General features: G+C 33.0%; 4 protein-coding genes, 1 long non-coding RNA gene and 1 other non-coding gene across 8 annotated transcripts; 2 read left to right on the top strand and 4 right to left on the bottom strand.

Moving 5' to 3' along the window:
• Positions 1–2,059: 2,059 nt before the first annotated feature.
• LOC133198969 (uncharacterized) lies at positions 2,060–9,855 on the bottom strand. Of its 3 annotated transcripts, none has more exons than XR_009722695.1 (6): positions 9,804–9,855; positions 8,920–9,007; positions 7,974–8,102; positions 6,140–6,249; positions 3,859–3,963; positions 2,060–2,279 (listed from the first exon to the last, which is right to left on the bottom strand). It is a non-coding gene; the product is annotated as an uncharacterized LOC133198969 (long non-coding RNA). The 3 variants fall into 3 exon arrangements; XR_009722694.1 differs by having other exon boundaries at positions 2,060–2,229; positions 8,876–9,007; XR_009722693.1 differs by having other exon boundaries at positions 8,876–9,007.
• A 7,903-nt stretch (positions 9,856–17,758) lies between these two features.
• LOC133198075 (uncharacterized) lies at positions 17,759–23,956 on the bottom strand. Its single transcript, XM_061334223.1, has 4 exons — positions 23,911–23,956; positions 22,990–23,130; positions 19,731–19,857; positions 17,759–18,116 (listed from the first exon to the last, which is right to left on the bottom strand). Exons 1-4 carry the CDS (start codon positions 23,954–23,956, stop codon positions 17,930–17,932), a joined length of 501 nt encoding a protein of 166 aa, XP_061190207.1. The 3' UTR covers positions 17,759–17,929.
• Positions 23,957–25,207: 1,251 nt separating this feature from the next.
• On the bottom strand, positions 25,208–33,683 carry LOC133198076 (multiple epidermal growth factor-like domains protein 6). The gene is made up of 5 exons (XM_061334224.1): positions 33,668–33,683; positions 33,305–33,517; positions 32,772–33,008; positions 25,978–26,118; positions 25,208–25,377 (listed from the first exon to the last, which is right to left on the bottom strand). The coding sequence occupies exons 1-5, from the start codon at positions 33,681–33,683 to the stop codon at positions 25,208–25,210; spliced, it is 777 nt and encodes a 258-aa protein (XP_061190208.1).
• Positions 33,684–36,845: 3,162 nt separating this feature from the next.
• LOC133198077 (dynactin subunit 6-like) lies at positions 36,846–47,106 on the top strand (the record flags this gene model as incomplete). The annotated part of the gene is made up of 7 exons (XM_061334225.1): positions 36,846–36,924; positions 39,313–39,418; positions 40,490–40,566; positions 41,801–41,848; positions 43,367–43,509; positions 45,134–45,258; positions 46,404–47,106. Coding segments are annotated over 6 exons (546 nt in total), but the record flags the coding sequence as incomplete, so codon positions are not given.
• Positions 47,107–47,932: 826 nt separating this feature from the next.
• Positions 47,933–48,004, bottom strand: Trnag-ucc (transfer RNA glycine (anticodon UCC)). Its single transcript has one exon. It is a non-coding gene; the product is annotated as a tRNA-Gly (tRNA).
• Positions 48,005–67,636: 19,632 nt separating this feature from the next.
• On the top strand, positions 67,637–70,026 carry LOC133198078 (toll-like receptor 4). The gene has a single exon (XM_061334226.1). The coding sequence runs from the start codon at positions 67,637–67,639 to the stop codon at positions 69,968–69,970; it is 2,334 nt and encodes a 777-aa protein (XP_061190210.1). The 3' UTR covers positions 69,971–70,026.
• The last annotated feature ends 2,063 nt before the right edge of the window (positions 70,027–72,089 follow it).

A 72,089-nucleotide genomic window follows, 5' to 3' on the forward strand; every position in this document is an offset into this window, starting at 1 on the left:
CAAGATAAGGGTATTTATAGAAACCGAGGACCTTATCCACAATAGTAAAAGTTTGGGGACTTACACAAGATAAGGGTATTAATAGAAACTGAGGAACTGATACACATGGTAAAAATTTGGGGACTTACACAAGATAAGGGTATGTATAGAAACTGAGGACCTTATACACATGGTAAAAGCTTGGGGGCTTACACAAGACAAGGGTATTTATAGAAACTGAGGACTTCATACACATGCAAAGTTTTGGGACTTACACAAGATAGGGGTATTTATAGACACTGACGACCTTATACACATGATAAAAGTTTAGGGACTTACACAAGATAAGAGTATTTATAGAAACTGAGGACTTTACACACATGGTAAAAGTTTGGGGACTTACACATAATGAAAGTATAGAAACTGAGGACCTTATACACATGGTAAAAGTTTGGGGACTTACACAAGATAAAGGGTATTTAAAGAAACTGAGGACCTTATACACATAGTAAAAGTTTGGGGACTTACACAAGATAAGGGTATGTATAGAAACTGAGGACCTTATACACATGATAAAAGTTTGGGGGCTTACACAAGATAAGGGTATTTATAGAAACCGAGGACCTTATACACAATCGTAAAACTTTGGGGACTTACACATGATAAGGGTATTAATAGAAACTGAGGAACTGATACACATGGTAAAAGTTTGGGGGCTTACACAAGATAAGGGTATGTATAGAAACCGAGGACCTTATACACATGGTAAAACTTTGGGGGCTTACACAAGATAAGGGTATTAATAGAAACTGAGGAACTGATACACATGGTAAAAGTTTGGGGACTTACACAAGATAAGGGTATTTATAGAAACCGGGGACCTTATATCCGATGGTAAAACTCAGGGGACCTACACAAGATAATGGTATTTTTAGAAACTAAGGACCTGATACATATGGTAAAAGTTTGTAGACATAAACATTATAAAAAAGCAAGGTTAACTTAGGGTTTTTATGGCCCTTTGAATTGTGAGAAATCAAAACTACTCAGTTTTGGTATCATGTGCATTAAATTATCTTTTGGACCTTTGGTGACTGTATCTATTAAAAATGATGTAAAGAGCTGGGTTCACTTTATCCATAAAATGGCCCTTCATACATACCAATTAACTGACAAAGTCCCAGGGTCCTATTTCAAACATCAATATAAAGGAAAGATTTTCCCCATATCCTGAAAATTCCTTCAACAACGGACAAAAGTTTTAGCATTTTTCAAAAATATTTCATATAGAGTGCAATCTCTAATCCATGCTGAGGATATTAATAATTAAGGATCTGTTTCTGAAAAACATGTTTTATATTTTGGGTCGAGGAGTAAGCTTGTATTTAGTTTTCTTTCAAATAAGCCTGTTTTCTGCAAAAGTTCAAGAACTTTGCAATTTTACAAAGCTTGTTTAATTTCCAATCTCTGGACTCTTTAAGAAACTTTGTTAAAGGAATGAAAGGCACTCTCAGCTTTATTTGGATGTTAGAAACATGGGACAGAGAGTATGGACAATTAACTGATATAAGGACAGGGCTATCTTATGCATAAAGTGAACCCAACTCTTTATATTCAATTCAACTCACTTAAAAGTACATTTCACTGTAGATTTCATAAACAATACCATAGTGGATAAATAAAAAAAGAATTTCTGCATATAACTTTATTTGAAGACTTGATCAAACTTAATTGGGACATGCACATTTTTTTCACTTTCAGAAAGGTCATGCGATACTTGAAAACATGTTCATGAAAAAAAAGGAAAAAATTTCCTTCTGCACAGAATATTTAATACATGTACTTCAAAATCATTTGCTACACACATCATGCAGTTTCTTCTGCACTCTTCAGTCATGCAGTATCATGGTCCATGCAGGTTTCATAATGATAAAACTGCTGCAAACAATTTAACCCCCAATACTGCTAATTGTGGCTCCGAAACACAGTGTTTATCATTTTTCTCAAAAATATATCAATTGAAATTAGTGTGTAAATCAAGATTTTCTCTGTTTTTTTTTAACTAGATTATATACTTGGTCTTTAACACTTATCTAAGTTTTTATTACATTTTTGTAATCTTTTCTGAAATGTTTTTTGATTAAAATCATTTCACATGATGTCCTTGGGATTTTTTGTATCTTCTGTCACTTGCATGCAGAATCTTCCATTTCTGTTGTGGATCTGTGATCAGAAAGTGGCTTCCTTTTCCTTAAAATCAAATTTTCAGAATATAATTTTTCTTCTGTTTATACTTTTGTCTGTATAAAAATAAAGCAAATAGCTCTGAAAGTGGCTTATCATGACTGGCTAAGTATTTTGTGAAAAGTGAAGAACTTTTCGGTATCTGAAATACAATTTGGTAGGAGAATGATTGTTCACTAATATATATGTATTAAATAGGTACATTCATTATTTGAATGATCTGTGAACTTGCGTGCTTGGCTACTTAAATTTACATTCAGTTTTAGATCAATATTTTGTTCTATTTGGAATTTAATCTCACTCTTCCATCTCCATTCAGAAGACATCTGTGTGAAATGCGATGACTCTTATATTGGTAAAGTTCCACCAATGCAAATAACTTATTTCAGAATATACCTTGCTCTACCCTTGAATATATAACCACTCTTTTTGTCACTTATACTGAAGCTCTTCTGTTCATACTCAATATCCAGTATTGAGAACTACACATTTTTCATGCATGTAGACCACGCAGCACTGTTAAGGCATACTGTGAAGAAATCAATGGAAAATAGGCATGTACAAATAGATAACTTTTTAATGCTGATTTATTTTTGTAAAGCTATTATATTCCCAGATGACTTAAAAATTAATAAAAATAATATTGTAGGCCTATACCCCACTCTATATTGAATCTAGTTTGGTAACCTTATATGGAAGTCACGTGATAATTGCATATAATGTGTACTACATGTAGGTCATACACAAATTTCAATATCACAAGGGCATATCCTAGTTCCATTAAAAAATCTAAGTTATAAATTATTTCTATATACCTTGTACTTTCTGAAAAGTTCTGCTGCTTTAGAATTTGCATTTTATAAGGAAAAATTCATGTTATGTAGCTCCAGCTGAAATATGTGTGACCTTTACAAAGTGTTTTATGCATTTATTAAATAATGCTCTGGATTTCGGGGAAGCAGCAGCACTTTTCAAGTTAAGGAAAATATCCTTTATTTACATTCGAAAAACGGATAAGATCTATTAAGTGTATGCCCTTGCGAAAAAACAATTTAATTAGGCACCTCGATGTTAAACATGGGTCCGGAACCTTGTACATAAAAACACGGAAGAATTTATTAAATACATTTTCTGTATAATTATTGAATAATCGCACTAAACAAAGGTTTTACATTTGTATAACTTGCCTGTCTGAAATCTGTAAATAATATTCTGTTTAATAATAAAATACATTTTTCACTGTAAAAAAAAATCTTCGTTCTGTCTCTCACAGCACATGAAATATGTCATTTTTACCAAAATGATGTCATGTCGACAAGTTCACTGCAATCAGTAATTTGTTAATAACCTGCTCTGTGGGATTTAACTAGCAACAAAAACTAATGCATTGGTAGTTTTCATGTTGTTTATTATGTTAAGATAGTTTAAAATTGCAAATTATTTCATTTTCTGGTATTATGAGGAATAACTATTTTTGTGTGATGTCATAGTAAACTTTTCCCGTAAAAATTAGGCCCCACCCCCTTTATGCAGCCTTAACAATGCTACGCATTCAGGGCTTCTGCTTATAATATCAAGAAAAGGAAGTTATTGCTTAAAGATGGGTAATGCAGTAATGTAGTGTGTATACAGTACCTGGAGTGTGGAAATCATGATTGTCTTGACTGTCATCCATTTCCTCCTCACTCTGATTCTCATCACCAACACAAGAAACATCACCATCGATTTCCTTTACTGCCTCTGAAAAAAATGCAACTTAATTGTAACAAGCATTCTGAGAGTATTGCATTAGCAATACTAGTCCCCTACCGGCAAGTGTAATCTGGTTCCCGTTAAAAATTGAAAATGCCATAATTTCGTCAAAAATCAATGAAGCGGAACGAAATGCATTCTTGATCTATAACTCATCAAGGTAAAGTCACATACCAAAAATCAGCTCAATATCTGCAAGCGTTTAGAAGAAAATTGCGGAAAACCCTTAGAAATTGAAGAGGTCATAATTCCGTCAAAAATCAATGAAGCGGAACGAAATGCAAACTTGATCTGTAATTCATCAAGATACACTCAATACCAAAAATCAGCTCAATATCTGCAAGCGTTTAGGAAAAAAGTGCGGAAAACCAAGTGGGACAGACTGACAGACAGACAGAGGGACAGACAGACAGACGGACAGAAAGACTCAGAGGAAACCTATAGTCCCCTCCAGTTTCACTGGTAGGGGACTAAAAACACAAACAATTCAACCAGAACAAGCATTCTGAGAGTTTTGCCATTGCAATGCTCGTCCCCTACCAGCAAGTGTAATCTGGTTCCCATTTAAAATTGAAAATGCCATAATTCCGTCAAAAAATCATAATGCAAACTTAATCTATAATTCATCAAGTTAGACTCACATACCAAAAAACATCTCAATATCTGCAAGCATTTAGAAAAAAAAGTGTGGAAAACCAAGTGGGACAGACTGATAGACATACATATGGACAGACAGAGAGATGTACAGAGAGACGCACAGACACGGTGAAACCTATTGTCACCTCTGGTTTCACAGGTGGGGGACTAATAATAATTCTAATAGTTTTTGCAAAGATTAAAAAATGCTGTGGACATAATTCTACAATAAATCAAAGTTACCAAAAGCATAAAAGGTATACAATTCATATTAAAATTTGAACTGGTGGAATAAATACTTGTACAGTTAGTCAGAAAAACAAGCCTATATCAAAGTGCTAGGGACAGACAATTTTGCTTTGTTAAAAACTTAAGGTAAATCATTATTCATGTATACATTGAGTTGTAATATGTTTAAAAAAAAAACAGAGAATAAAAATCACTTTGCTATTAGCTTGAATTCATTATAAGCTAAAGCGTGTTTTACTGTATATGTATAAGGAAATAATGATACCATATCACTTCTTCTGCCAGTCTAAACACTGTGTACTACCTTCTTTTGTTCATCATGACCTCATGTAAACAGAATATTTTAACAGAACTCCCCAGCATAACTTGTAAATAAAATGTCATCTTAAAAAATTATCAACAGTGTGTCTTTGTTAAAGCTACAATTTATGTGAAACAAAATGTGTTTGTGAAACACTGATGCCCCCGTAGGGCGAGGGTTGAAGTTTCTCAAATACATGTCAAACTCTAAGGTCAAGGTGAAAAGGTCAAACTGTTGGTATCCAAAGGAAGGTGTTGTCACAAGGAATACACCTGTGAAATATGAAAGACCTTGTACTAACTGTTGAAAATTATAGCCGAAGTTATAAAGTTTTCAAAAAGTGGGTCAAACTCTAAGGTCAAGGTCAAAAGGTCAAAAATATTTGTGCCCATTAAAAGGTTTTACCACAATGAATATACAAGTGAAGGATGAAAGCCCTAGCACAACCGTTCAAATGTTATTGCAAAGGTTAAAATTTGGTAATTTTTTGTGCAAGTGGGTCAAATTCCAAGGTCAAGAGGTCAAATTAAGTGATACCCAAAGAAAGGTATTGTCACAAGTGACCTGTGAAATATGAATGTCATAGTTCCATCTACTAAAAAAGTTATGGGCAAGGTTAAATTTTTGCAGACAAACAAGATTGATAAGCAGGGCAAAAACTATATACCCCTAATACTGACTAAGGGGTTAATTAATTCTTAAAAAGAAGATTCTATGACAGAAGCAATACCTGATGCCACTTTATTCCTAACCAACATTTTTCACTCCTGGAACCTTGAGCAGAGCAGATGCTTGACTGGGACCTACATGTAGGATATCAGTGTTATAGGCACCTGAGAAACCAGCATGGTAACACTTTCATCAATGAGACTTTCAGGCTTCTCAAGAGATGTGATTGGGAACCAACCAAATTCATTTCCTAGTGAATTTTTAACAGTAGCTGTTATTTATTTCTTAAATTCCTAAAAAAATTTTTACCTGTAACACACTAATGATGAGGCTTTCTGACATTCTCCTAGCCATGGAACCTGGTACATTTCCATCATTAGGTCTTGCATTAACTAATTCTCTAGCATTATTTGCTGAATCTGTTGATAAACAATATTTACTGTTACCTTTTAACTTAAAAAATATGACACATAATAGGTGAATCTTGATGATTTCTACACAACCATTCTTAATGTAAATATTGAACAAACAAGAGGCCCATGGGCCATAATGCTCACCTGATTAACTATGGCCCTTCTGTTCTCCGTCAGCAGATTCTTTCTTCTCCTATTTATTCTTGTGTAAAACTGATCACATATTATAGCCCCATCCTACCATAGGGGGTCATGATTTGAATACATGTAACCTTCAATCTACTCTACCTGAGAATGCTTCCATATAAATATGACTTCATATAAATTTTCCTCTTCTTAAGAAGAAGATTTTTAAAGACATTTTCCATATGTATTCCATTATAAAACTTTTACTGCCTATTGTGGTCCCACCTTAACCACCCCCCTCTCCCCAGGCATGATTTTAGCAAATTTGTGTCTACAATACCTTTAAAGTTTCTAAAAAAAAATATGAAATTATGGCTTTGTTGTTCTTGGGAAGAAGATTTAAAAAAAAATATTTTCTATATATTCCAATGCATTACCCTGATCCCCTGTTGTGGCCCCATGCTAGTCCCGGAGGTTATGATTTAAACAAATTTGAATCTTCACTACCTGAGGAAGCCTCTGTATAAAAAATGACTAATAATGGCTTTGCTGTTTTTAGGAGGAAGATTTTTGAGGATAATTCCTACATATTCCTATGTAATTCTCTGATCCCTTCTTATGATCCCATCCTCCCTGGGAGTCATGATTTGAACAAACTTTAATAGAAGCTTTCACATAAATTTCATCATTTCTGGTCAAGTGGTTATTGAGCAGAAAATTTTTAAAATTCAAATTTTCATGAGTTCCTTATTATCTCCCCTTGAAAGGGGGCATGGCACTTCCTCTAAACAATCTTAAATTCCTTTCCTTTCACCCAAGAATGCTTTGAGGTAAGTTTGGTTGAAATTGGCCCAGTGGTTCTGAAGAAGAAGTTGAAAATGTAAAAATTAAGTTTATGGACAACATGACAGAAAGCTGCTGATCTGTAACTTGCTGGTTTGAAAAAATTGGGATAGACGACCAGAGAGCTACAGTGCCACCCATAGAAAAAAAAGTGTATATTTATTGCACACAAAAAGCTGCGCTCGATTCTGAATTAATTTCTCTAAATTTTTACCTCAACTGCACAAAACCTGGATTTCAAAATTTTCCTTAGACCTCTATCAACTACTCTTGTAGTTGACATCTGCAAGAAGCGCGTTGGACCGAATTACCTTGCCACCCAAGATGGCAGAATAAATAGACAAAATTTTCGATGATTTCAATTTCAGGCCCAGGAGGGCTATTGATATGATTAACAATGGTTGTAAAGAATGTTTTGTTGTGGAAAAAGTGCAAAAATATGTTAGAGACACAGGGTTAATAGTATTTTTAGATTGCAGTTGATAACAGAGAAATAAATCGAGATTCTGCTTACTTTTTTTTTGGCGCAGTAAATATACACATTTTTTTAATGGGTGGCACTGTAGCTCTCCGGTCTGACAATATATTTTTTTTTCCGGAGAGCTACAGTTCTGCAGCAACATGACAGACAGATGGACAGAAGGTTGACGGACAGCTAGATAGACAGACATCGGATACTTTTTGATCAGAAAAGCTCACTTGAGTCTTCTGCTTGAGTGAGATAAAATCTCTTTTGGAAGATTGAATTATTTTATTATTACCTGGAAGGCTGTAAACAAATTTCCTTGCATCTTTTTTACTCATCATGGTTTGAAAGCTTTGTAACTGTATTAAAAGAGAATTCTCTAATTAAAAGCTGTTCTTTATTTCTTCAAGGGATCTCTGTATACCTAAATTGGAAAAGAAAAACTTCATAAAAGTCATAATTAAGCTTTGGCAATCAAGTATGAAAATAAGAGGATGAAAATGATATTTTTACCCCTGAAGGTTTTACTACAACTTCTGCAGGTACTTTGGCAACACTATGCACTTAAATTCTTATGTTGCATCATTAACCACAGAATTGTATAATATAGAGTATATCAATTGACATGTCTAATCTCTACAGTTCAGAGGGGGAAATACAGAAATCTTTTTAAAGTGTAGGCTATTAAAAAATCAGCATAAATTACTTTTCATTTTTTAAATTTTTTTTCGTTTCTTTGAAAACAATATGCTTTAGAAGCTTATAACTACTACACCAAAAGACCGTTCACAGTAGCTCAGTTGGTAGAGCGCTCACTCTGTGATCAGGAGGTTGTGAGTTCGAATCTCAGCCGCGACTGACCTAAGTCGATAAAAATGGGTAGCAACTGTTTCTTCGCCATGCGCTCGGCACTTTGAAGTGAAAGTTGTGGGTTCTTCGGATGAGACCTTAAAAACCGAGGCCCCGTGTCACGGCAGGCGTTGGCACGATAAAGATCCCTCACTGTTCAGTGGCCCCGAGTGCCGAGTAAAGGTCAAAATTTGAAGCTCTTCACCGGTGTATGGTGACATCTCTATATGAGTGAAAAATTCTGGAACGGGACGTAGAACAACATACATACATACTACATCAAAAAAAGCAATACAGGACATTAAATGTTGAATGATACAACAAATTCGGTTTGAAATATTTCATTACCTTAAAAATAAGCAAATATTTATGGTTGAGTTTAAATGTAGCACCTAATAATCCAGCTTTGATAATGCATGTAACTGTACTGTCTCCATGTTCAGGGGGGATTCCATGCATCTTCTGTTTGCCTCAAACATTCTAACAAAAAAAATTTCATAAATTTAATTCTGAATTTATTTATTCATAGATTTGCTAACATTTTTGACCAAAGTGCATGTTTTGAAAACATGTGTTGTTTTAAATGTTAACATGCTAGATGCAGAGACACTAAGCTAATTTCTTAGTAAATAGTTGAGTATCTGTTGTTTAAATTTTTTTTTCCACTTTTAAACATTTGTTAAGCTGATCAATTACAATTATAATGTGTTAAGTTACACTATGCATTATATCATGAGTGTTTATATTTGTTGGAGACAAGAACTAAAGTGTCAAAAATGTAGTAAATTCCAGATCTTTTGATAAAACGGCTCTTGACTTTTGAATAGCTTTCGGTCTCAGTCAACTAATACCTGACCAGGTCTGTATAGTAATGAGTAGACCTCATCAAAAGTCAATAATTGTACATGAATTCAATAATATTCATCTGGAAGATAACATGCAGGTGAATACTGTAAATGTATTCTATTTAGCGTGTACATGTACGATATTTGAGGGAAATTAACTTTTGAGCAAGTTAGCTTAGATTTGATTTAGCACATTTCTTAATGTTCTTAATCATGAATAATTATGTGCTGCAAGACATTTAGCATTGTACTTGAATTAACAGAAGATTCTTTCAGCCAAAGGCACTAAAAAAAATACACATCCAAATGTAATATGTCTACAGTATAACATTTTTTGATTTCTAAAATGTTGGCTATCAGACAATCAAAAACCTGAGAATTATTCAATCATAAAATCTTAATCGTGCGACCATTAGGGCAAGCGCAGACACCTTTTCAGTGTACTGTTTATCATTGTATTTAGGCCTGTCTCTATAAACCGCACATGACATTTGGTGCGTCTAGACTCTGACGGCACATGATGTGGTATGTAAGTTTCGTTACCATTAAACTGAAGAAAGAACAGTGCTTATTTTAATGAAGAATGTTTTATTAACTATTTATCTGCAATATATCCATTAAATAAAGGCGAGTTTATTATTTGTTGAACTTTTATTGTTATTCTTGTGAGAAGGTAATTTAACAAGCAATGCATTGTGGGTCCAGAAGTTACTGTGGAAAAAAAATTTGTTTGGATCAATGTGCAATGTCCAAATTTTCTCTTCACCCACGCGTTGTATTAAGAGCTGCCAGTGATGAGCGGGGCTTTGCGCCACTCCCTATACTCGCAATGATTATTGTTAAATCATAACTGTTTACTTACAATTTACATCGAAAAGGGTCTCAGTTTGTAGGATTTAAAGGGAACAAACAAAAATATTCTTTAACAAATCCTCAATGATTATTGCACACAACTTGATGAAAAAGTCAATACTTGATTTTGCATATACTTAACTTAGCAGAACTCTTTTGCGGTGGAGGTAGGAAACGCCTGTTGGATTGGGGCAAATGTGCTATTGAATACAATGCAAGATCGATCATTATGGAATTTATAAGAAAGAAATCCTGGTGAAATATCTTGCTAAACATATGCTGAACCAGCCTAATAAATCTGAGAGAGGAGCTAATCCTCAAATGTTACATTTTTAGCGATACTTTTCACTAAGTGGACTCTTCTCATGAAATTCTCATTGAAAATCGTTACTTTTTATAGTTCATAAAATACTTTAAACTTTCCTTATTTGACAAAATAGCTACTATTTCGAGTTCAATCCTTGGCAATACATTGTACTTTCTGCATACTCATCACTGCTTAATGTTCAAATCATTTGATTGTCACTGCTGTAAACAATGTTATGCCCCAGAAATCTTGCGAGATTTAGAGCTTCCTTGACTCCCCCACAAAAGAGCAGTAGTAAGTAAGATAACTGCGAGGTACTCGTGATTCTATGTATTGTTCTGTTAGTTCAATATTCGATATTGGTATACCGACCTTACAAATTTATTACCAGTCTTACAGCAAACTGTTATAATTAATTTACAATGTGGAAACCTAATTTCCCCAACCAAAATATTGCCTAACTTAACCCAAATATTAATCTATTGTGATGGTTTGAAGTGTATTTATTATATGTGTATATATTTATTTATCTGTATGTGACATATTTCATTCATATTTCCCCTATTTGTCTTAACTTGTTATATGAAGTTATTCCCCTTTGTTTATAACCCGTCCGGATTAGGCACGCCCAGGTCTATAGTACCCGGCCGGGATTTATTGTTGTCATATTATACATGCATTTGTGTATAATCAGCAGCAGTCGATATTATTATTGATTATCGATTAGACATATTTCGAGGATCGAGGCTAAATTTCTATCTAAATTAATGGTAATTATCACACTCTTGGATCGTAGGTGATATTGTTTCATATGTTTTACGTTTGATTTACATGATTGTTATTTTAACAGAATATAGAATCTAATTCTTCAGTCTTTAAACACTGAAATTCTTGTTTTCTTTCATCCTTTCGAACTCGGATTATGTACGGGACTGACCCCTAGACAATCAAGTTACACTATATCGCCAAACCCCCCAACTCCGTCACTACCCTAACTGCGTCACTTTCGGGAAACTCCGCACTGTTTGTAAAAGAATGCGATTGTGACGTCATTTTTTACATGCCAAAAATCTACAATCAAATGCCAATAAATTTTTACAGTCAAGTTCAAGAATGTGTCAAAAATAAATAACAATTACACTTGATCTATTGTAGCTATCATATTTTATGTGAAATCAGTAAGTACTTTTTCCTTTATGCGCTATTCCATGGATACCTCCGACATGTGCGTCAATATGCTCATTTTTACATGTCTGTCATATTTATGAAGGTCTTTGCCAAAGGATTAATATGACATATCATACTGAATACGGCTAAAAATATTTTATTTTTCGTCTCAATTTGCCCTAATATGCTACACGTTGGAGATAACGTAGCGTTACGTTATTACATATAAAATACGTTATTTTTTCTGTCGTTGATACTTTTCCTAAAATACAATTGAATACCATTTTAAATCTTCAAAACTAATTTTCTATGTTTACAAGTTTAAGATGAAGGGAGAAAAAACTAAACTGGAAAAAAATTTCTAATTAATACGTTGACATATTGTAGAGGGCCCTGGTGACGGAGTTAGGGTTCGTTGGACGTAATGTACACGGATGTGATATGCATTCTATTTATAGCAGTTTTGTATAAGTTCAATAACTAAACTTTTTAAAATAGTTCTGGAAACAATGTTTAAGTTCATTACTAAGTGTAGCAAACAAGAAAAAAATCAAAAAATAATTCAGAGAGTAAACTGACGTGTTTTCCTCTTATGGTGACGGAGTTTGGGTAGTAGGGGATAAAAGCAATATAAACAGACAAACAAGAAAATGATTCCAGTATATGAAGAGTGTAGCTAGCAAAGTCAGCTGTCTCCCTCCCCGATGATCTGATAGCTAGCTGCATAGCTTTATATGGAAATGAGAACAAAAGGAACTGTCAAATAACTTACTGGACAAAAGTGGGCGTTTCCACATATAAGATAAATAATTTACATCGGGATCGAAATGAAAAGATTTAAGAAAACGTAAATAAACTACATCTGCCACAATACATGTCAAATGTCTGATTGTAAAGATTAGGATACAAAAATTAAATACATTGCACCCGGCCTGCTTTAAAAAGAATCATATCATATGATATGCAATTATAATGAACTTTGCAGAACTTAATTTAAAAATTGTTCGTATATAAACAAACACACCAAACATGCTAAACAGCTGAAATAATAAACCTAGGCAATTCGGAAAGTCTTATCTGTCGTAACAGAGACATATAACAGATTCGACAAGAAATTGCGCAGATGTAGTGTGTCTTTAGAAAGACTTCAAGTCTGCAGAACATAATTACACATTCATTTCAAGGAATCAAAAAAGGATGCGATTTTTTCTTGCCCAAAATTATGCCTTACCTGAGTAAGCTGTTTACATCGGATGTGTATAATGCCCTTATAGTACAATGTCCTGACTGATTGTAATAAATAGTATTTAGGTGCACAAACAATTTCATTTTTATTGGAAATAATAATAAAATTATTATTCTCTATAATAATCATGGCGAAATGCAAAATAAAATATATAAAATTTTTATTGGACATAATAAAAATGACAGGAGTACATGTATAATGTCCTGATTTGGGGTATAATGACCTGATTTGATATGTCCTTCATAACAATTTAAATTGGTATTAATATTTATATTCTGTTTTTTTTTTTTTTGTTTTTTTGTTGTTTTTTTTTTATAAGATTTTTTAAGATTGAAATTAATGTGTTCACATAAAAATTGGGATAAATATAAATTTATTCTTGGGAATTTCATTTTTCATCTTTTTGTACTGGATGTCAGTAGAGATATATAAGGCTCACAATTTGGAGAAAATGACAAATAAGGCTGGTTTGACAGTGAAAATGTGATAAATGTTTACTTTATCATTAATAAATTTTGTACAAGATGTTTTCATCCATATTATCTTTTTGAATGAAAATTTTTATTCCTAACACATGACCTTAGAGAGACCATGCAATGTGATTTTTTAAGGAATGCTGTAAAATTATAATAATTAAGAAAAAATGTGGAAAACATAATTGTCACTTAATGAATTGAACTGTCATATCAGTAATGTGGTAGCTTTTTTAATCAATGGATGCTTCACCCTGAGTTTCTTTTATATATATAAACAATTATGAAAACAATAACTTAATATTCAATTATTTTGCTCTTTAACACTAGATGATAAGTGCATTTTGAGTAACATTGAGGTAGGTCATTATTGTATTAAGTAAATCCCTTTTGCTATATGTCTAATGCCCTGTTCACACAGAGAGTTTAATTCGCAGTAAATTAATGCGAAGTGAAATAATGTGAATTAAAATAATGCGAATAAGAATGCATTTGGATAACAGCAAAAGCGAAGTAAGCTGATGCGAATTAAAATTTTGTTTCTAGGCTACGATAGCTTTTCAGTAAGGCTATTATGACATCATTTGTAAATCATGTCATGTATGCAGAGCAGATCATTTGACATAACATATATAACCATAGTGACTGTATACATTTTAGTGATTTACATTACTTTTCCTTTTTTTTCAACCAAAAATAGCACAGATACATAAATCTAACTACCAACAGACGCTCTAACCACTGCACCACGCGGTGTCTCCATATGAGTGAAAAATTCTCAAGAGGAATGTTAAACAACATACATACAAACAAACACATGCATCAAAATTTAATTCGAATTAGCTTCGCTTAGCGTTCACATGGAGCTAATGCAATGTAATTTAATGCGCAGTAAATTAATTCGAATTAAACTAATTCACACTAAATTCTCCATGTGAATGCCCTTCAAATTTAATTCGCAGTAACTTGTGTTTAATTCAAATCAAACTCTCCTTGTGAACAGGGCATCATTATATGCCCTGTTCACATGGAGAGTTTAATTCAAATTAAACGTAAGTTAATTTACTGCACATTAAATTACTTCGCATTAGCTCTGTGTGAACGCTTCAAGCTAATCTAATTTGAATTAAATTTTGATGCATGTGTTTGTTTGTTTGTATGTTGTTTAACATTCCTCTTGAGAATTTTTCACTCATATGGAGACACCGCGTGGTGCAGTGGTTAGAGCGTCTGCTCTAGAGTCGCGAAGTTAGGAGTTGATCCTTACGTTGTGGGTTTGAATCCCACTGTGGGACGTGGAGACCGGTCCTTCGGATGAGACTGTATAGACCGAGGTCCCGTGTCACAGTAGGTGCTGGCACGAAAAAGATCCCTCACAGCTCAATGACCGTAAGTGCCAAGTATAGGACAAAATTTGCAGCTCCCCACCGTCAAGTGGCGGCGTCTCCATATGAGTGAAAAATTCTTGAGAGGGATGTTAAACAACATACAAACAAACAAACATATGGAGACACCACCACTTGCTGGTGGAGAGCTGCAAATTTTGTCATATACTTGGTACTTATGGTACTTACTACTGTGTCACAGGACCTCGGTTTATAAGGTCTCATCCGAAGGACCGGTCTCCATGTTCCACAGTTGGATTCGAACCCGCGACGTAAGGATCAACTCCTTACTCCATGACTCTAGAGCAGAAGCCACGTGGGCGACTTGATGCATCACCGTGTAATGACAAATGTAAGGTAAATGCACATGTGGCTGGTCAGCTATTATAGATACTTGTGCTATTTTTTAGTGAAAAACAAAGGAAAATTATGTGAATGAAATGTGTACAGGTATTAGCCTATTACATTCTGTCAAATGGATCTTCTTTGCATAAGGTGACGTGATTTGAAAATAATGTCATAACAGTCTGACTGAATAGCCTTACTTGTAGAAATTAAATTTTAATTCGCATTAGTTTAGTTCGCATTAGCTGTCATTTGAATGCAATTTAATTTGCATTAGTTTAATTGTATTAGTTTAATTCACATTATTTTGCTGCAAATAAAACTTTCCATGTGAACAGGGCATTAGAGCAGATCAGAATATATTCAAGCTGGCTCTACGAATATCCTCCTTAAGGCTTTAAGCTAAATTTAATGAGTTATGAAACCATTAATATTCAATTGAAAACAAATGAAATGATGTCTATATATTATAGGCATAAGTTAAATTTAAGTTAAATTGATAATCATATTATATTCTAAGCATAACACGAAATAAGAGGAAGTAATAGATTGCAGCTCTCAAGAAGAAGGGGGGGGGGTGTGTTTACAATCAGATATCACTTTTGGCTAAAAAATAAAAAAACAAAAACAAACCAAAAAAAGAAATAGGTTGCTGAGCTAAAGAAGAAGGGGGATGGGGGGGGGGTGATGGTTACAATCCGATCTCACGTTTGGCTAAAAAACCAAGTAAGAGGTTACAGATTTCAAGAAGAAAGGGGGGGGGGGGTGTTACAATCTGATCTCACTATTGGCTAAAAAAGCATATATGTGAACTACGTTTCCAAAATCTCCAATTAACACGGACCAAATTTAGTTAAGTTGAATCTTACAAAAATAAGTGAAGTTCATTTCATGTTGAAATGACACACACAACACATTCGATTATACCTTTCATTTGATGAATTTTAAATCATTGTGAAATGAATAGCATACATTGTGTACTATTCCAAAATTATCACATAAATACGAACTGTCTTTTCATTTCAACAGAGTACCCGATATGCAGCAATCGTCACTGACCCCCCCCCCCCTTACACTTTGATGTAAGTTTCTATACACCATATTTAATCGAACAAGTAATAACACATACCGTTTTTCAGCGTTTCTTTAACATAGAATCCATCCTCATCAAAAGAATCTAGGATTCTCTGCCCAGGCTTTCCTCTGCGTCTTTTTTCGACATGTTTATTATATCCCGCTTCAAAACAATTGGACTTCCGCTCTCTTTACACACGCGCATGCGCATTCTAGATGTGTGTAACGTCAGAGGTGTGTAAGTGAAGATGGCAACTTCAATCCGCACGATATCTGTGTAATCATGTGTTCGATGAAACCCCGAAACTGGGACACGTTATTTTTTTGACTTTTTTAGGATTAAGACATGTCAATTTTTCATTTTAAACGATAAAAAAGTTTGGGGACTTGATTCAAGTCCCCAATGTTTTTTATGTCCCCAATTTACGACTTGCGTATCTGTCGAAGGTCCCCAATATGGCCTTCCCACACACGCACCCTTACACACACACACACACACACACAGAGTTTCAGTTTTTGGAGATCATGATTTCCAACAGTCAGTCGGAATTTCCAGGAGTCATATTTGCACCCCGTTATTAGAAAAACTATTTTTTATATTTATATGAAGCAGAATTTTTTCAAAAACTTATACATTAGAAGAAGATACTTGCTGTGGCCTTCAACTCGATATTTAGATATTATCAATTAACAATAGTTATTTTCATTCATTTGTCGACTCGATATATCCCTGTGAACTAGAAATAAAAGATATAACAGAGTCTGACACATCTGTTTCATATTTGGATATTTCACTAAAAAAGACGATAATGGTAATCTAACAAGAAAATTTTGAAAAACGCCCACCTCTGAGGTTTTTAGATGTCCGTTTTTGCTCTGCTCCCGATTTGCATCGTTTGAAAGGACTTTCGAGCTTGATTACTGTTCGTTATCTTAATATTTCATTGGTAAAAGTTATTGTTAAACCTTTGAAAACTATTTTCTAAATGAATCTCTACAAAAAAGTTCATTTCAAATATTTTACTAAGCGGTCCAGAAAAAATTGATATTGATACCACTGACTGAGATATTGGACAACTTTGTCTCTTTTTTTGTCCCATTGTGGGCGTCATCGGCTATATATTTTCAATTTGCTTTCGTTGGTGTTCGACAATTACGGAATTAACATCAATTATTTAAAACACGGAAGCCAAATATGTTAAAATAAAAAGTAAAAGGTATAATGAAATATTTTTAACTATGTTCTTAGGAAAAATGCGTATTGTCGACCCTTAAACCAAGCTGTTTGCCTTTAGACTAACGGCCTCAGGCAAACGGTTTGGTTCCTGGGCCCGGCAAAACGCATGTCGCCTTCGAACCTTGTCAATAAATGAATATTATTGCTTTGCAACTGTGTTTTAAACAAAGGACATTGCACATGCATTCAGTAACATGTTCTTTCCAGTTTAATAACAATTAAGATATTTTAATTGAGAGAAAGAAATTTACTGTATCATACAAATTGTATTTTAATACAAAGAAGTGATTTTATGCAGTAAAGATAAAAAATACAGTATTCAAATTATTTTTGCGTGTCAGAAAAAACTTATATATTTTCAAATAATTCGATCATTAAACATTCTTACTGTTTCTCAGGAATATGATATGCAACATTTGATACACACAAACACATAAGGATTGACACACAAACTTCATGATGGTTTTTTGACTACTGTGCGATTACTTCGTACACAATTCCATTTGGATCATCTACCAGATCAACATAACTGTTATTTTGATACTGAGCATAGTTCCTGCTACAGTTACCTTCCTTAGGAATACCTGTAGAAAATTTAGTGATATTTTTGTCTTCATTATCGTCATCAGTTTTGTATGGTTCATCAGTGCTGTGTTTTCTGAGTGAAAGATAAGAAAAAAATCTTAAGCCGACTACATAGATAAGGTACAAGTTTTTTCCCCAAATTTTGAGACGGTGATGATTGCTACGGCAAGAAGCATAATAAAATCTTAATTATAATATTCCTAATATTATCTCCTTACTAAACACCTATTATCACCAAACCTAAGCTAAAAGCAAATTTTGAACAAATATGCTTAACGTTATTGAAGAGAAAATACATTCAAAATCCAGTACAATGAATAAATGAACAAGGTGAAAATAACGAACAGTGATCGATCTAAAAAAAAAAAACAAACTAAAAACAACATATAAACAATACAAATCTGTGACCAGTGCAAACCCCTGGAAATTCCAGACGTGGGATCAGGTGTCTAGGAGGAATAAGCATTCACTGTCGACCGTGAGCTCTATGTTTTGATCGAGTAGACGGAACATTCCATCGTATCTTGATTAACAAGAAGAAGTCTTAGGACAAGTAACTGTGACGTCATATGACATCACATATATAAGCGTTATGAACAAATTACTATATTATTAAACCACTCTATATCTACAGTGTAATTTTGTTTTTGTGTACCTTCACCGACATTTTTGTTTGAAATATTAGATATTTCATAGTGCCCATCGGACTGTCTGTTTTTCAGTCAGTTTAATTATTTTGTTTGCGTACAAATCCGATTCTTTTGGATGGAATTGATTCTTACTTTAGTATTTCATTACTTCTAGTGGTTTGACGGTATGTCATGTTCTTGCATTTTAAGGTAACTACCGTTATATATGAAAATCCCTATGATTCAAGTTTATGTACAACGCGTATTTGTAATTGTTGAACATCTGATCATAAAAAAAAGGTAGTGTCAAATTGGAAGGAAACAGATTAAGGTGTTTCCACGATAACACTTTTATGGATTCAAAGTAGAATAACTTCAGAATTTAACTTTACATATATCATTTATTCAATATTTACACAAAAATGTTAAGGTTGCCTCTTTTTTGCGATATCAGACGTAAATAAACGGATGAACGAATCACGGTAAGAAAATTACATAAATTACATACTTTTGGAAAATAGCATCATCATCATCATTATAATGATAACAATAATAATACCAAAATATAGTGAAACTTGATATTTTTTTTGAATTTTGGATATCAGGGAAATCATTATACTAAAGAGGTCTTGTTACATAAATATAGAATCATGAGTAGAAGTTAAAATTGTCTTTTACGATATTACAAAATTCATTGAATTTGACTGATATGGTAACAATTACTCTTAAAATTTTCTTATTTTTATATTCTTTTACTAGACAAAATTCATTGAATTTGATTGATATGGTAACAATTACTCTTAAAATTTTCTTATTTTTATATTCTTTTACTAGACAATATTTATTACAACATCTATTGAAAGACATTCCTGTAAATGATATATTTCTTTAAGACAGAAGAGTAATGAAATATTCGCAAATTTAAACCCATAACGTCAAAAGAAGGTGGAAATACCTTTAGATTCATTCTGAATAACCCATAGTGTAGAATGTAACTGTACAGATAAATGATTTAACATTAACAAAGATATATAAAAGTATTTCTTGGACTGTTTTACCTTATTAGTCCCTTCAATATGAAAATGAGGACAAAAATCAGAAAACTTATTCCAATTCCCATAGCAATCCCAGCTCCCAAGGAGATCCTATGTAAGGAACTTTTCTCATCCTTGATATTGAAGGCATCTATCAACGAGTGGATAAAAATCATAAAAATGCTAAAATTAAAAATTCATTAACGATATTTTTTCTGGATTAAATTATACGGAAGCCCAATAGTGAAAACCAAAAATAAATAAACAAAAACGAAATTATTAAATAAAGAAAACGAAATTACTAAATAAAAAGCAAACGAAATTATTAGATAAAGAAAACGAAATTATTAAATTAAGAAAACGAAATTATTAAATAAAGAAAACGAAATTATTAAATAAAAAACTGAAACTAAAATACGGAATATATAGATGTGCATGGTAAGGGCCTGAACCCATGAATCATTCCATAAAGCACACGTGTTCTATGACCTGATTTTGTTTCGATATTAAAACAAGTGTGATATTTGCATTTACACCCAGCTATTCCAGTATCGATAACATAACCAGTTGGAGTAGACAATCATAATAGATGAATAGGGGAGAATTTTACCTTTGGTTATCCAATATGCTTAGATCTATGTTTTTATCTTACATTAACATGATTAATGTGAACTTAATTTGACCAGTCTGATGAATTGGCCAGTGATGACAAGTTTACGTTAGTATTAGCTTTCTTAAACCCTCAACTCAGAAGGTCTAATTATTAGCAAACAATGAATCTGGACATGAAACATCAAAGAGATTATGCTAATAAATTGCACAAATATTTAAGATATACATGTCTGTTAAGATTCCGTTGTTTACAACTGCTGGACCTTATAACATTTAGGAAATTCCCATGGTTATACATCTTTTTTTCAATTATAGCACAGGACAAAAAATGCTGTAAAATGATACGTTACCGATCGAAACCCATTTTAAATTATTGCTTAAAGAGAGCAAGTGCAAAAATTAAACAAGACAAGTTGTTACAATGAGTAGATTTTAATGATTGCTTACTTTATTAAAATTAAGCAAAACACCTCTAATTTCTTGCACAGGCGCTCCCCATGTAATTCTGTAAATACCGAATGATAAGTATATATATATATATATATATATATATATATATATATATATATATATATATATATATATATATATATATATATATATATATATATATATAAGGTTGATTTTATATAGTATTGAGGGGTAGACATATATATATATATATATATATATATATATATATATATATATATATATATATATATATACTTACAGAATTACATGGGGAGCGCCTGTAATTTCTTGGTCATTTATCAAAGCATAATTAGAAGTGATGCACTAACTATTTGTTCTCTCATATTCTAAATGACAAATTCTCAATCTGTATCTATAAGTCAGTGATAGTTGTGAACAAACAATGCACACACTTGCATAATAAATCCAACAAGTATTCAAATCATTCTCTTTATTGTTTCAACAACCTAAGATTTATGGGTACACAGATTGGGAACTAGGTTTAGTTCGGGGGGAATTCAGCGATACGATACGCAAGGCCTTGACCTTTCAGCGATTCATGAGCTCTTTTGGAATGTCATTAATTTTATGTAAGCAGAAACAGCCATCCTCGCTACGTCCAGGCTTACAGGCTCAAACTTTGACGTTGTTGGGATGCGACACAGCATCAAATTCCCGTAAACAAAATTGAACAGTTATGAATCATTTACTTTACAAATGCGAATTATAGGCTATGAGCACATAATGTCAATTTGACATTTATCTAAGTTTTTTTTTTTCATTTCTCCCACACTTGTTTCAATATCGAAACAAAATCAGGTCTTTAGAATTACTAAGTGATGCTTTATAACACGTGCGCTTTATGGAATGATTCATGGGTTCAGGCCCTTACCTTGCACATCTATAAATTCCATATTTCAGTTTCAGTTTTTTATTTAATAATTTCGTTTTCTTTATTTAATAATTTCGTTTTTCTTTATTTAATAATTTCGTTTGTCTTTCATTTAATAATTTCGTTTTCTTGATTTATTAATTTCGTTTTCTTTACTTAATAATTTCGTTTGTCTTTTATTTAATAATTTCGGTTGTTTAATAATTTCGGTTGTCTTTTATTTAATAATTTCGTTTTCTTTATTTAATAATTTCGTTTTCTTTATTTAATAATTTCGTTTGTTTCTTTATTTAGTAATTTCGTTTTCTTTATTTAATAATTCCGTTTTTATTTAATAATTTCGTTTTTTATTTAATAATTTCGTTTTCTTTATATAATAATTTCGTTTTTTTTGTTTCTTATTTTTTTGGTTTGCACTATTGGGCTTCCGTAAAATTATCTATGTTTTATTTATTGACCAAGTCTTATCTTTACAATGATAAAACATAGATAATTTAATCCAGAAAAAGCAATCAGCATGATAATACAAGTGCTACTCCTTCAACTACTACTAAAAGAACAGGGGGCCAAAGGGTCTTAACGGTCACCTGAGCATAATACAACACTGTTTAAAACAAAATTAACTGATAGATAAAGCCCAGCCCTAACAACAGACCCACGGGCCAAGATATTCATAATTTTTGAAGAAGTGTCCTTGCCCATCATAACTATATTTTTGGTTTATCTGCTAAATACTTAGGAGGAGATAAGAAAATATTCAAAGAAATAATGTCCTTTCACTATATAAACAATAGAACCCCCTCCCGCAGAACCCCTCACCCTGGAGCCACAACTTTCACAATTTTGAAATAGGCACCTTGATCATCATAATCATGCACCTAGTTTATCTTCTTTACAAACAGCTGGAGAGGACAATATTTTCAAAGAATTTATGCATTTCACTATATAATCAATAGAGCCCCGTCCTAACATCAGAACCCCTGACCCTGGGGCTAAGATATACCCAGGGTACATGTATTTACTAAAATTGGCTGAAATTGGTGCAGTTGTTCCATAGAAGAAGCTAAAAATGTACAAAAGTTAACAACCGATTCACGACGAACGACGACGGACGAAAACAGATAGCAATAGGCCACCTGAGTGACTCATGTGACCTAAAAACGATTCAAGGCAAATCCAAAAGCAACAACAAGGGGAAATGAACAGAATTAAAAAACGTTCGATCAATAATAAGGTTAGGTTCAAATTAAAGGCGAATTTAAAAGCATAAGACTTGAATAAATATATAGATTGCTCTGTTTGTGCCAAAGCTTATATTTTACTCACAATGAAGGCAAACAGGAGGAACATATCCCACAGTGCATCCTCTGGGACAATTTCCGGTTTCCTTGTCACAAACGGTGCTGTTGTAGCAGTTCCTGCTACATTGGCTAGCACAGTCATAGCCAAACCAGCCATCTACACAGGCTACAAATTAAATCAAATAAAATCAGAAGAGAAAAAAAGAAGATGGATGAGAAGGCATGAAAGGTGAAAAATTAAATCTTAACCATAACAAAATTTCCTTCGAAATTTCATCTAACCTAAATGTATACTTTCTCCAAAATTTGCAAAAATCTCACAAAGATTGAAATTTTGCCTATTAAATAGTATACATACACTGAATAGAGCAAAAAGGATAATTTTACAGACATTAACATAATTTTTCAATATGAATGGGTCTTCGCTCCAATCTTTTGAAAGTTTAACCTCAAAGTTTGCGTAAGAATGTACATATTTTGGTTAAAAAACATGAAGCAAAGACCCACTATATCTTAAAAATACACTTTCACGCCCTAACATTCGCATGTTTCCGAAAAATATTTAAAGTCCATTTGGTCAATGATTATATCACAAACATGATTAAAATGCCATTATTCATTAAGAATTGTGTAGTGTGGTAGTTAGCGTGCTGGTCTCAAAAGAAAACGATACTCAGGATTTTTATTGCTAGGATTCGAACCCCGCGAGTACGACATCATTTTTATAAGCAGAGGTTTTGTCAAAAAAAAAAAAAAAAAACAAAAAACAAAACAAAACAAAACAAAACAAAACAAAACAAACAAACAAATTAATTCCCCAGAAAAGTGTTGTTTATCCTAATTTCATAATTTCAATAATGAGAACTTTACTCTAAATACTAAATTAACCAATTGAATATGATTTTTATATATCTGAGGCTACAGGCATTCCGCAAGCCTTGCTCACCCATCTCCTTTAAAATTACAGTCATTTGTATGACATTTGTATCCATTTTATAAGTCAATGATTATGAATATTTTTATATAGAATGTTTTCATTTTATTTTACTAAAGGGTAATCTTCCTTCATCTATTCTAGAAAAATTTCTATATACATGTACTAGTCACAGCATATGCCTTGTACGCTCAATTACATTTCTGTCTTCTGATTTAGTAAATCTTAGTCTATATTTTTTATCAAAAGAATTCTTATAGAAGATGGAAAATAAAAAAAATATAATTAATGCAAGCAAATTAAGTTGCATGTATACTAAAAGAAGTGCATTCTGTGACAATTTATGGCTGAAGATCAAAGTTTTAAGATGGAACGCAATAAGTTATCGATAGTAAAGTTAATAGTATCTCTAAGAAAAAAGTAAAACGTCCTTAATAAAATTTCAGCCATAAAAAACAATATTCATTAAGATTGGCAAGAGTGTAGGCAGGTAAAATGCTCTTATATCGCCATACTTTCATTACAAAATTTAGTAATCCACCCTGATTTGCATCCATTTTTACATGACCCATCAGATTTATCACAGGTAGATCCCTCGTCACAGTTCCCTGTACATGTTTCTGAACAGTTCACTCCGAATGTACCATCGTCGCAGGCTGTAAAGTAAAAAAATGCTTCTACATAAATGTAGAATCCTAAAAATAATCCTAGTATTTTTTTTTCCACTTTCAAATGTCATTAACTATGAGACTTTTCCTACATCAAGTGGTTTTCCACAAGTATTTTTACATAACCTACGTTGATCACATCTTGTTGATGGTTTCCATCCCTTTGCGCAATGACGTGGACAACTTCCTGTCACGTGATCACAGGTCTCATTGTTTTCACAGTTACCACACAGATAGAAGCAATTAAGACCATATTTTCCCGCTACACATGCTTCAAATAGTGAATTATACTTTAATTTTCAATGACCTTAATTGTAACACTGCTGTATAAATTATACAGTAGAGATTTATAAAGGGTAATTGTAAAATGTCTAAACTGTTTTCTTCCTAAATAAGTTGGATTTAGTCATCTCAGCAAATGTTTATCGTGTATTGTTGAAAGGTGTACCTTCGGTGTGTAAAATTCAACATGCTTTCTGGTGACCAAAAGAAAATAAATAAAAAATCAAAATTTGAAAGTAGTACTCATTTCCTCTTGTCGTGTAAATAACAACGGAATTTATTCAATGAAATTTAAAGCACCCGGTTTAATGTCCCATGATATGTTTATTGAAAATGGAAGCTTAGATTTTTATGCATCGTCAAGTTTCGTAGATTAAAAATATCTGCTTACCAGGTGTATCGCATTTTGACCCTTTCCATCCCTGTTCACATGTACAATTTCCGTCCTTGAAACCACATGACGCAGGAGGATGACAATGGACACTACATATCCCAGTACAGTTTCCCCCAAACATGCCTGGAGCACAGGCTTTAAAAAATTAAAATATACAGAAACATAGGTAATCTATGTTTACAGTGAGTTTTTGCCTTTAAGCATATATACATGTAAGACATCATCTAAGACATCATGTAAAACAATTATATTCTGCTTGTGCGTATCCATCAATGCATCATTCATGCAATTTCAGCCTGAGGAGGACTTAAAGATCTGTTATTTTTATACCCTTTAACCTGGTCAATCATTTGGAAAAAAATAGATTTGTTTCAGTACCCAAATCATGATTGGTTGTGTAAATCCCTTGATACCTCACCAATGCAAGATTGGTCAGGATAGGATTGCTCAGGAAACCTTTTAAAATATACTCACCTATTCGGATAGTTTAGCTCAGATGCAGCATACAAAACAAGTATGGTCAAGTATTGTTTGAATTGATTTTGGAATTGACTTGCTTTTAAACCATAAATTATTCATACATCTAAAAAATACATACATGTATAGGTCAAATCTAGCATCCAAAGCAACTCTGATATCATGATGCATTTAAAAATTCACTTTTTTGGACACGGCGTCTTTCCTACATTTTTCAAATAGGTTAAATGATATAGAATTGAATTTTTTCATCCTTACTTGTGCAGGTAGGGGGTTGAAGTCCAGCATGAGCACAGCCCGAAATGTCACATTCGCCCGAGTCAATATCACATGACGATGGATTCATACAGTGGTCACAGGTCAGTGAACAGTTTTCTCCATAAAAACCCGTCTGACATCCTGAATTTTAAACATTTCTTAATTTCCTACATGTTTTTAAAAAAGCAATATCCATTGGAAAAATACAATAGTTTGGTTACTGTTGCTACGAAAGGCTATCAGAAAATAATGCAAGTAATGTTATTCCATTGGTTTCCTTAGTAGGTGACCAATGTCAATGTCACACACGTGTAGATACATTCATAACCTGTATCTGTCTAAAATTTCTCATCGTTTAATTCACTGTTTCAAAAGATATATACAAAAGAAGAAGGGGTAGTCGTACATACTGACCATTTTCTCCCAGTGACAAGAAATCTACAGTGAAAGCTGAAATAAGGACCTAGATAAAAGTGAGAGGCATTCTTGACATACCTGCAAAAGTCATTTTAAATGAAATTTGTCAGGTTTAGATTCTGCTGTTTCATTAAGCACAGTTTGTCCCTGGTTGAAAAAGTTCAAGAATGCCTAGAGGTCGTTAAAGATTCCTCAAGGCCAGGGCGACCAAAGACAGCTGTTACTGATGGAAACGTGGCTGCAGTTAAACAAATGATAGAGGAGGATTTCAGATATACTTTAAAATATATCGCTAGTGTTGTTGGGATCTCATCGGCAAAGGGACATGAAATTTTGACCCAGCCCCCCCCCCCCCCCCAACCTACATAAAATATGTGCACGATTGATACCGCATCTCTTGACACCAGAACAAAAGTAAACGCGTTGCCAGAAAACATTTAAAAATATATCAAAACTGTGACAGTAGAAGAAAGTTTGCTGACCTGTTAACAGGTGATGAAACTTGGATATACTTTTTTGAACCGAAAAGAAAAATTAACAATATGATGTGGGTTAAAAAGAATAGTAAGCGTCCTGTCATTGAAAAAAGGTGTCAGAGTGCTAAGAAAATTTTGTATGCTATTTTCTTTTATTCTAGTGGCCCAGTTGTGCAAATTCCAACTCCGCAAGGTCGAGGTATCTCTGGACATTTTTACAAAACTAATGTACTGAAAAAAAAATTTAAAAAGTTATGAAAAGAAAAGACCAGTCATGTTTGAAGAACCTCAAGCTCATTTATGACAATACCCCAGCTCATAAGAGTAAAATAGTTCAGAGTTTTTTGAAGGATGAAAAGGTTGTTCAGCTTCCCCATCCTCCATAATCTCCCGACCCTAGTTCCTGTGACTTTTTTCTATTTCCTAGACTTAAAAATGTTATCTGGTAGCCGATATACTTCGCGCAGTGCAGTTGGTAGTGCTGTTTATCAGTGCTTAGACAGTATTCCAAGGGAAGACTACCTAGGGGCTTTCAAATCATGGGTATGCAAATTGTAAAAGTGCGTGAATGTAAAATGTGGTTACTTTGAAGGATTAAACTAGTTTACATTTTGATACATATCGTTCCTTTTATTTTATTGATATACTTGCAGAATTTTCTGATTGTCCCTCGTAAATGTAGCCGCTAGTTCTCCAAACGGCTCCCTACTCCCTTTTGTGCTCCATTACCTGTAATCTTCATGAATTCTGCATTTTAAACTTAACCTTACTTTGGAATTTTATTCTGTATTTAAGTGCAGATAAAGCCTTTAATGTTTTCCCCATTTCTTGAGGTCAGCTTATTGAGAATCTTTCAATTTAACGAAAAACTTATATGTAATATTTTAAACAATAAGTAATGTACCGAAATACTTAGAAAATACTAGTGTCATTCAAAATTCGTAGACTTTTGTCATAACTTTTTTATTTAACTTCACAGTATAACCAAATTCAATACACATATTCTAACAATAGATTCAAATAATTTGAGTAAAAAAATTGGAATATATCTTGATATTTATCAAAATTATCAAAAATTCAATACAGGAAAAATGGGGTCACGAGGTAGGGTCAAAATTGAGTTAATTACTAATTATACAATTTATAATGACAATAGTGAAGCTTTAATAAATGGAAACGAAATAAAATATAAATTTTCAAAATTAGTATTCTTCTATTACTTCAGATGCTAAAATGTATTGTGATACATTGCTTCCATCTAAAGATATCAATTTCTAAAGACAGATAGACTTGATTAAAATAGGCAAAAAACGATGCCGTCGAAGGACTTCACGGAACGGCGAGTAACGATAAAATTTCGTTTTGCATTCGGGAAACCTCTATACAGAGAGAGGCAATGGTCTTACAATTCCAAAAAATGAAACTTCTACATAAAAGTTGATAATTTACCGTTTTCACATATCTATTTAAGCTGATTTGGAGGTAATTTTTGTTCTCCTGATTGAGATCGCAGGGTAATTGGTCAGTTGTGAGGTGTTAATTACTGTACAAACAACATGTCGTTACCCCAACTGTCCTGTAATTCTTGAATGATGTTAAATAAATCACCGTTGAGCAATGTGAACCATTATGTCTATCTTTTGCAGTTATATCTATCAAATTATATTATTAGACAAACATTGTATATTAAGTGAAAGTTCAGACTTAGTTTTGATTATGGCGACAATGCAGAATGTGTAACTTCTGCTCTAAAAAAAATATCAACGTCTGATTTCTCAGGCATGTTTCATGGTTTTCTTATTTTTTTTTCTATCAATTGAAATTGAAATAAAACATATGTACATGTAGTTTCCTGATCAAGATAAACACATATTGTTTCTAAAATCTTACTATGAGTAGAGCTACTTTAAAAAAAAGTCAAGAAAATGTGTATTTTGATACGATTAACCGGTTAACCGGTCGGAACGTCTTGCGGTTAACCGATTAGCAATTTTGTAATCGATTGCCATCCCTAATATATATATATATATATATATATATATATATATATATATATATATATATATATATATATATATATATATATATATATATTGAAAAGACAGTTTTTGAGTGGAAGATATGCAACGAAACAGGTTATAGTAAAAAATAAGAGTTGGTAACGTCATGAAATGTTATGTGCGCTTCACTGTTGCGGAACTTGTGAAAGCAGAGTTACCCGGTAAAGAATTTGAAAATACTAATAATCTAACTTAAGCTACTCGAACAACTGTACACAAACTAGGCGTCAGGTGTTATGGGTGCGTTTTTATGAATGGGTAAGACGCTACGAACCGGGTACGAAATAGAAAGGCAGAGTGATTTTGAGAAACTTTCTCAATGTTTTATGTCACCGTATCGAAGATTCGGGGGTATATAGTTTTTGCCCTGTCCGTCTGTCTGTCTGTCTGTTTGTCAGCAAAAACTTTAACATTGCCCATAACTTTTGATTGGTTGGAGCTATGGCTTTCATATTTTACTTGTGTATTCCTTGTGACAAGACCTTTCTTTGGGTACCAATATATTTGACCTTGACCTTGGAGTTTTGCAAAATTTTTCCCAACTTTAACCTTGGCCATAACTTTTGAACAATTGGTGCTAGGGCTTTCATACTTCACATGTGTATTCCTTGTGACAAGATCTTCCATCAGTACATGTTGCCGCCGTCAGAAAAGTAACACATGTACATATATGTGCCTCACCCTCACTGTACATATTGTCGCCCCACAGATATTGTTGCTTAAAGATTTCTTTTGTTGTTTTTTGATTCTTTTGTGAATGTAATTGGTGTATGAATCACACTGACGTATCTCGTATGCTATTTAATGCAGCGTAATTGTGACGGTACATTTTGTCGTTCTGTTCATATTGTCGCCTGCGACAATGTGTACCTACCCTCACTGCGCATATTGTCGTTCATCAGAACATGTCGCAGCACGGCAATGCTCCATATAAATATGGTTAGAGAAACCAAAAAGTTTAAAAATGGTCATATACACTTAATTTGATCGCCGAAATATGGCTAAAATATTGCCGACTCAGCGTTAAACAATAATAATCAATCAATCAATCAATTTATATAATTATATATGACTAATTATTGCTTTGTTGTTTTGGAGAAGATAATTTTTAAAGAATTAACCCATATATTCCTCTGTGAAACTTTGATCGCCCATTGTGGCCCCACCCAAGGCCAGGTTAGATTTGAAGATACTTGAATCTGCACTACCTGATGATGAGTCGCCCGCGTGGCACAGTGGTTAGAGCGTCTGCTCTAGAGTCGCGGAGTAAGGAGTTGATCCTTACATCGCGGGTTCGAATCCCACTGTGGGACGTGGAGACCGGTCCTTCGGATGAGACCGTGTAAACGAGGTCCCGTGTCGTAGTAGGTGCTGGCACGAAAACGATCACTCACTGCTCAATGGCCGTAAGTGCCGAGTATAGGACAAAATTTGCAGCTCTCCACTGGCAAGTGGTGGCGTCTCCATATGAATGAAAAATTCTCGAGAGGGACGTTAAACAACAAACAAACAAACAAACAACCTGATGATGCTTCCACGTAAACAACATTAATCACGGGCCTACTGCTGTTCTCAATGGTGGATCCAGAAATTTCAGAACGGAGAGGGGGGTGGGCAGTTCGGAATTTAGCAGTGAGCAGTGAGGAATCTTTTTCCCACCAGCACCTCAAAATTGAACTTACGATATGTACAGAAGCTTTCACATAACTATCATCTCTTCTGACCTAGTACTTCTTCAAAAAAGGAATGAATGAATTTTTTTCTAAATATTCTATGAAAAACTTTGATCACCTATTGTAGCCACCCCCCACCCCCAAGGGTCATGATCTGGATGAAACTGAATCTACACTTTATAAAGAAGCATTCACATAAGTTTCACTTTTCTGAAACAGTGGTTCTTGAGAAGATTTTTTTACTTCCCTTATTTGAACAAACTGGAATCCCCTTTATCCACCGATGCTTTGTGGCAAGTTTGCTTGAAATTGACCCAGTAGTTCTTGAGAAGCTGAAATTGTGAGTTTACAGAGAGGTGGGTGGTCAGACAAAATGTGATCAGAAAAGCTCACTTGAACTTCCAGTTCAGGTGATCCAAAATGTCAACCCTAACGACAATTATATCGGCATTGATTGTATAAGAATAGCGCAAAAATATATTTTCCAAATAATTATTACTACTGAAAAAAAAACCCAACAACTAATACATGTATTCAATATCCAGATATATATTACAAGAAAAAAAGAAGAGGCTGATTTATCAGATATCTTTGGTTTAATTTTGGTATCTTGACATATCATTGTGATGTACATCAATCCTGGACACAATTGTCTGACCAACAAAGTTTTCTCCCTATAGTATTGCGAAGAATACTGTCTGTCCCCCTCCGTGCGTGTGTTTGTTTGTCTATCTCTCTTTCTTTCTCAAGTAAAACTTCGTCAAAACAATGTATCGGCGACAATATATGCCGGCCTTGACTGTACATATTGTCGCCGACGACAATATGTGCTGAAGCTTAACTGCATATTTTGTCGTCCGTTATGCAGGAGGAAAATAATTCTCGTCTCGGTACATATTGTCTCCGGTGACAATATGTACCGATGGACGACAATATGTGCAGTGAGGGTAGGTACATTTTGTCGCTGACGACAATATGTACCGTCACATACCACCATATTTGACCTTGACCTTGGAGTTTGACCTACTTTTGAAAAACTTTGACATTTGCCATAACTTTTGAACGGTTGGTGCTAAAGCTTTCATACTAAGCATGTAATCCTTGCGACAAGACCTTCCTTTGGATACCAACAACTTTGACCCTTTGACCTTGAAGTTTGACCTACTTTTGTAAAACTTTAACATTGGCCATAACTTTTGAACGGCTGGTGCTAAAGCTTTCATACTTCACATATGTAATCCTTGTGACAAAACCTTCCTTTGGATACCAAAAACTTTGACCTTTTGACCTTGACCTTGGAGTTTGACCTACTTTTGAAAAACTTTAACCTTGGCCATAACTTTTGAATCGTTGGTGCTAGAGCTTTTATACTTCACATATATAATCCTTGTAACAATACCTTCAATTGGATACCCTTTGACCTTGGACTTTGACCTACTTTTGGAAAACTTTAGCCTTGGACACAACTTTTGAAAAGTTGTTGCGTGACAAGACCTTCCTTTGGATACCAACAATTGTAATCCATTGACCTTGACCTTGGAGTTTGACCTACTTTTGAAACACTTAAACATTGGTCATAACTTTTGAACGATTGGTGCTTCAGCTTTCATATTTCACCTGTATATTTCTTGTGAGAAGGTCTTTCCTAAGGCACCATTAATTTTGACCATTTGACCTTGATGTTTGACTTACTTTTGAAAAACTTTAACCTTTTCCATATCTATTCAATGGTTGCTTTTAGGGCGTTCATATTTCACAGGTATATTCCTCGAGACAAGACCTTACTTTGGGTACCAACGTGTTTGATTTGCATTTGAGAAAGTTTAACCTTTGCTATAAGTTGCATACGGGGGCAACAGTGTTTCACAAACACATTTTTTTTTTTTACAGTGTTGTTTAGTGTGCTCCGTGCTTACAAACTGTTGCTTTTAAAATTGCCTAACATGAGTTCCATTTAATGAAATGGAATGAAGCTTCACAAATCGACAAAATAACTGTTTTTATATATTATGAAAATGTCTTAACTTAAATCTAATAAAAATAATATGATGATGAGGGACTTTGTCTACGTATTTTTTGAATGTCCCTCGTATATATATATATAAAACATTCAGTCAATCCGCCTGAACAACACACTGAACATTTAACATTAGAGTTTCATGTCTTACCGAAGATTTGAACCTCGCATATTTCTAGCATTGGAACTGTGTCTCCTGAATATAAAACGTTTGTTGTGTAGAACCAAACAAAGCGGGATGTCCCTCTGCAGTCATTGGTCAGAACAGTAGGCAGAACTTGATTTCCGGGGTCGCTATAGCATGTTTGGGCATGGGACAAGTTAGTACTATTTGATATTTTTATGGAGTATCCGCGTAAACGTATTGTATTGAGAGCGGTTGATCCTCCTAAATAAAGATATAAATGATTTAAATATTCATTTTCATGATCTTTGCATTAAAAATGTTTGTCTGATTATTTTTCGGAAGCCAAAATAAAACATGGTTGAAAAATATCTGTCTGGTGGCCGGAAATATTTTTTTCCTCACGCTACCGCCAGTTATTTTTTTTTGTTTCTATCCTGAGTATTAAAGACTTCCATATATAATGGATGCTCAATACCGCACTTTTACCATCTTAATTGAAAGTTATGGTTACCAAAAAATAAAAATTCAATATACATACCGATTTTCAAAAGACTTACTATCATTGCGATACCAGAACCTGACATCATTCAGGCTGTAGACATGACCTAAATCAACACGTAACCAGGCTTCTCTGATTGTGGCATCAATACCGGTGTGTGAGCAACTGACAATGTCTTGACTGGTATCCCCGTCAACTGTACGGGAGGGTAAGTAATTTTGAAAAACACTACTGCTAGCTGCTGTTGTCACATATGGAACAACTAATTGCTCTGGAAAATACATTTGAATTCACAAAATAATATCTTTTTAACATAAATTCTATTCTTTAATTTTTTTTCTATATGTACATTATTTATATTCATGATTTAAAAATGTCTCAAATGCAGCATCTGAAAACTGACTGGTGCAAAGAAACATACTGGATGCATCATCCATGCAACTCTTACAAATATAGGGCATAAAGTGCTAGAAAAGAGAGATCTGCTAAAAAAAAAAAATGAAACCGACGACTGAATATTACACAAGCTCCTCCAGTTTTGTTCAAACATAAATACACGTACTCCCTCCCCTGTTCTGCTTTTGTTCATCACAAGATACCTGTAGCCCTTCAGATTTGACCTTAAGTCAAACTTATGACACACCATTAGGTCATGAGAAACATACTCGAATAAAGGAATGAAGGATTCAGCAGTGATGGTCTGGTCTCAGTTTCTCTTTTATTTCACTCATTTCTGACACAAAAAGACAGCGAATCTATAGAAACAATTGTTTCCTGTTGTTGCACTAGGTTAAAAATATCCACATATCATCACGTCGAGATCCCCCAAAAGCCATACCCTCTCTCTTATGTGGAGTATTCTAAATGATTTGAGACATGACTCTTCTAATGCACCAATGAACACGTGGTGGTACTACAACAACCTCACAGATGATTCTGCAGCAATCTGAAGTTTTAACCATTTTCCTAAGTAATGGCCAAATTCTAATTGTAGCTGAGATGCAGGTAACAAGTTAACTTATTATATAAACAGATGAATGTTTATAATTGATATTATTGTATGCTGTATTGTAAATGTGTCGTTCTTACGTATTGCTTACAGGGTTTCTCACATATTCATTCAGATTTTGATGCATTTCACCCTATACCCCCTATTTTGCATTTACAATATTACGAGAAAAAATGTGTACAAGTGTATACACACATGAATATTCAAAATTCCATTTCATTGTTTAAAAAATACTATTTAGTTAAACGCCCATGGTGCACGGAAGAATCAAACTATACAGTAAATAATTCCGGAGGATATTTTACGTTTGGGTTTACATGTACTTTATGACTTGGTAATGTACAGTTATTGTAGTTTTGCTCATTTACATTCAAAACATGCACTCAATAGTATCCAGTAGGAGCAAAACATGGTCGATCGTAACACGATTTACTTATGTTTATTAGCTAAAGGGCAAAGAAAATTTCCTTCCTTTTATATCCTATTTGACAGTATTTCCCAATTGAAATCTTCGAGGAAAGTAAAATCAATGCAGTCAAATGGAAGTTATTCAGATAAATGTTGATACTGCTAAGTGTTTCATAACCTGTATTTTTACTTTCAGTAGAAACAGTTACATCAGGATCATTTAAATGTATAATACACGAAACATTAAAAAAGATAACTCGACTATGTGGGGTGATTTATGCATCACACCCCCTTAAGTCCCTCCCAATCCTTTTATACCACCTCCATTTAAACCTTTTACTACTATTATCTGTTGATCACGGTACATTGTATATTATTTAATGGAAATCACATTTTACACCCCCCCCCCCCCCAAATCGACTTTTCTTTGTCACCCGTTTTGATGCCTTTACTTAGTACTTCATACTTGTTTCAACTATTCGTAGAAGCAGAATATTATTGTGTAGAATCATGCTCGAGAATTTTTTTCAGGCACAATGGGTGGTCCGGGGAGGGGGGAGCTGCCTCATCTTTTCCGAACATAATCTTTTCCAGTTGATTTAGTACGAAAATATTCATTAAAGGCCTATTGACCCCCTCTACCCGCCCGTGACCCCACTTTCTGTTGCAGTACAGTGAATTTTTCCAACGGTATTAAGTATTAATTTTTTTCTCGTCGAAGAATTCGAAGTTATTAACATCCCCCCACCACCTCTTCTCGTGTTTGGAAAATTTTGCATTTTATTTTTTGAATTTGCTTGTCGAAGATTTTTAGGGAGGTTGTCAGTTATTTTTCTGGCTTCTATCTCCCCCACCCCATCGATCCCTTCCCAAGATTTCAAATGTTGAATTAAACTTGTAAATGAATACGTATTAGTAGGAATTTAGATGAATATTTTTGAATTATTATATATACATGTACCTGCTACGGGAATTTTTCACTGTGGCCTACATGTTTATGCTTACTATCAGAATTTTTTTTTTACCGTTTGAAATCATTCTGGCCTAAATATATTGCAAACGTGAGTATCCACCAACTTGTTGCGAAAAAAAATATAGAAGCTACTTGTAAAGCGATTGTATCTTTCGCTTTAGAATAGACTAAATATCGTTGTATAATTTAGAATATAAAAATGTATATACATGTAATGCGGTATATCATGTGACAAGTCTAAGTTTAAACATATATGATTCTAAATTTGTACTCACGATAAGTCAGGACTTGTCTTATAACTAGAATGAACATCAGGATACATGTTGACACAGTCATATTGCGTCGCAATGTCATGAACATTATTTATTTACAAGTACATGTATATGAGCAGAAAATCATGCACTGCATGATCGTTCACTCACGCATTGTAAGAAAGGAGTTCATCTGTGACGAAAGGTGAAAATTACAGAACGTTTTACTTCCCTAACCTTTGCAAATTCACAAAAGCAAAAGTTTTTTTTTTAATTTGAACGTAATTACATATATATTTTGTATAAATGATAAATTTGAAATCAGAAAAGCGAGAGTAGATCTTCTAGCTTCACATTGAAAAAAGGGTTCTTAATTAATCATCAATAAAGGGTAAAAAAGAGGAAAGATGTTGGAAGTTTATTTTAGCTCCAAGTATACCAAAACAGTTCCCATTACATTACTTAATTTAAGTAAGCTCACTTTCAAATCAGAAATTATTTTTTTTTTTTGAAAAAAGTTACAAAGTGTATTTTTTCGGGGGGGGGGGGGTCATCATACATGTACAGTGTACGTGCTTCAGTTCAATGGGAGTGGATCAAAGCTTGCATCGATATTGCTCTCTTAATATCATTATAAATAAGTAGGAAATAAATTAGGACTATTTTTTGTCTTAAAATATTTACAAGCGTTCCTTTCCTTTAAGATCGGGTTTGGTGTACGAAATATTTTAACATAATAACATGTCAAGATCAAGGTAAAAAGAAAAGTTTCTTTTTTAATCCACCGAATTAAATAACTCATCACATTTTAATGAATCACATTTAATGGTTATGTGTTCAAGATTATTTTTCTTAATTTTGGACATTTCGTTTGATTTGAAAGTTTTGTCTGAATGTACAGCTGTACAGTATCCCTAAAATAACAGTGATGATGGGCACAATGAAATGAAATGAAAATTTTGTCTGTTTCAGCATAAAGATTCAGCCTGGCGCTGTTATTTGTGAAGAGAGTGAACTGGTTGGAGACATAACTATAGGTATTTCAATATACACAATGAAACGTGCTTAAGTACCACAGGACTCGGCAGTTTTACCCATGAAGCAACGAAAGCAAAGTAAATAATAACTAGTTAGTGAGCTCACTGGTTATTGTTTACGTTGATTTATGGATAAAACTGCCAACCTCTGTGTAAAGTACACAAGATAAAGTTTAAATAAATGTTAAGTGTTCATGACATTTAATTCTCATACACTATCTGTATGTTTACCCAGTTTCCTTGCTGCATTTAAATGTTTTATCAGTATTCAGTGAAATGGGGAACCAAAATCAAAATCATAATGTTATGAAGTCTACCTCCTACATAATTTAGAACTACAGTCAAGGGACATAATTATTTGCCACTTCCGCCCAAATCCCAAATTTTGCACTTAATTTTACAACTGATTGAAATGAAGTTAAACGTTTTAATGATCATGATCTAGTATGACACATAAACGAAAGATGTTGGACCGTTTGGATGTAATGCAAAGAGAAAAAGGGTGAGATCAGGTATACAATTGTATTTCCTGCTTGGAAGATTTCAAAGAATCTGTGGAATAAAACACTTCACATAAATGCTTTTTTATTTCATAAAGGTATAAAAATGACACTGTAGTCTTTATTTTCAAATTAGTCATTACAAAACATTGATGTTTCCTTTTTTGACGGACTCATAAAATCAAATGCGGACTAGGAAAAAGTAAGGAAGCATTAGTCTGGCCGGACTAGTGCCTAAAAATGTTCGTGTCAAACCCTGGTTAGCAAATCGAACACACATTACATGAAGATCCAAGTCACTCTCTCTCTCTTTTTAGCTCACCTGAGCTGAAAGCTCAAGTGAGCTTTTCTGATCACCCGTTGTCCGTCGTCCGTCCGTCTGTCCGTCCGTCTGTAAACTTTTCACATTTTCAACTTCTTCTCAAGAACCACTGGGCCAATTTTAACCAAACTTGGTACAAAGTATTTTTGGGGGAAGGGGAGTTTAAATTGTTAAAATAAAGGGCCAAGTCCCCTTACAAGGGGAGATAATCAAGAAAAGACAAAAATAGGGTGGGGTCATAAAAAAATCTTCTTCTCAAGAACCACTGGGCCAGAAAAGCTGAAACTTATATGAAAGCATCCTGGGATAGAGTAAATTCTAAATTGTAAAAATCATGACCCCCGGGGGTAGGGCGGGGCCACAATAGGGAATCCAAGTTTTACATTGAAATATATAGGAAAAATCTTTAAAAATCTTCTTCTCAAGAACCACTGAGCCAGAAAAGCTGAAACTTATGTGGAAGCATCCTGGGGTAGTGTAGATTCTAAATTGTTCAAATCATGACCCCCGGGGGTAGGGCGGGGCCACAATAGGAAATACAAGTTTTACATTGAAATATATAGGAAAAATCTTTAAAAATCTTCTTCTCAAGAACCACTGAGCCAGAAAAGCTGAAACTTATGTGGAAGCATTCTGGGGTAATGTAGATTCTAAATTGTTCAAATCATGACCCCCGGGGGTAGGGCGGGGCCACAATAGGGAATACAAGTTTTACATTGAAATATGTAGGAAAAATCTTTAAAAATCTTCTTCTCAAGAACCACTGAGCCAGAAAAGCTGAAACTTATGTGGGAGCATCCTGGGGTAGTGTAGATTCTAAATTGTTCAAATCATGACCCCCGGGGGTAGGGCGGGGCCACAATAGGGAATACAAGTTTTACATTGAAATATATAGGAAAAATCTTTAAAAATCTTCTTCTCAAGAACCACTGAGCCAGAAAAGCTGAAACTTATGTGGAAGCATCCTGGTGTAGTGTAGATTCTAAATTGTTCAAATCATGACCCCCGGGGGTAGGGCGAGGCCACAATAGGGAATCCAAGTTTTACATTGAAATATATAGGAAAAATCTTTAAATATCTTCTTTTCAAGAACCACTGAGCCAGAATAGCTGAAACTTATGTGGAAGCATTCTCAAGTAGTGTACACTCTAAATTGTTCAAATCATGACCCCGGGGATGGGGGGGGGGGCACAATAGGGAATCCAAGTTTTACATTGAAATATATAGGAAAAATCTTTAAAAATCTTCTCAAGAACCACTGAACCAGAAAAACTGAAACTTATGTGGAAGCATCCTGGGGTAGTGTAGATTCTAAATTGTTCAAATCATGGCCCCTGGGGGTAGGGCGGGGCCACAATAGGTATTACAAGGGGGGGAAGTCTGGTAATGAACAGTATGGCCAAAGTTACTCAGGTGAGCGATGTGGCCCATGGGCCTCTTGTTCTGGTTAGACTTTCAAAAAATGATGTCCATGAAGTGAACAGATTGTTAATCAGTTGCTTTCCTTTTTCTTGAAATCAGATAGATGACATTCTTGAATTTTCTACTTTATGTTGTTATGTTTAGGAAGCAGGACAGTTATTCACCCAAAAGCGAGGATCATTGCTGAGGATGGACCCATCATTATTGGAGAGAATAACATAATTGAAGAACTTGTTCAGATAATAAATAGGTATGTAGATGACTCCAACAGGTGTCTAGGAAGTGTAAGCATCCCTTGATGACCAGTAACTCCCAACATGAGATTTATGTGTTGATCAGGTGGACGGAACATTCCGTAGTCAAATGAGGATCATCGCTGAAGATGGAATCATCATTATTGGAGAGAACAGCATAATAGAAGAAGCTTGTACATGTATATTATTATAACAGTAACATTGATCCAAAGAGCCATATCACGTCAAGTTGACAGGTGCGGATCATCAGGTCAAACGAGACGCGAAGCGTCAAGTTTGATCTGATAATCTGCCCCTGTCAAGGAGATGTGATACAGCTCTCTGGATCAAGTTACTGTTATAATGATAAATTTATTATATACCCCTTTACAACTAGCAAAATATAATAAAAGGAAACTTTTTGGATCAATTGCATAACTTTTATCAATTAAGCAAACCATTTTATTAAGGAACATTTTGATGCGCAAGAATGAAAACATCATTTATCTGTGTACTACATCATCAGTTTCAGAGAGGGTGATATGGATTCAGTATGGTGATCCGGAATATCGGATCACACCGTCACATGATTGCATAAATTCAGCAGTAAAACTGAGTGACAAACAGTTGTATATATCATAATAAAGATTATTATTAGGTAAAAAGATCTCTTCTCTCTAATCCCCCCCCCCCCACCCCCACAACCAGAAAAAAAACCCTCAGACAAAAGAACACTCAGAATCTAACAAATAAAAAAAAAAAGACTTAAAATGTTCATTAGGATCCAAAAAATTCTTTCATGCACTAGTACAAGTTGCTTACACAAATACACGTATAAATCATGATATTTCTTCAGAAAAAGAAATTTTTCTTTTATTTAAGTCTTTTCTTTTTTTGCTTGTACTTTAAGAATTTTGCATTAAATGTCACTGATAAGTATTTTTTGGCAAAAGTGAAACACTTCCATTTTTCCCTTTAAAAAATTGATAATGCCTAATATCAGTATTTTGGTTTTTGTGTGTGATCTTCAAAACATGCCATATGATGTCCAGACATTGGTACTACATGTAATTGTTTAAATTTTGCAGGAATCCAGAAGGGAAGTCAAGCACTACTCAACAGGTGATGATTATAGGAAACAACAATGTGTTCGAAGTGGATTCCTGTATCCTTAACAACAACATGCAGTTTTTAGCTCACCTGAGCCAAACGCCCAAGTGAACTTTTCTGATCAAAGAATGTCTGTTATCTATCTGTCGTGTGTTGTCTGTCATGCATCCTCTGTTTAGTGTGTCCTCTGTCCGTCTGAAAACATTTTTACATTTTTGTCTTCTCAAGAACCACTGGGCCACATTCTTCCAAAGTTACCACAAAGCATCCTTGGGTAAAGGGGATTTAAGTTTCTTCAAATGAATGGCCACTCCCGCTTCCAAGAGGTAATTATTTAGTGAAAAATTAATGGCATCTTTTGAAAATCATCTTCTCAATAACAACTGCACCAGAAAAGATGAAACTTATGTGAAAGTTTTATCACATAGTGTAGATTCACATTTGTTCAATTCATAACCTAAGACAATATTTGCTTCTGGTCTCAAAAAACTCCTATCATAATACAGTCAAACCTGGTTATCATGAACTCAATGGAACTGAGAAAAAACTTCCGAGATATCTGTTAATGTTATATCTTTAAAAACACACAAATTCCTGCCAAAGCCATATGTTTGAAGTTACATTGGTACATTATACATGTACATAACAGAACATCAAATGTTTAGAAGGAAACAATCAGATTTGTTATACCTTTAAGAATTGGTTCCTATATAAATCAATTCTTGAAAAAGTCTAACATTTCCAATGTTTGATGAGCGATCATAAAAAAAATTTATGTTTGACTGTAGAGTGAAATTTTAGACCTGTTGATGAGATATTGGACCACTTACGTCACATTGTGGGTGGGATCAGCTAAATTTCATTAGCATTGGTTGTTGTTAGACTGTGACAGAATTTACTGAGTTTTACCGCAGTGCATGTAAAGAAAATTTGTATCATGGAAATCAAGATACAAAAAACCAAGAAGCCATGAATACAAGATACATGTATGTCAAAAAGAAAATAATAAAAGGTATTACAAAACATTTATTGACTGTGTTCTCTGGCAAAATGTATTTTGTAGACCCCTCAACTTAAACTGCTTGCCTTCGAACGAATGGCCCCAGACAACATGCAGTTTGGTTCTTGGGTCCAACAAACTGCATGTTGCCCTCAAACCCAGTCAATAAAAGTATGATGATCCCTGGTTGCATTGGAGTTGCAAGTTAAGATCATATTTTACATGTAGTAATGGTATTTTTTCCAGTTATTTTATTTGGTCAGTGTTTTTGTCCTTGACCTTTAAATAGATGTGGAGGCTACCAAGATAGGAGACCACAATGTAGTGGAGGCCAAAGGTCAGGACAGATTTATTTTAATGTTTTGTGATACTCTACAGGTTCTGTCAGGCCTCTCAAAACCTGACTGAAATCATGAATGTACCAGCAAAAATATTTGTTGGAGAAAAATTTAATAACATATTTAATTATTAAATAAAATTGCTTCGACAAGGTACCTCCTAATTTTGAAAAAAGTACTGCCTGTTTCTAATCTTCTTGAAAGCCCTGCACACCTGAGTGACCTGATTAAATTATTAAGGTTGTCCCTAATCTGTGATGAGCCAATACTGTAATGAATAATTTCTCTCCTTATAATTTCATTCTCTGAAGTCATATATATACGAGGGTTGTCCCAGAAAAACGCGAACATTTTCAATATCTTTTGTTTCACTAACACTATAAAGTTAAAAATTGGCATACAACATAATCAACATTTTTTGAATAATGCATAAAAATTTCATTGAAATATCTCTATAAATAAAATTTTTCTCTCGGGTAAACGAATCTTACAAAATAGCTGTCGGCGCAACACTGACGACGTCAAAACGTAACTCGTGGCGTTTGTGAATTTATTATGGAATCGTGCGTCTGATAAAATTCGTTTGAAGCATAAATTCGACACTGTATATCACTTTCTTTTAGTTATCAAGTTATCTATCTCAGGTATTAATTTGCATTTCCAAAAGTTCGCGGAATTACTTCTATTAATAAACTTTAACAGTTTCCCAACCCAGGTCATAAGTAAACCTAACAGCCCTCTCGGTTATATGGCCGTCGGCATGTATGATGTCCAGCTTCTGACTTTTCAGTTTGTTGGTCTACCAAAGGCTTCTTCATCGAATAACCAGTCAAACCATACTTGTACCTCTTGAACTAGGTCTAAATCTGTATCCGAGATATATGTTTGTGTCGTTTCATCGTTTACATATCTTTTTCCTGTGTGGATAGGAGTCATAATCCGATCAACAGTACTGCTTGATAATTTGGTGCCCCGTATTCTCACCCGACGTCACTATTTTTGACAATATCTAAGTAAAGGTGTTTTTGCATCTCATGTCATATTTTTGTCATTTGTGGTGCTAAATTAATGAATTTTTACACATAAGTACTTCAGATCATAGAGATTTTTTGGAGGTAATTTTTTTAACATTATATTTCCGTATAGCTTGGTAATAAAGAAAACTTCTCTGACAATGCTATTTCTAAAACTCGGAAAAATTGCTGTGTGCTGAGCACCGATATCTGACACCCTTTAAAAGCTATTTTTACATGCATATGACATTAAAACTGTATAATAATTTGTCAAAATAGAAAAAATTTCATTTCCCAACAAGGTGCAAAAAATTATATATTTTGGTTGAATAGTTTTTGAAATATTCAAAAAGTTCGTGTTTTTCTGGGACAACCCTCGTATATAATGTAGTATGAACTTACAGAATCTATATGACAAAATGCATTTATATTTGTAAATGACACTTGGCAGCATTACCATGTTTGACTATTTATTTTCTTTGATAGATGTTTTCTATGTTACAGCTAAGATTGGCAGGCAGGTGGAGCTAACCTCGGGGTGTATTATAGGGGCTAAGTGTGAAGTATCAAGTTGTGAGGTTTTAGAGGAGAACTCCGTTATCTATGGGTCAGAGTGCCAGCGTAGGATAGCTGCTGATAAACCCCCAGTAAGTCACGGGGCAGATTTAGGAACAATTTCACAATCGGCTTTGACTTTCAAGTGTCACTGCCGAACAAGACAAGTACATTTTTCACAAAATTTTATTAATTGAAGATCTTCTCTGCTCCTGGGTATTCATCAGACAAACTAAATAAAAAAAATAAAACATAAAAGATTTTTATTAAAGGTGCTTAGACACAGATTTGCAGTTTATATTTTCTAAAATTTTCTGTATAATATCACAACTTATATGTTGCTATAGCATTTCACACGAAAATGAATTTAAAAACTTATTTAATCTGAAAATTATTGAAACTACGAATTTCGGGAGGCGTTTGATTAACACATCCTTGCACTTTCACAATTTTTAACTCTATCCTCAAAACTTAAGGAAAAGTAGCAATTTTGTTGTGTATTAATGAATAATATTACATCTATAATCCAGAAAATTCAGAGTAAAAATGTGCGAAAGCAAAACCCACTCACTTAAGTATTGTCAGCCCGTGCTCAGTGTTGTGTAGTTGTGTACAGAGTTTAACAAATTGAATAAACCAGTGAAACGTAAACTGTTTTTGTAAACAGGGCACGAGCTCTGTTGTTGTTAATGTTTACGTTTCACCGGGTGTGTTCAATTGTTAAACTCTGCACACACCACTGAGCACGGACTGACAATACTGGTGAGAGGATTTTCCTTTCTACATTTCAACTCTGGAATTTCTGCATTATAGTTTTAATATTTTTCATTAATAAACAACAAAATTGCTACTTTTCTAAAGTAGTAAGGATAAAGTTAAAATTTGTGAAAGTGCAAGGATGTGTCTATCAAACGCATCCAGAAATTCGAAGTTTCAATAACTTCCAGAGAAAATAAGATTTTTATCAAATTTTCGTATGAAATGATAAAGCAACATATACGTCATGAAATTATACAGAAAATTTGAGTAAATATTAACTTCAAATCTGTGTCTATATATAAGCACCTTTAAAGGGTGGGGATCTATTTATCATACTGTAAAAATGCATATTTTTTTGAAATTCTTCATTTCTGTTCCCAGGTATTTAGCAGACAAAGTAAGTGCATAGTTATGACAGGCAGGGATGCCTCTACCTAAATTATGAAAATAATGTCAGGAGTTCCGGTGTTCAGATCCAGCTCTTTGAATAAATTGCCATTCTTTGAATTATTTACAGGTTACCATAAAGGCTCTTGAGCCTCATTTTAGAATTTTAGGTTATCATATTTCTATGTGGAAACTGTAAAAAATGTTATTTTGGCCCAGATCTTCACTCTTTCTTTTTAAAATCTATATGATAGCATTTTTAAGCATGTTTTTCATGCAACAGTTTGTTCTTTATACTGTAAAAGCAGAAATATTCATTGGGGATTAAATTTCGTTAATTTCGTTGTTAACAATTATCAATGAAATTAAATCCTCACAAAACATTTTTAGATGACAAATCAACGAAATTTTCTCCCCACGGAAATTTGTGCTTCTACAGTATTTCATTTTCAATAATTAAAAAAAAATGGGCTGCTTCATATGTAGCAACAAGTGATATCCAGTTCCCATAATTTGAAAGGTTCAGCTCTGCACTCCCTGTTGATTGATTTGTATTTGATTGTTTTTCAGGCCCAGTCACTACAGATAGACTTCCTAGCTAAGATCTTACCTAATTACCATTATCTGAAAAAAGTGAAAGCTGGAACACCACATAGAAAATGAATAATTAATTCCAAATTAAAATTTCATAATAGGTAAGCATCATCAGACTACTGTTTTTTTTAATGGGTAGGAATATTTGATTTCCAAATTGTTTTCTGCATAACCTGTAATGATCAACTTATTTATTTATTTACGAATTATCATTTACCTGCATCTATGAAATATTTACATACATGTGATATCTGCCTATGATGTCAAAATCACATCATGTGATAACATAGCTATTAACTTAGTTCTTCTTCTAAAGAATATTTAGTGGTTTAAAAATATATATTGAGTGTTAAAATGATGCTATCTTTGTTAATATCATAATCTGCTAGTGCACACCATGCATTTTGTTGCTGAAGACGACAAAGCTTTTTGAAAAAGCTCTACTTGTGATATAATACATGTACTCTCAAAAGAAATTAATCAGGTTCTTGTTTAGTGTATTTTATGTACCAGTAATCAGCAAGAGTTATCTTTTCCTGCTGTACTCAACCTTATAGCCAAACACACACCTGATATTCCACTGCTATAAGCAGCTACATGAGGTTTAACTGCAATAAATTTGAATTTGGAGATATGTATAACATACAAGTAACTTGTAAAATACGTCTCCTATGCTGACTTAATAAAGCATTAACATTATATTGAGCATGTACGAAATAATGGATACACCTTTGTGCACCTTTTGCCTTTTTATTTCATGAACAGGATAAAATTTTGTGACTAAACGTCATAAAGCACTTGTACATGTACTAGGGTTATTTGAATTCACTAAATGGGTTATTTGAATTCACCAAATGTGTTATCCCTACAAGCACATCACTGTACCTCTTTTGAAACTACAGTATTTATGTGACAAAAAACTTTGAGGAACTTTATATGCATCACAAAATTCGCAAGAATTTCTTTTATACCACCAGCATTTCAAATTTTAAGGTAGTAAATTTATTATAACAGATAATCATGGCACTTAGTAAAAAAAAAAAAATTCTGAATCAGGTGACTATCAAGACTAAAAACCATCTGGCAGTCTATTAATTGGTGTTTCAGGGGAGCTTTCTGAACTACTAAATAATAAATTACTATGTTTACTAGTACAAGTTTTAGCCTGAGGCTTGTTTTTTTTTTTAAATTATTTACCGCTAAAAGAATGTTTGTGCTAACAATATTTTTTAAATTTCTTTTTCAGTGCAATACATTCATCTGACCACTTTTCCAGTATTTATTATCTTCATTGTCAGTGGTGTCCTCACATGTTATATTGAATGAACATGGATTGACTTTAAGATGAAGCCATTAGAGTTATTTGGTCATGTGTTCAGGTTTTAGAAAATTAACCCAGTTTTTCTTGTATGTAAAGTATATGTAATACACATTATCCATGAATTTCTCTAAAATTGATCTTCTTATGATATTTAGGCCATCATTAAAAAAAAAAAAAATGTTTGATGTACTTTGACTCACATTTTTCAATTTGGGTAGGTAGATTTTTTTTTTGCAGTATCTGACAAATTGATTACATTAAAAAAATGCAGACTTAGAAATTTATTGATATTTTCATTAAACACTGGACAAGACAGATTTAATATTTATTTTTATTAAAATGTTCATCGAAAAAGCATCTTAGAGAATTATAAACCTTTAAAATGAAACAATGTCTATTTCCCTGGAAACCAGAAAAAAAAAATCAAAATTTAAAGTACTGAAAAAAATGATTGAGTAGGGGCGATTTTACAGGTTGGTTGGAGTACATCAAACAAATCATTTTTATTGTTGGCCATATATTACACAACAGTACAATGAACAGTGCATGAGTAGATGTTGTATGCTGTAATTGTGTGCTTATATTTTGTAAAAGAAAAAAAATAATAAAATGAGAGAATTAAAAATAATGATCAAATTACTTGATAAGAAAAAAGTGCTCCCTTTGTGTTTGTGTGTTTAATAATTTTAAATCCTGTTTTTAGCATGAATTTGTGTGTAGATACAGGGTGTGTCATAATATCTCTCCCCATTACAGTTGCCCATAAAATCTTTATATATGTTTAATTCAATATTCAGAAAAATTTGGAAAGATGTCTACCTATGCTCTAAAAATTTGCCAACTGATCAAACTTCCCTTCAATCATTTATGAATTTGTGCTCAATCTAAGCAGGAGTCTTTGTCAGAATTAAAAATTCATTTCGTTTTACTGGCACAATACTAGTAATTTTACAGCTACTTACACTCCAGTTAGTTTCAGGGCAAAATGCACATTAATTTAATTAGAATGTTATCATTACTAAAAAATCTCTTAATTATTTATAGTTATATGGATATTTTAATCATATAAACATATTGAAATGTATTAAGTCCTTAAATTGAGATCTTGGTATCAATTAATTATAAATGATTTTTTTAAAAAAGAATATTAATTGTACATAAATGTACATTTGAAATCTTTATTTATATTCTACATGTATGTTTTGTCTCCTTCTATGCTCTGGCAACTTTTAAAATTCAAAGAGTATTGTTTTATCTGAAGCCTAATAGTGCCTCAACTTTCCTATAATGACTGAAGCATTACATATGTTTTTTTTTCATTTCAAATCAATGAAAAATTGAGGAAGTTATAAGTTTTTGTACATGGTATATATTACTGATCTCTACTGCAAAATATAAGTGGAGATTTAAATAAAAGGAAAAAATATAATAAAAAAGGAAGGAAAAAAAAAAGCTGCGTCGGCCGGGAATTGAACCCGGATCGACTGCTTGGAAGGCAACCATGCTGACCATTACACCACCGACGCGATGTTAATAAAGTAATGTAAAGCTATACAAATCAAAATGTACTAATCCTATTCAAAGAATTTGACCATCCTATTTTATTTTGTGATTATTTAATTTAAATAAATCTACTCGAAAGGGAGAAAAAATTGTATTCTTCTTACTGAATACTTTACGTAGACAAATGGGGTTGCAGTTAGAGAAATACGACTTGTCTTTCCTGAGCTATGTGGCAGAAAAAAAGGAGGGGATCAATGTGCTTAGAACTGTACCTTCAGATTTTTTTGTCAGTTGTACATTTATATAAATATACATGTATGTCATATACTTCTTATTTGTACAAATGGACACATACTTTGAAAGTATACACCTATTTTGATTAAATTAATTTATATTTAAAAAAAAAACATGTGTTAGAATATTCTGACTAAATTAATATGACTAAATTTATATATATAAAGTAAAATCAGATAAATAATAAATGCACCTGAAATACAAATATAATAGGCATGCATTTTCACAAGATTAAATTAAATGCATCGCAGTGACACGTTCCTCAGTACTATCTGAATACCCTTACCTGACAAGGCACCCACTCTCTCACAGGGACATGGCATATTTTTGAAAAATGAAAGTGGTTTTCTATGATTTTTTTTTCAACTTTATTCGAAAAAATACAGTATTAAACTACAAAAATCCATCATATTGCAGAAATGAAAATATTTTGTTTTACAAAAAATTTTGACATTAATTTTATCCGATTTTGTCATTCAAAATTTAATGTTCTTCCTGTTTCTTTCACCAAAAGAGCTGTAAAATTCTGTATTTCAAAATTTTCTTCAATTAATCTTTTGTATCCTACCATAAACTAAAAAGAAGGAAAATCTATGGGTTTCTTTTCATGAGAATTTTAATGAAGAATATTTATAGTTGAGAAAAACATACTTGTACATTATTTTTGTGATTAAAATAAAAAAAAATACGGTAATTCGATTTTACAGGTGCTTTACCAAAGCAAATTAAACTATGAAATTGTACTGGTAACAGTATGGACTCAGGGTAACAGGAAGGACAAATCTGTAACAGGACGTACAAAAAAATCAAGAACTTAGACAAAAATTAAACTTTTTGTAAGTCAGATGGCTTAGAAAAGAGAAAACATAATATTGCTAAATGTCGTAAATTCGAGACATTGAAAGACATTTATGGCATTGAAAATGTTGAATGTACTTTATTATGTTTTCTTTTTTTTTCTCTTTATTTTACTCTCTCTTTCTCTGGATTCACCTTATATATGTACCAATGATTAATGATCTATTTTACATACTGTTTTCAATGTTAAATGTACCAATAATTGTTATATGTACCTTGACCTATGGAGAGAACGATTATAGGCATTATGCCTGCTGTTCAATCCATTTCATTTGTAATGAATAAAATATATTTTCAAACTAATTAAACATTTATGGCATTCCTGTTACCAAGTTTTATTGTAAAGTACTATTAAAATATATATCAATTAATTATTTTTTTCATTATAGGTACTCCATGCTGTTGCACAAATAAGAAATTATAATTATATATAGGTAAAACAAATAAAAAACCAAAATAGCTATATAAATACCACCTTTATAAGGATAATTTGTCCTTCCTGTTAAAATTTTTGTCCACTCTGTTACCGAAGTGCATGTTTATGTAGGAATGTACTATTTGAAGTACAAACATTTTTCAATAAGATTTAATCATTTTTCGTTTTTTTTGTGTGAAGTCACAGATTTGACCTGAGGCGCAAAGTGGGGGTAGGCAAGGAGCTGGTCGCCCCCCTCGAAAGGGATTCGGGGGGGGGGGGGGCTCAGAGAGAGCATTTTTTCGAACTCGAAGACATCTACGATTGTCATTTGACCAGTGAAAATAATAATTATAAACATATTTTCAATTTATATCATATGATGACCACTAAATAAACATTAAATAAAATCGAGGACTTTTTAATAACATCTCTTTTTTACTCTGCTTGGAATTATGGAAACTTTCTTACTGAATAATCCAAATACGAACAGTACCTTTAATTTCCCACTAACCAAAATATTTCCAGTAATTAAATTCATTTCCTGCACTATTCATGGACTTCTGTTGCTGCCCATGTTTTTGAAATTGCCTGATACAGACTTTATATAACACTAGACTTTTCGGCTTAAAAAATATTCAGTGCGGATTGCTAAGGATGCTTTTTGGCATTTGTAATGAAAATTAATAAATGATTTATTATCAACTTTTCTTCCTCCTTTTTTCAACCAAATTTTTAATCACTGAGAGAAGGATGTGTAGGCTACAGCCTTTTTGCCTATATGGAATATACGCCACTGAGCGCTCATAAACTTGAGACAACAGAAAATGATGAACTGTTGAAGGTCATGAGAAGAGTTCCATTGAAATGGAGATCACTTTTATTTTAACATTTTCTTTTTGGTAACAGGACTGCCATAAACTGGTAGGACATGTCACTTCCTGAATGATTCATGTGCAATACAAGTATTTAGTGGGAGATACAAGTAAAGTATCATTATTAAATTAATCTATTAATGAATTTAATTAATATGATGTACAAAATTTGTACATATCTACAAAGGAAAATATTTTCCCCATCATATAAGTGAGCATGTTCTAAAATTCCTGATAATGTGACACGGCTATCTATAAATTTTTAATGAGAATACATACAATAATTTCAATAAAACGCTTGGGAGGTGATTAAAACAAAACTTTGTATGCAGTATGATCATGAACATTAATCGGCGGGAAAAACAATTACCTTTAATGATTATTTTTTTTCCTTTTTTCTCATTAAAAGACAAAAAAATGACATTTTTTGAAAATGACCCATATATTTAGAGGTCCCAAGACCATAAACTGAGAATAGACTTAAGTCAAAACTTCAAATCAATGTAACTTTTGAAATAATTTTGATAATGGAGCAAAATTTCATCATATGTTTACATTGGAATATTATACAAACCTGCAAATTTCTAAGCATGTATGTTGAATAAAAGTCAAGGTCTTAAGTCTGTTCTCAGTTTATGGTCTCGAGGCCAGGTAAGATGATGGGTCATCGTAAATGATATATGTACATAGTTATATTATAACATCAGGTATAGGAAAACACAAGTTAACTAATTCATGCAGCATGACACAGGAAGAAGAAATTGAATCAGTAAGGTTTACAAAACCTCAGTTTCCTTATGAACAAACTATTTTAATTATTATTACTGGGAAAAAGTCATCATGACTCTTCAATCTTATTTGAACAAGTGTCATTTGTAATAGACCCCTCCCCCAATTCTCAAATAAATAAAATTTAAAAATAAAGGGAAAAAGTATAACCATTATAGTACTAAACAATATCAGCGAAGTTTCAAACGGACCAACACTTTCTTACTATTAAAATCATCAATCCTTTCAGACAATTTATAAATAGATGAGAATTTCATTGTTCCCGTTATCACTGCTATTTAGGGATTCTGTACATACATGTACTTAGTTCAGGAAGAAGGAAAAGCGAAAAGAAGCAGACAGAAAGATGGAAACACAATGATTATGCTTTAAAATTCAGATTTTTCTATTCGTTGTTACAGATAGATTAATGTGCTGATTTTATTTACACTCAGCAATCATATCCGCTTTAAAAACAAAGAACCCCCTCCCCCTCCCTCTACCTCGAACGAATTAAAACATTCGTTATTGTATCCAGCAAGTGACGTTTGTATAATATATCTTTAAGTTTGATTATTTTGTGAAAATTTCTTGTTCAAGTATTTAAATGCTCAAATAGCAATTTTTCTAACGATTTAAAAATAATAACCATTTCAATTAAGTTATGTTAATTCGCATTAGCAATTCTGGAACAACCTAGTAGACGCAAATATTTATAGCTTACATTTTTGTTTATTTCTTTTATCCAATTTCCAAATTTATAATATATCCAAATTCATATTTAAAAATTGCCCTTCCATATTATCATTCTTTAGTTTCATTTTATCATGTATAGTTCCGCTATTTTGAGAGAATAAGACAATGTACGATTTACTACATGGTCGTAATTAATTAGCGAAAATTCAATTTTGTAAATCGCACTTCACCAGAGTACACCCGATAGACCGGACGCAATTCATAGCGCTCCGGATTTCTTTCTTCACAACTGTCTATGAACTTCAAATTAAGCATGTAACACTGTAAATATTTAGTGTTTGGTAGTTTAGTAGTAGTGCTAGTTGTTTTTGTTTCTCTGTTTCCTTTGTTTTTATGACTTCTTAACTTTTTTTCTTTGTCCTGAGGAAGGGACAGCTCGTCCCGAAAATTTGACAATTTTTATTGTTCGTCGTTGGTCATTTTTAGTGCTTTATATAAATTTCCATCCGAGACCTTGTATCGACACTTAGGATATACAGTGTTGTTGTTTTGTAGTGCTTTATATATATATATATATATATATATATATATATATATATATATATATATATATATATATATATATATATATATATATATAATAAAAATAATAATAGATCGAAATATTAGGATTATCTTCCGCATCATGAAATTGAGGATCCATGTACTTGTACGTGTATTATATACGCCTTAGAACATGTCTTAAGGCTCTCCTACACGAGACATTCACTAAGGACTATTATCAATGGGGCGTATTTAAAATCATCATGATCTGCACAGCCAGTATTTACAAATTAGAAAAAGAGTGAGAAGAGAAGAAAAATCTATTTCAACACGTACGTCTCCTTCATTGTAAGTATGTAAAGTGACGGTACTATTTTTTGTACATCGACTATATTGAAACTTATAAGTATTTTCCCACGATAAAAAGAAATCGTTAAGAAGATATATTTGAGTGCATTGATTTTTCTCATTGAACAGAAAAAGGCGCAGTACACAGAGGTCCATTACCAGGTAAGTAAATTTTTATATCAACTCACTTGGTATAACCTAATATGTAAGTAACATGTAGCTGAAACAATCGCATTTAGCCCATCATGTGCTGTACTCCTCGACGGAATTCCAAACAGTATTAAATAAAATTCTGTCCACATTTGAAAGATCGAGTTCCCCTGAATTTTCGGCCTTTTAAAATGTTTGTTTTCAATTAAGCAGTTTCAACTTTATTGACATCGCAAGTTATGATGTGTCCAGCAGGACCAGTGCTGGAAAAACATACATGTAAATGGCAATCCAAATATAGACTTTTTTACATTATGGTGCTTACTAAAATGATTCAGATGTTGTAAGAAAAATGCTAGTTTTGAGAATATATTTCACCATTCAAAACATGCACAAAAAAAAAAAAAAAAAAAAAAACCCAACGATTTAAAGATTTAAGCAATAGATTTTTTTCTTTCAGGAAATGAATATCACCAAGGTTCTTTGTCTATTATTCTTAACAGACGCCATTAAAGGTGACGATTTCATGTTTAAGAATTGTTCAGCTCGTGCCAAATGTATATGCTATAAGATGAAGGGATACCTGCATGCTGACTGTTCTCATAAAGGGTTGTCAGTTGCACCAGAGTTTCACTCGAACGTCGAAAGTGTGGATTTCACATGGAACCATTTTCTTGAATACCCAAGGAACCTCTCACACGAAATAAGATACTTAAATTTTGCACATAATTTCATTGAAAAATTGTCAATCAATTCCCTTTTCAAGTCAGGACGCCTGGAGAATCTTACAATGTCTTACAATAAGCTAAAAGCAATTGAAAAGGGGGCTTTCAGGTCTGCGAGTGAACTCCGCCATTTGGATCTCTCACATAATCCTGAACTCACTTTGTCAACCTTGGCAAATCTTTCCTTTGATCTACAGTATACAAGAATAAAGGTTCTGAACTTGGAGAAAGTGCAGTGTACATATGGCATCAGCACAGCTGTCTACATTGAACATGTTCGACATCTTTTCAATACATCTTTGGAGGAAATTAGCATAGCATCTAACAGAATAAATCATTTTGAACCTGGAGTATTTTCTTATTTTCCAACGACTCTCCGTATATTCAGTTTTGCCGACAATGTTTTAAGTTTTGGTGCATATTTATTAACCTTTGGCCAGCTTTCTAATGTTGTGATGGTAAATGCAAGTTTTCAGTCTAGTTTTCATACAATCAAGCCTGCTGATTTCAATTTTCGTTGCAAAGAAATCCATAAAAACGACCATTCAGAAACTTCAATGAATTTACATTCTATGTTACACATAGAAAATACTAGAAATGGATCTGATACATATTCTATGGACCTTGGCTACCAACAAAAATCATGGGAGTTTGCCTCAGATCGATCAATCAAAGGACAGAAGTGGGAAAAAGAAGCTAACATAACAATATTTCTTCCACCAAATCTCAAGACAATCTACTTTCATGATAATATGTATAAATTTGCATTTCCTATGTTACTTTTGAATATGTCCGATTCCTTAACACACGTGTATTTTCAAAATAGCATAATTTATAGATTTGATGGTCCTGTGTATGGAATGAGAAATGTTCATTACGTAGATCTTTCAAATAATTTTTGCAGTAAAATTTCTGATAACTTTTTCATCGATTTTCTAAATATCCAAGTTCTCAATTTGTCGAACAATTTACTTGGAGAATCGTTGAAGCTAGATAGACTTGGAAATATTTTCGAAAACCAGAAAAAGCTACAGGTCCTGGACTTGGCAAATAATAAAATTACTGCACTTCCACCGCAAATATTTCAAGGCTTTTCCGAAATTACACATCTAAACCTCAGTTCAAATTCACTTGAAATTTTCAATGTGAGTATATCTCACTTATCAAAGTTGAAATGGATAGACTTGTCATCTAATCAGCTTTCAAGTCTGAATGAAGGAACACGAAGAACTTTAAATATACTTTCAAAGTCACGAAAACTTGTTTTGAATTTACAACGAAATCCATTGCAGTGTTCTTGTTCAAACTTAAAATTTTTGTCTTGGATTGATAAATCAAGAAAAATAGAATTCATAAATATGAATAACTACACTTGTTTGTTTCAGAATGCAAGCCAAAAAACTTTCAAAAATTTTACAAGATTACTGAAAGAAATGGAGAAAGAATGTGCTTCCTTTACATTGGTTATAGCTATCACATCAGCTTTGCTTTTGGTTGCAGTCACCATTTTAATCAGTAAAATTATTCATAGGTACCGATGGAGGATACGTTATTTATACTATGTAGCAAGGCGGGACAAAAGAAACGAAAATCCGAACAAAAATATAAGCTTTCACTTCGACGCATTTGTTTCCTATGCTGACGAGGACAGAAAATTTGTAATTGCTCTTGTTAAATACATGGAGGCAAACTTCAGTCTGCGATTATGTATTCACCAAAGAGATTTTATTCCTGGTACAGGTATTGTTGACAATATCACAAACGCCATTCATAACAGTAAGAGAACAGTCTGCTTTCTGACGTCACATTATCTTAAATCCTATTGGTGTGACGTAGAAATGAATATGGCACGAATAGAATCCGTTTATTCTAGGGAAAGATCAAACGTTCTCTTGTTCATAATTCCTCAAAGGAGTATCATCAAGGAATTACCTTTGAAGTGGATTGACCTTATAGAAAGCAAGTCATACATGGAAATTTGTATTGACGACCAAAGAGAGTTTACAGCATTTAGAGTTAAATTAGCGGAAACTTTAAAAGCAGACGAATTTTAACTTATTTTAATTTCTAAAAATGGAATGTTGAATAGTTGATTAGACACTGAAATATTTGCAGTGAAATAGGGATATTACGAACAGGTTTCAAGCTCAAAAGTCCATTCAAACAATATAATTCAGGAACAGAGCAAACACGGACCTTTAAAATATCAGAGGTGGGATCAGGAGCAATGGAGGAGTGAGCATCCCCTGCCGACTGGTTACATCCACCGTGTGCTCCTGGGAAAAACAGAAACATCCGTTAACCATTCTGTGTGTAAATAATGACCTCACAATTCTTTTGTAAAATGTCAGTCAGCATTTGATTTATGGATAGATAGTATTTGCTGACAAAGTCTTTGTATCGATGATAGAACTTGTGAAATGATGACCTCAAATTCTTGTTTCATCAATTTTTTTGTCAATTGCTTGCCTCGTTTAAGAAATTGTTCGTAAGTAGAGCATGCTCTTGCGTATCGAATCATCTGAGAGACATAAACCCCATATGCAGGTGATAAGGGTATATTGCTGCATAAGTAAGGGAGGTTGACGATTGAAAAGTTGAAGTCATCACGTTTAACATAAAGCGTGATTGTTAAGCTACCATTAACGTCGTTTTCTAGTGAAATATCCAAATATGAAACAGATGTGTCTGACTCTGTGGTGTATTTTATTTCAAGCTCACTGGGATATATCGAGTCGACATATGAATGGAAGTCACTATTGTTAATTTATAATACGTCGTCTATATATCTAAATGTAATATTGAAGGCCACAGCAAGTGTTTTTCTTCTTTTCATGTATAGGAATTAATAAATTTTGCTTCATATAATGCTGATTGGTGTTCCTATGATACAATTTTCATTTAGTTATAACGGCTGTTTTAATTCTCATTACTTTTTCGTCAGATCTTTATGTTCATTAATGTTCATGAAGTTAAATATCTTATGTGTTTTACTGTGTGGGTTCTGGATGAATTATAATTTTGTATTTTATTATTAAAGAACACAAAAGGATCAATTTGCCAGGACTTTGTTTGTCCCTTCCTCTGACTGTAAGATAGGATTCACTCTTTTATGTTAGAGGTTAGAAATCTTCTATTTCAAATTCACCAACCTGCATCTTCAGGGAAATATCAATCAGAGTAAAACACACACGTTTCTATTTAATGTTATGAACGAATTCAAAATCAATTTGGCAATGTCTGTTTGGAGAATGCTGAAAGTGTAGAAATAATTTGTTTCAGTGACTCTATATAACAAGTACGAAGTACTTGACTAATGTATCTTTAAAATCAGGATACAACAGAAATGCATAAGGAAATCGCTGTAACTATTTTGTCTACAGGAGAAAAGATGAAATGGTATACTGGGTTCCGGGGCAACATGCGTTTAGTTGGACCCAGGAACCAAACTGTTTGCTTGAAGCCGTAAGACAAACAGTTTTTATCGGGGATTGGTTTCACAGATTGTAATTTTAATGTTTTTTCTCTTTGGACACGATCGTGGTTTGATAAATTTTATGAAATAAAAGTTAACTCTCTTTGTCTTCCAGTAAAGCCAGAAGAACAACACGGTGTCAAAAAGTTAAATAGTGTCCATTTCCGAGATACATTCACTAAATGATATAGACTTAGTCATGGTGAAGGTGTTAGATTTGTTAATTCATAGGAGCAAGATAGGTTAAATGGCTATGACGACACTTCCTGCATGCTATCACGAGGTGTGGTGTTCCTCCTCTCTAAGGGATAAGAAAGTGATTCTTCACTGGTCTCTCTGCTTATACTCTAATTATGGCCGGTACACACGGTAAGGCTTGCCTTGTAAGTCATGGAACTTTAGTTCTAACCTTACTGTGTGTACACATTTAATGCACGTTTTTTTTTCGAGCCTTACAAGTCTGACTAACGAATAGAGCACTGCTCTATTTCTTTATACTAGACTTAGCTGACCTTTTCTTCTCAGCCAAGGAAAACGAATATGCCAAGTGTCAATCTATTTTAATCAAACCATACAGATGGGTAAATTGAAGTAAACACAAATGTATTTTCAGAAAAGTTAATAAATGTATCGACAAATACATCCGTTAAATCCCTTCCTCTTTTAAGAAGTGTGAATGCATTGGTTAGTAAAATTATTACAGCGCCCTAGTAATATCGTCTTCTACTTTTGTGAATGAATGAACTGGTGAAGGCCGAAGAACGTGGAATATATGAAGATGTTCTTTATAATATTGTAGGTCTTGCCTTAGTGCGTGGATATGAAATCCGTACGGCCTGCAAAAACGTAGGGTTTTAGACTTATAAGACAAGCCTTACCGTGTATACAAGCCCTAATTAGACACGATGATAAATGCATTATGTCGAGAAATTAATATAATTCCGTGTCTGTAGAAAATCCAAAAATTATTTGAATAAATAAAATTTAAAAACAAAGACTCGTTTTACTGAATATCGATAAGTCTTGCTTCGGTGACAGGTAGCAGTGGATGTAATGTAAGTTACCCATGGGTAATCAAAACCCACGATCCTTTTGTTTTGATTGATGAGTTAAGGATATGTAGCTTAAGCTATTTTAGCTTTGATTATTGAAATGGTTGACTAATATAAATTCTGGTCATTATCTGCTGATTTGGATGTTTTGTGGAGCGTGGTAATTAAAATAAATGAATGACCAGTACAGCTCGTAATTACTGAAGTTTATCTACCAGCAGTTTGAACGCATTTCTAAATAATAAATAAATAAATAAAATATTGAAAACTTATTCACAGTTACTTGAATTCACGGATTTATTACGAAAATGAATATAGCAAATATTTACACAGTGAGTTATTTTCCCCTTGTACAGTAAATGTTTTGTTTTCGATTTATTTTGACGTGCATTGTGTTGGCTTCCGTGTTTGTGATATTGAATGTAAATTTAGTTTATCAGCACTGCGAGCTGATCAAGTTCAATTCCGTAATTGTGGAACACCAACAAATGAAAAAAAAGTATAGCTGATCCGCATACAGTGTGACGTATACATGTGAAACATTACAGCAGTTCAATATCACATCGACAGGCCTAATATCTCATTCAGCGGTCCAACATTGATTTTCTCTGGACCGCTTCATAAAACATTGGAATTGTTAGTCTTTAGATTTAAAAGGAAAATAATTTTAAAAGATATAACAATGAGATATATAATATTATTTTGAATATCTGAGTTATGATTTTTTTTTTTTTAAATTAGAATTTTGTTTGTTTTTTTCTGCGTTTAGATAAAGTTTTGAACTTGTAGCAGTACTTATTCGATTTGTAAGAAAGAAAATGCCGCCACCAGGAAGTCAAAATGTCATTTGCGTCGCTTCCCTTAAAGCCTTGAGGCATCTTCCTCGTAATTAGACAAATGAAAAAAAAATCATTTTACTTCGTCTTATAATAATTATATACAGTCCTATAAACATGTTTTATAACTTCTTTAATCAGAATTCATGTACAAGTAATATATTGTAAGGTATTTAACTTTTGTACTTTGTTTCCTGTTCATAGTAATTTAAAAAAAAAGTCATTTCAAGTAAACATGGTTACCTTTCTTTGATTAAAAAAGTATCTATGTTTGACATAATTTGCATTAAAAAATTTCTATAATGCTATGTTGCACATTTACATAACTATTTTGCATTCTGAGATTGATTCTATGCTAGCAGTTTCACTCATAAGGTTTATCTTTGTCTTGGTCAATCTCGTAGAAGACGTGGAAAAAGAAAACGTATGTCATGTCAACGTAACAGTTAGGAAATTAGCTTGCGAGGGCACAGCAATGTAGTTATGTAGCAAGACAGCATTCACATAAATTGCACGCCGAAATACTTTTAAAAAATTATCTTGAAATTAGAGTGTATAATGCCCCGCTAGTAGGAATTGAACGGCTATGTTACAATGTACTTATCAACATAATTAATTTGTCTGTTAGCGACTATGTTGATATTTTCATAGGTTTTTTTGTTTGTTTGTATGTTGTTTAACCTCCCCCTCGAGAATTTTTCACTCATATGGAGACGCCACCACTTGCCGGTGGAGAGCTGCAAATTTTGTCCTATACTCGGCACTTACGGCCATTGAGCAGTAAGGGATCTTTCTCGTGCCAGCATCTACTGCGATACGGAACCTCGGTTTATACGGTCTCATCCTAAGGACCGGTCTCCACGTCCCACAGTGGGATTCGAACCGGCGACGTAAGGATCAGCTCCTTACTCCGCGACTCTAGAGCAGACGCTCAATCCACTGCGCCACGCGGGCGACTATTTTCATAGGTAGAAAAGTAATTATGCAGGGGCAAAAATATCCCATTGTATGATATAGTCCTATTTTGCAACTTTCTGGCTAGATGATACAGAAATATGACATCTTTGTTAAAAAAAAAATACATTCCTACGAATATTTTTATTTCTTTCGACACGTACCTCGAGATAACATAGATGATCTTTATGGTAAACAAAGATGTCATGAAAATGTTTTGTTCTCAAAAGACTTTAAAAAAATATCATACAATGATTTTATTTTTGTTAACATAATATGCTCATGCCGGCACAATCTTTCGATGTCCTTACAACGTTCCTTTGAAAACTTATAAGTATTCTTCAATATTCAGGCTATGTAATTCCTCTTCCTTAATTGGTAGAAAATACTTAATGTGAAAATTTTGATTTATTTCATTTGTTAAAATGCTGTTTAAAGGTAAACGGTTTGTTGGTGATTTTATTTACGTACCATTTAACTAACAACTTTATAAGATTTTACAAGATTTTCAATTTAAATAAGAGAGATTAATTAATGATATTGACAATGTTTTTCTTAATCACAACTATTAAAACGCATTTTTATATTTGATAATTAACAAATCATTTTGTTTCGTTGCTCTATGGTAAAGATATTTTCTGTGAAAGGTTGTTCTTATAAAGAAGGCAAAGTTTCGCTTTTAAAGCCATATTTGTACGTATATGTGGCTATTGTTGACGAGTTCATCTAATTACAAGCTATATTTTTATCTTGAAATCTCGGATAAAAAATCTCCATAATGTTGGATAAGTACTTAATTACATCTTTCTCTATCAACATATGGTCTCTATCTATTATCTACTAAAACATTGCAAACAAAGCATTGTCTCCCTTCGATCCTTTAATATTTTAAGGTTAAATTTCCCTAACACTGATGGAGACATTGAAACACACAATGTCATTGTCTGACAAAAACACGTCAAGTTGACTTAGTGTAAAGAGGACTTCGTGATAATAGAAAGAAATCCGGATTATAGGACATTGATGATCAGTTCTATGGACAACTTGTTCACAAAACTTAAGTAAACAAATCAATATGTGTAATTAATTCTATATTTTAGGTTTGTTGTAAAATTGTTCAACAATATCTATTTATCAAACTTAAAGGTGCTTAGACACAGATTTGAAGTTAATATTTACTCAAATGTTCTGTATAATTTCATGACTTATATGTTGCTATAGCATTTCATACGAAAATTTGATAAAAATCTTATTTTATCTGGAAGTTATTGAAACTTTGAATTTCTGGACGCGTTTGATAGACACATCCTTGCACTTTCACAAATTTTAACTTTATCCTTAGTACTTTAGAAAAGTAGCAATTTTGTTGTTTATTAATGAAAAATATTAAAACTATAATGCAGAAATTTCAGAGTAGAAATGTAGAAAGCAAAATCCTCTCACCAGTATAGTCAGTCCGTGCTAAGTGGTGTGTGCAGAGTTTAACAATTGAACACAACCGGTGAAACGTGAACATTAACAACAACAGAGCTCGTGCCCTGTTTACAAAAACAGTTTACGTTTCACGGGTGTATTCAATTTGTTAAACTACACAACACTGAGCACGGGCTGACAATACTTAAGTGAGTGGGTTTTGCTTTCGCACATTTTTACTCTGAATTTTCTGGATTACAGGTGTAATATTATTCATTTATACACAACAAAATTGCTACTTTTCATAAGTATTAAGGATAAAGTTAAAAATTGTGAAAGTGCTAGGATTTGTTAATCAAACGCCTCCGAAAATTCGTAGTTTCAATAATTTCCAGAATAAATAAGTTTTTAATTTTATTTTCGTGTGAAATGCTATAGCAACATATAAGTTGTGATATAATACAGAAAATTTGAGAAAATATAAACTTCAAATCTGTGTCTATGCACCTTTAAGTCCATCTTACATGTGTAATACTTTTAATAACTTATAGACGAAAATAAAAATTTTATTATACTTGAATGTGCACAGGGTATGGTTTTTCGGGTCACGACCAACAACAACAAAAAAAAAAAAAAAAAAAAAAAAAAAAAAAAAAAAAAATCAGGGTTTGATCAGGGAATCTTCGATTATTATTTCGGAATAAAAGAATAAAATAAATAAGGTTAGGGTAAAATTATCATATTTTTTATTCCCTATATATGATGTCATTTGGAAAATTTCATGGAATTTACTGAATATTTGGCAGTTTTCCAAGACTTTGAATTTGGAAAGTGTTAAAAAAAAAACCTGGAAAATGGTGATGTTTGATGATGATACGGTGCACCGGAAAGCAGATCAGTAATATGTTGATTGCGTAATGATGCCTCTAGAGACTTTAAATGATAACAGAATATAACAAATATAGAAATACCACTAATACATTAGAATACAAGTGGAATGGGCATTGTTTTTTGAAAGGGGAGCCTTTTGATCAAGTCCTCGCCTGTTTATGGAGGAATAAGGGGAAACACAACTGTGTCCTCATTAAGATTCCTGGAGTTAAAGTGGGCTTTATCCAACTTTTTAAAGCAAAATGAACCTTGACGTTGCTTTAGACATTTTGACGTTATCATCCATGCGTTCTGTAATGCGAAACCACATATTAAATTCAATATCTTGTTTATTTGAGCATATACTAGTAACTCTTTAAAATTCGCTATTTATGATATGATAAAAAATATACTTGACAGTAAGGAAAATTTTTAGAAAGCATCGTTAGTTATTTTTCACTCTAGACTACTTGTCCACGATTTTACCGTACAACCCTCGGAAATAAATGATACTAAAATATATACTCACGGCACGAATACTGATATTTTCATTCATAGTTCCGGTTTAGGGTACTTACTAAATTTGTGTGTTTTATATATGTATATAATATCTCAACAAATTTTGGTGCCTCATTAAAGTCCTCAACAGCAGACACATTTTAATATTTATTTATTGAAGCCCAAAAATTATGATTAATGCAGGGTTTCCTTTGTCTTAAATTGCATGAAAAATTTTGAAATCTAAAATTGTTTGATGGCATATCCCCTGTTTTAATAGTTATCAGATGATAAAATTTTACAGAAGATAATATCAGTAACACAAAGACGAAAGTTTTAAATTTTTTTTATTAAACAAAGGAAAGCAAATGATTAGGTTTTTTATCTTCCTGTATTGGATATCAGTTTGAGATAATGTATTTTCATCGGATAAACCATTAATTCATCGTCACAGGCAGTATGATATAACAATATTTTAATCTGATATAATGCAGAGCAGACGGGATTTCTGCGTGTCATAATAGAAACACTGCTTTCAGCTGCATATAGCATATTCGTCAAATGCAGCAAATTGTTCAGTCTGCCTGCATTTAATTTAACGAATGTGTGTAAATGCAAAGTTAACATAAAAATAAATGCATGGTCAGGATTGATGATATCTGTTTATCCGTACATGCTTAGTTCGGCTTTCAAAGAATTTATCCGACAGCAGTTTTAACTAAACACCTGTAAAAAAGTGTTTCAAGCAGGAAGTCATTGTAAGTCATACAAGTAAGACATATTTTTACATTGACAGCGAATTACTGGAGAATACAAAATTATTTCTCTGTATATGATTATTTCCCCCTCTCTCCTAAACATAAGTACATATTCATATATCCCAGTGACACGTGGATGAGCTATGTTTCCTCTCCAATCAAAAGTAAATCATTCTTCAAGGAAAAACAAGAATTTATTTACAAAAGAACAGAGAGAAATGGAAAGATAATTAAACCAATACGTCACATCATCACACACACACTCACTCAAATGATCATTAAAAATCTTATTTACAATGATAAAAATTTTACAAATGATTATCACCACCCGGGTTATCAAATAGTTCCTTTAAATCAAAAGAGGGTCGCCAATAACCCAAAAACTATATCTATACGAAATTACTCTTTTTATAGTCCCACACTATCACTTAACTTCCAGGGCTGTAATCCTGCTGCAGGGGATAAATGTCTCTAATATTTATGATTCCCGGTACATGTTCTTTGTAGACATCATCATCATCATAATCGTCTTCATAAGCATCATCGCAATCATTGACTTCATCATCATCATCATCATCATCAATGCAATGTACTAAATCAATGCATTGTGCTAAAATATTAATCTTCTTTAAGGATATCCGATCCTCAGCCAGGAAAGATAACTCTTAAAATTATTTTTTTAATTAAAAAGTCTCAACATAAAGCTTGAAATCAAAAACTTTTCATGCAACAATTTTCATTTTATGCATCTTAATATGATACAAAGTTTTAAGAAGTCTAAGAAAGGGTTATGTAAAAAACTGACAATTGTACCCTAAAAATGTCAAAAATAAAAACAGTTTTAGAGAAATAGGATTTTCTTAAATCTAGCCTTAGATACCAATGCTTTTTAGCATGATATGAAATAAGAAGTGATCTGTGATGTCTTGTAAGGATAGCACAAGCTTTTAATACTATGTATTATATAATAATTGAAGGAAAAAGAAGACCTAGAGTACCGAATAATTAAAAAAAATGCCGATTTCTTTGAATGCCTGGATACCTATATTTTTCAAACCTAAAATATATTTCTTGTTCAATTTTCAATTAGAAAACGCATAGTTGATGTTTCTATTCACTTTTCTTGAAAATATTTTGGAGATTTGATAATTTTCCCTAATATATAATATGATTAACTTTAATAATTAACTTTGAAGAAATAGTTTGGGTAAATATACATCACTGTGTGAATTCAGAGATTATTTTGTGAATATAATTACTTAATTGCTGATTTTATGAACCTTAGAATCGGACTACTTTAATCAGTAAATAATTGCTTTAAGGTTTGACGACACGTTGCTCAAATAGCTGTTTTGTATATCTTTGTATATCGTAATATACAACAAATCAATTACAGTTGTCATTGTCTTGTGATTTTTAAACTGTTTTCAAAATGTCTCAGTAGATAAAGGCACAAAAACGTGTTATATTTGCAATGCTAGTGATTTCCAGTATGGTTATATAGTAAATAACATCCTCTGGTATCTTGCACAAATGCCTGGTAAGATACCTTATTTTTGTTTTTAGGAAACTTGTAAAAGTAGCAATACTTCAATGACAAATTCTTGAAAAAAATTATATATTATTGAGGAACGTGTCGTCTAACCTTAATTAATAACCATTTAGTAATATATGAGTTCAGTATTACTTGTAAATACTAAGATATTTTCAATATCATCACACAGTTTATTAACAGTTGACAACCAAAATAGCTGAGAGTACTTCCGGTCACTTACTTCCGTTCATACATTTAAATGAAAAAGGTAATACAGCGAACAAAAAAGAAATAAAATATAGGAACAGGATGTTCTTTAAATGCGTAGAATTACTTTAACAGAGCTAAAATTCTCGACAAAGATAACCTATTCAAACACCTTTGTTAACGTCATACCTGAACACACACACACAGGGAACTCAATGATGAGTACCTGCCAAGGTTAATTTACAGAACGAATGTTAAAAGTACATTAACAAAATTTATAAATACTACAAAATATACTCTCCCCCGTCTGTTTTCGTGCAAAACGTTTACAGTAAACTTACTGCAAGTTTCAGGCATATGCTGGTGCAAAAATTAATCACATTTGTACTTTCCCATTACACTGTGTCTCTCACCCTGGACAACTGTCCCGGGAATAACCTAGTAGCTATTGCTACTTGTCATCTGAGCTCATTTGCAAAGAATTCTGGGTGCTTATGAAGAGGTATTTAAATAGTAATACTTGTACAAAATACAAGGGGTACCCAATGGGTTAAACTAGTGATTCTTACAACCAGCAGTAACGTTTAATTTGTATCAGAGATTTAGAAGCTCGGTTATTTTGTTATTTATTCAAATATTTCCATCCTTACCTTTTTCAATCATTAAATATAATTAAAAAAAAATTCCTACTTATGTCCTGAATATAATTGCAGTTATGCTTATTTGTAATCAAGACTTTCGATCGATTGATCATTTGATTAATAAATGAGTTTATAATCAACTTTTTTTTTTAATTTTAGTCTTGTATAAAAGATTTTTTTCTTGGCAATAAAGCCATCATAATTCCTAATAATAATTTTAGATGCCTAATATTAAATATCAACTTTCGCAAATCAAAGAATTTTATTTTTTTAATTGGGTTTCACTCCAGGGTTCTGTTTGTGTTTGACATCATACAAAAATGAACATTAGATGCGAAACTAACCTTTCTTTTTTTCTTATTTCCGTATGTATTTTCTTCTTCCTTTGCATAACAGCTTAGGGCAAGAAAGTGTATTTCTCAATGATTTTAGGAAAAAATTTATAACAAAATTTAGAATAGGATGATTAACTTCCGTGTTACCCAATAGAGGAAACATATACTTATTACTGCTTTAGGGATGTCATGTTTCTGTGCATTTGAACCTATCTGAAGATCCTTATACAGAAGACACTTACTGTGACTGCTATCAAAAAATGTATCTGGAGGAATGGGGATCTTAAGTATATAAAACAGCTAAACAAGGAAAAAATAGTAAAAAAAACGAAAGCATTTATAACAAGTAAGTCTCCGTCATTGCTTGCAATTAGTTTAGGGTTCCGGTACAGTTTTAATCATAGCTTATGGGGAAATTCTATGATAAGTATTTTCCGGTGATTTAGCTAAACTGTTAATTAGAAGATGGATATGCGTTTAATTTAAAACAGGAAAAAAAGATTAATTTAGGCATTCGTTTTCAGGTAAATGATTTCTACACATGTAATGATTTCTTTTTTAATTTTCATGACAGATTTTCAACAGTATTCATGTCTGCTTTCTTACTTCTTAATTTTACAAGCTAAACTTACTCTGATTAACAACTTTGTTTTTTAATGTTAAATTCATGTTCTGAACATGAAATTTTATATCTATTAACAAAAGATCTTCCCAAATCTTTTCGAAACGTGTACATTTCATACTAAAAGTAATCTTTAAGCTTCTTAAAAGCTCGATTTGTATCGATTTTTAGAGTGCCCCATAGCCAGGAATACGTTTTTCAACCTCAACATATATTAAAATATATGTGATATATTTCATACCAAGATTTCCAATAAATAAGGTGTTCCTGTTCATTTTACCTTTGAATATATATATCATATATTATATATATATATTTATCCCATGTTTACCCCTTTATCCCATGCATATGACTCATTGGATGAATTTTTCATAATCCACAGTTAAGTGCAGTTGTGACGTCACAATGGTTTTTTGCGTTAGCGTGATGAAGTAAAATAAAGTGGAGTCCTATACAAAACAGTGTAAAACATTGGTTGTGAAGTATTAAACATGGGATAAAAAGAATCTCCCATGATTTGTAGTTGGATATGACTTTTATCCAACTCGTTGTGTGTTTTTATCCCCTCGCCAAGGCTCGGGGATAAAAAACACACAACTCGTTGGATAAAAATCATATCCAACTACAAATCATGGGAGATCCTATATATATATATATATATATATATATATATATATATATATATATATATATATATATATATATATTCCAAAATATGATATGCCTTAGAAAAGAAGAGATAAGTCTTTACAGTTTTAAATAAAACAATGCAGTTTTCCTTCCAGAAAATGGATGCCACCAGGGTCCTCTGGCTTCTGCTGACATCAGTTGCTATAGGACATGAATGCTTCATGTTGAAGAATTGTTCATCGAGTGCCAAATGTATATGCTTTAAAATAAATGGATACCTGCACGCCGACTGCTCCCATATAGGACTTTCTGTAGCGCCTGAATTTCATCCAAATATTGAGAGTGTAGACTTCAAATGGAATAATTTTCTGGAATTTCCAAGCAATCTTACTGGAGGAATAAGATTTTTAAATTTAGCGCATAATTTCATTGAACAATTATCAAAAGAGTCCCTTTACAAGTTAAGAAACTTGGAAAATCTTACAATATCTAACAATGAGCTTAAAGCAATCGAAAAAGGAACATTTAAGATTGTGAGTGAACTGCACCATTTAGATCTCTCATACAATCTTGAACTGTCTTTATCAACGTTGACAAATGTATCATTTGATCTACAGTTTACAAAAATAAAGGTCCTTAACTTGGAGAAAGTGCAGTGTACATATGGTATCAGCACAGCTGTCTACATCGAACAAGTACTACATCTTTTCAATACATCTTTGGAGCAACTTAACATAGCTTCTAACAGAATAAATCATTTTGAATTTGGAGTGTTCTCATATCTTCCAAAGACCCTTCGTATATTTAATATTGCTGACAATAATTTGAGTTTTGGTGCATATCTGTTGAATTTTGGACAGCTTTCTAACGTTGTGATGGTAAATGCGAGTTATCAGTCTAGTTTTCACGCAATTGATCCTGCTGATTTTAATTTCCGTTGCAAAGAGAGGCATGAAAACGATAATCTGGAATCTTCTATTGGCCTCCATCATTACTTACGTTCAAATGGTTCCCGCTCGAAGTTACATACGAAAAACGCTTATCTTGAATTTGAATATCATGTCTTCCAACACAATGCTTTAAATTTTGCCTCAGGTCGATCATTCAATGGAGAAAAAGTTGGAAGAAAACCAAATACCACACTTTATCTTCCACCAAATCTCCAGACAGTCTACTTTCATGATAATATGTACAAATACGCTTTTTGGACATTATTTCTGAATGTATCTGACACACTCACACATGTGCATTTTCAGAATAGCATAATTTACAGATTTGAGGGACCTGTATACGGAGTGAGAAGTGTCCAATACCTAGACCTATCAAACAATTTTTGCAGGAGAGTCTCTGATGACTTTTTTATTGATTTTCTAGATATTCGAGTTCTTAATTTGTCAAATAATTTACTTGGGGAATCATTAAAACAAGACGAAGGAGGAAGAATTTTAAGACACCAGAAAACTTTACAGATCCTTGACTTAGCAAATAATAAAATTGTTGTACTTCCCCAGAATATATTTCGAGGCTTGTCCGATGCCACCCATTTAAACCTTAGTTCAAATTCACTTGCAATCTTCAGGGTGAATTTATCTCACTTGTCAAAGCTGAAATGGATAGACTTATCTTCTAATCAGCTAATCAGTCTCAATAAAGAAATACGGACAACTTTGCATATATTTTCAGAAGCACGAAAACTTGCTTTGAATTTACGAAACAATCCATTGCAATGTTCCTGTTCGAATATAAAATTTCTGACTTGGATTGGTAAATCGAGGAAAATAGAATTCTTGAATATGAATAACTATACTTGTTTGTTTCAGAATTCAAGCCAAAAAACATTCAATAAGTTTAGAAGATTGCTGAAAGAAATGGAGAAAGAATGTGCTTCCTTTACATTGGTTATAGCTATCACATCAGCCTTGCTTTTAGTTGTAGTTACAGTCATCATGAGTAAAATTGTTCATAGATACAGATGGAGGATACGCTATTTATACTATGTCGCAAGGCGTGACAAAGGAAACCCAGAAAACAAAAAGAAGAATATAAGTTATCACTTCGATGCGTTTGTTTCCTATGCCGAAGAGGACAGAGAATTTGTAATTACTCTTGTGAAGTTCCTGGAAGAAAATTTCAATCTTCGATTGTGTATTCACCAGAGAGATTTTATACCAGGAACAAGTATTATTGATAATATCACAAACGCTATTCATAACAGTAGGAGAACAGTCTGCTTCCTGACGTCACATTTTCTTAGATCCTATTGGTGTGAGGTAGAAATGAATATGGCACGAATAGAATCCGTTTATTCTAGAGAAAGATCAAACGTTCTTTTGTTCATTATTCCACAAAAGAGTGTCTTCAAGGAATTACCTTTGAAGTGGATAGACCTTATCGAGAACAAGTCATACATGGAAATTTGCATTGAGGACCAAAGAGAATTATCAGCTTTTAGAGTTAAATTAGCGGAAACTCTTAAAGAAGAGGAATTTTAACATTTCTTTATAATCCAGCATGTTCCTTGAAATGGAATATGATGATTACGAACAATAATCAAATTCAAACGTCCATTGGAACAATACAAAATGGAAGCATGGAAGCAGAGCAGAGCAGACAAAAATCAGAGGTAGGATCAGGTGCCATGGAATGGTAAGCATCCCCCGTCGACCTGTCACATCCGCCGTGTGCTCCCTGTTATGATTGTGTAAACTGTTGATATCCTTGTATCATCCACTTATTTGTCCATACCGTGGTTCGATTTGGAAATTGTTTGTACGTACAAAATGTTCTTGCGTATAGAATCAACTGTGAGACATAAACTCCATTTGCTGGTGATGATATATATTGCTACATAAATAAAGGAACTTGACGATAGAAAAATTGAAGTCATCACGTTAATCTTTAGTTCTTGTATTAGATTGCCATTAATGTCTTTTTAAAGTAAAACTAAGAGCACGGTTTACACACTTTATTTGCAGCCAATTAGTATTTCTTTGATACGTCTTAAATTAGGAGATGTATCAATGACAAATTCTACTAAAAACAAAATTTTTTAATATCTCAAAGTTGTTTGAGAGTAAAGTCCTTCAGCAGTACTTTATTTCAGTATTTGGATGTAAAATTTACGATTGAAAATATAAACATAAGAAATGTTTTTCATTGAAAAATTAGGGGGTATTTGCTAGAGGGTATTGAGCGCGCTATTTGCATGAATCCACTAAAATTTGGAAATAATAACAATATGTATTTTCTGATAAATATGCAAAGACTTGGCAATTTTCCAATGATTTTTAAAAATTATAAGTTATATAATTTAGATGAAACATGCTTCACGTAGCATGTCAAATTTTCATAAGTTAACATTACATATATATTTTTGTGAAATTATAAATTTTACTGTTATAGAGCATAAAGCTACATATTTCACCTGTTGCTACAATATTTATCAACCTCATTTGACCAAAAAAAAAATTGATTGGAGGGATTATGACTGTTTTATCGCTAGTTGTAGCTGATTAATGCGTAAAAAACAAAGTCAAAAATGGCAACGTCATTAAACGTCTTGGAGCACCGAGCGATTAAAAAAATTATGTATGCAGACAGGAACAAAAGAGATTATATTGATTTAGATGCTGCTGGGGATAACCACCACGTATCAAAGACCACTGTGCGAATGGAAATAGCTTTCTTAGAATGGAAGGATAGACACTTTTGATGATCAACTCCTGCAATACCTTAATGCTCCGCTTATCGCAAGGACTTCATTTACACTTGTGAATTTTGCACTGTTTCCATACCTGATTGCTTAACTGCATAGAAATTGATTTTTCAGATCGCACTAATATCTGATACGTATATGTCACAAAAGACATTTAATGAAATAAAGTAACGTGTCTTTCTATAGTCATTCAATTTTATAGTAGGAAAAAATGAAAAGTCTAGGTTGATTGACTGATTGTTGTTTAATTTTGAATTTTTCACTCATATGGAGACGCCACCACTTGCCGGTGGAGGGCTACAAATTCTGGCCTATACTCGGCACTTACGGCCATTGAGCAGTGAGGGATCTTTTTCGTGCCAGCACCTACTGCGACACGGGACCTCGGTTTATACGGTCTCATCCGAAGGACTGGTCTCCACGTCCCACAGTGGGATTCGAACCAGCGACGTAAGGATCAACTCCTTACTCCGCGACTCTAGAACAGACGCTCTAACCACTGCGCCACGCGGGCGATTGAAAAAGTTTAGAAGTGAAAGATATTTAAAACTGTGAAAAAGCTCAAAACAGGTTGTCACGTCACCTAACGACAAACGATTGCTCCGTGAATCTTATGATTCCACAATGAAAAATCATTGTACATTTTCAAAATTTGACCTGATTTTTTAATAAACAAAAGATAATTATTAAATCAGACATAAGTCATTCATAAAAATACACAATAAATTTTCTATAAATCAAAGTGTCCGCGAGTTTTTCTAACAACCCTCGTAACATAAAAAAAAATACAGGTTTATTTCTATTTCTTTAATTTTTTTTTTGTAAAAAGAAAGCATCTATACCAACTTTTTCCGAAAATTATATATCCTAGAGCTAGATATAACACAGTTAACATT

Source organism: Saccostrea echinata, unplaced genomic scaffold (assembly GCF_033153115.1).
Source record: "Saccostrea echinata isolate AGI-Se365-2 ecotype Australia unplaced genomic scaffold, CSIRO_AGI_Sech_v1 ptg000033l, whole genome shotgun sequence".
NCBI lineage: Eukaryota > Metazoa > Mollusca > Bivalvia > Ostreida > Ostreidae > Saccostrea > Saccostrea echinata.

Bases quoted from the DNA above. Each gene is read 5' to 3' on its own strand.
- LOC133198078 (XM_061334226.1), top strand. From the start codon at position 67,637: ATGGATGCCACCAGGGTCCTCTGGCTTCTGCTGACATCAGTTGCTATA.
- LOC133198076 (XM_061334224.1), bottom strand. The intron at 33,009-33,304 runs GTAAGTCTTTTG...ATCTTTATTTAG, and splicing joins GTTCTGGTATCGCAATGATA to GAGGATCAACCGCTCTCAAT. The intron at 25,378-25,977 runs GTAAGGATGAAA...AATTTTTTAAAG, and splicing joins TCAACCCCCTACCTGCACAA to CCTGTGCTCCAGGCATGTTT.
- LOC133198075 (XM_061334223.1), bottom strand. From the start codon at position 23,956: ATGGATACAAATGTCATACAAATGACTGTAATTTTAAAGGAGATGG. The intron at 23,131-23,910 runs GTGAGCAAGGCT...TTTAATTTGTAG, and splicing joins TGTAATTTTAAAGGAGATGG to CCTGTGTAGATGGCTGGTTT. The intron at 19,858-22,989 runs GTGAGTAAAATA...ACTCGTTGATAG, and splicing joins TCCTCCTGTTTGCCTTCATT to ATGCCTTCAATATCAAGGAT.